Source organism: Leiobunum rupestre, chromosome 5 (genome assembly GCF_980474605.1).
Source record: "Leiobunum rupestre chromosome 5, qqLeiRupe1.1.hap1, whole genome shotgun sequence".
NCBI classification, from domain to species: Eukaryota; Metazoa; Arthropoda; class Arachnida; order Opiliones; family Sclerosomatidae; genus Leiobunum; species Leiobunum rupestre.
Window position 1 is genome coordinate 66858190 of NC_143388.1, and position 72089 is coordinate 66930278.

Consider the following 72089-nt stretch of genomic DNA (forward strand, 5'->3'; position numbering starts at 1 on the left):
TAATAAAGTTTTTTATTAAATCGGTATGGAAGAACGGGTAAGTAGAGGTCTCTGGGGGGTAGGATTCGACAGCTAATTATTCCAAAATACGCGTCCGGTGCATAATCAAAGTTGTGTGTGATAACTTTAACATTTTTACAACCGTATTCCATTTTTTGTAAGCAATACGCATACAGACTACAAAAGTCAAAATATCGGATTTGTTCTCCAAGTAAGGGTTCTACTTCAAGGTACAGCTTAATTGTTTCTACACGGCCACCCACTAGCGAATCTCTAGGGTTAATTTTCGGAATAATTTTAATTGTATTAAAAAATACTTTCGCCTCGGCATTTTTTCTCAACAGTTCTAATATCTCACATTCAAAAATTTGAATATATGTGTGGTTTGGTAAATTTTGTTCAATAAATTCTTTTCGATCTAATTATCTTTCTCTAATTTCTTTGAATGTTTTTCCGACAATTGAATTAAAGCTCGAGCCAGAAAAATGTTTTGGACAACCGTGCCAGAAATCACCCATTACATCAATTACTATGGGTGGATTTTCACAGTAACCATCTACACAATACGGACCTACAGACTGTTCTCCCCCTGAACTTCTGACAGTTTGCAAAATTAAATTATTTTCCTTCTCGTACCAAGATAAATATTTTAAGGCAATCTCGCTTTGATTCTGTCTACTTGCCAAACCGATAGCCGGTATAGTACATAGTGTATATGGTTCTAAAAACTTGTCGATAAATACATTAAGTGCCCCAGAAAGAGAAATACCCCCATAATTACTGATATCAATTTCAATTAGTTCTTTATATAAGATGCGAAATTTCTGCATAGCTAAGCGTAATAAATTACAATCTAAAAGACAATAAGCTCTGGATTCTGATTTAATACAATAGACCGGTTCGAGCTGTTTGTGTGAATACCAATGTTTAAATTATCGGTATTCAAATTCTTTCATTTTATTGGGCTCAAAGTATTTTTCGTCCGGAATTTTACCTGAATAGTTCAAAGTGTCTTTCGTCCAAAAAATATAGGGAAAATATCCTTTAGATTGAGGCAAAGAAAACATTTTAGGAAAATGTCTTAATGGAGCACTAACATAATTCAAAGAATCTACAAAACGAATGTCTACACCTTTAATATAAATAGTAAGTATCTTGGCTCCATCGAAAATAACCTCGGGAATGACATGATTAATTAATTTAGAAATAATAAACATTCCGTCGAAAGATCTTAGATTATGGGCCATTACGATGAGGTTGGTAAATTTCGGCCTAATTGTTTTTCTCTTCCGTTTTCCATCCGTAAGTAAAATAGTTTCATGTTGAAACAAAAAATTGAGAAAGTTATTTACACAATATTGTCCTTCAAAAACCGTGGTTTCCACAGGCTGATTTAAAATTTCACTTTGGGCCACTAAGAGAATGGGTTTATGCACATTATTCTCAAGTATAGTTTCAATATCGAAATATACATAGGATCGTGGATTCTTTTTAAAGGTCGACTGTTTAACATAATGCTGGTTAGGAGGATGATCAATTTTACAAGACTCGCAAGCTGTTTCACATTTGTGAGTTTTTGAAGTTTCAAATTGAACACAGCATTTTTCGCATCTGTGGAAAAGCTTGCAAGTTTCATTTTTAAGGTGAAAACTGTAACATTCCCCTTGTTTTAAATATCTATTACAAAGTTTACAACGAATTGAAGGAATTTCTAAAATTTCGTGAAAATCTCGACCTAAACACCTTTTACATTTTATATTTGAAGCAGAAAAACAGTGGTGTTTGTTTCTATGTGTGGTGGAATAAAAAAAAAATTCACAATCTAAGCACGAAGCTACCCCACCCCAAATGGAATGTAGATTTTTAGCTAAATGAACGTGCGTGCCAATTTTTACAAGTAGAATTTTGTTATCTGCAGGGGGAAAACCCTTGAAATAAATTTGAAAATTTACCGTGGCGTTAAATATTATTATCTGATACTTTGGGGCTAAATATGATTGAAATTTAGCTATATCACCAATTTCTACAGCTCCTTGAGCAATTCCTACATCATCATGTAATTTCTTAGCGGTTTTAGTTTGTAATTTACTACGAAAGAATGTTAAGGCTCTATATTCTTTCTTTCTTTTTGTACTCGGCAATTTCACAAAGTTTTATTCCGACTGTAAGGGCTCTCGCCACGCACAAATTATCTACATTGTTTATATAGTAAAAATTGGTTTTAGTTTTTAAAAAAGCATCAAGATCGATAATATCTCTGTTTTTTAAAGCTAAAATTTTTTTTCCCATTTTCTGTGGGGATTTCAAAAGAATTATACTAAATTTCATTTCTCCATCTAGTAAGAAATCTTTTTTGATTGAGCAACGCGTGATATATGGTTAAATATTCGAGAAACAGTTAACTGATCAATTTTAATAAATTTAATGTTAATTGGATGTTCTAAATTTTCCGATTGAATTGCAAATCTGAGGAAATCGAAACCGGGTGCTTGTTGTCTTACGTATTTGATAATTTTGGACAAAATCTTTTCAAATACTGTAAAAAATAAATGTGTGGGGATTTCGTTTAAGTCTATTAGTTCTAGATCAATATCCAATTGTTTACATTTCCACTTTTTTGAATTTCTAAGGCTTAATTTTTTAATACTTTTTATAATTAAAACTGTTTAACGATGAAAAGTCTAATTCACTGTCCGAATAGTAATCATTGGAGTCTTCCATGTTCTAATTTCGTTTCCAGGTCTAAAATATTATTCTAATTACTATTACGAATAATTAATTAATGAGTTTAACTTGCCTTCGTGGGTGGAACAACAATTTTTCCTTCCGTCTGCTCAATTAATTTTTCAGCCTGTTTGTTGAGTTTATGATTCGAATAACATCCATGGATAGGGTGTTAGCTAAGAATTTCACCCTTCCAAAGTTCATCTTGGGGAAGATGTTTGATGTTTTTATATGAATATATCTGGATATCTAGATATACCCCTTGTCGCTCGCTTTTTTTCTCGGAGTTTTAGTTTCGTAAGACACTCCACCTTTCTTGACTTTCACTGATTGTTCGATTCCAACTTCTTCGATGTTTGACATTCTACGAACCTCTTGAATATAGTCCCCATCCGATTCGTCCGACTCTAATAACATCTCCTCTTCGGGCCTATCAAAAACTGAAACTACCTGACTCGCGGAGATTTGACTATTACTTGTGGAAGCCATTTTAGCCTGTTATGTTTCAATAGTAAAATTTTGCCCTTTTAAACCAAATGTATTTTTTCATTAATTTTTTTCAAAATATAAAACCTTGAATATTAAAGTATTTAATACTACAAGGATAGAACCTAGTTATAATTTATCAGTATGTAAACGGTATTTAAAATTGTTTGTGAATAACAATTTAAATATGTAGACATGTATAAAAATATAAAATTATTAATTATTTTTTTGAAGGACTTTATATTTAATCAGTTTTTTATCATTGAATTTTCCGTGACAAAAAAGACAACGCCCTAAGAGTTTTAATATTTTTGCTTTAAAAATCGATTATAGCTGTAAGAATTTTGTTAATTACAGGGTTAGATGATTTAAAATTCTATGGGAAGAAATATATTTCTGCGAGGTATAAAATTTAAACGAAGGGATAAAATTATATTTCTGCAGGGTGTATTTGATAAAAAATTGTCTTTTGACTTGATTTTAAAACAGGTTAAAATCAGGATGTAAAAATTAAATATTCTGAAATTTTTTCTTATAAAAGAGTGTTCCTTTTATAAACCATGGGCTCTCGCGAAGTTTTGACTGTTTCTGGTAAGATTTCTCATCTTCTCGCTATTAACCCTTTTTCACTAAAATATTTAGCTTTACGTAAAGTTAGGAATTATAACCTTTTTAAAATTAACGATATTTCAATTAGAGTTGAAAATTACTGTATGAGAACTGTCTTTCTTGAGTGTAAAGCATTAATAGAACCCTTTAAAAAATTGTTTTTGCCTGTCCCTTTATAAAAAATTCTTTCAAATTATCGCCAGCTGTTTTCGCTTCGGTTTTTTCTAGAAGAATCAATAACAATTCTTGTCTATTTGACGTTCATTCTATTAATTTTGTCTGTCCCCACGAGGCTTTTGAGTTTGACGGCTTATTGTTCCACACTCAATCCACTCTTGAAGGCTGGTTTTCTTACGAAATTTTACGCTTAATTGGAAAACATATGCGCATTTATCAAAATTTTAATAAGATCCCATGGTTTCATCAACACAAAAATCGTAGGAGCCTTCAACGTGACCTTTTGTTACGGTTTCAATTACAACAAGTTTCTTTTTTTCGAAAAAAACAATTAAGTATAACAAATGACTTTCGCCTAACGAGATATACCATCCGTTTAGAATTAGGCATGATCATTCTATTTTTTATTAATGATTTGGATCGACAAGAAGTTAAAATAGTTACATGTTTAGAGTAAGGAATACTAATTTTAAAAAAATAATTACAATAATTAAAATAAATATTTTTATTTTTAGTTGCAAATTATCTCGAACTGATCAAAATTTAAACGATCGTCGGCAACTTTTCCAACTGCGACTCAAGGTATTTACAATATTTTACTTATTTCTTTAAAAAACTAAAACTATTTATTTTTTGAAATAGGACTCAAACCTTATAAAGTTTTAATTTTTTGAGGAATAGTTCTTAGACATTTTTTATTTAAAGACTTTTTTGTGTTTTTATTTTTTTATTTTGTTCATTTTGGTGAAAGATTTTAATTTTTTAAAATGTTTTATATTTTTTATTTTAAATGTTCTTATTTTAAAAAGTTTAAGTGTTTTTTAAATATGTTTTCTAAAATAACTAGTTTTATTAATTTAATTCAGGCGGTGGAGGTTCTTTTTAATATTTCATAATCTACTTTTTCTTTTTTAACTAGTTTTATTAATTTAATGTTGGGATTAGTGTAAAGTTATTTTTTCTCTATATTAAAAAATCCTTTGTTTTAATCTTTTTTATGCAATAACTTTTCCAGAAATGATATTCTTATCTTTTTTGTCAGGTATCAAATTTTTTTTGGTTAAATTAGTTCGGTTATATAAATATTATTATCATTATTATTTAAACAAAACTCTGGAAAATTTATTGTTTAAAACTGATTTAAACAAAGTTCATCTGGGCTACAATCTATCTCCTATATCAAACGACCCATTGATTATTTATTATTCTTTTTGTTATTTTCATATCTTCGATATACTTTTTCTATACTAATATCGGTTAAACTTTAATGTTTTATGTTTTTTTGGTAATTGAATAGTATATTAACTGAAAATTGTATAAATACATTTTGTACTAGGTTGTTTAAAAATTGAATATAATTGTTTTTATTAATTTATAAAAACTTGTTTAAGAAGGATAGGGATAATTAGTTAACCTTAGTTGTATTAAAAATTAATAATTATTAACAAAGACAATATTTTTAAATTTTAAAATAAAGGTCAGGCTTAAACTATAAAATCTCAATGTAAAGGATTTTACCAGGATAAATCTATAATCAAGATGTCTGGTGAATTACATCTAAAGCCTGTAGTTTCTTTGCCCCGATCGTTAAAATTTCTCTCTCTTCGAGTAGTAAGAATGTATAATCTTTGTAATACTCCGTCAAATTTCGTGGTGGAATCGCAAGAATTTAAATCATTTTGAGTCTGAACTTCATGTGTTAGATCAAATTCATCATGTTGGCATTGTTTTAATTCAGACATTCTCGAACTGTATGCTTCCGAAGCGATCAAGACCAAAAACCAGTGTTTTATTCGTGCGATGTTAGAGCAACAAAAAGAATTCTTGTGGTAAATATTTTTTAGATATATTCGTTTTTAATAGGTTAATTTATTTATATTTATAAATTCTAGCCCGAAATTCCAACCCGACATCTCGTTTTGTACCGAAGAGGAAAAATACCTTCTACGAATTGATGTAATTATAATTATTTTTAATTATACACTTAAAATATTTTAAACATTGTGTTTTTTATATTTTTCAGCTTTCAAATTATTTATACAACCTTCTTTAATTCTTTATTATTTATTAATTTAATTTGTTAGCTTTTAGTTTTATTGGTAGTGTTTCCTACGTTGTTAAGTGTTTAAAAAATATATTGAAATATCATAGTTATTAAATATTATAATAACTAATTGTTTTTTTACTTTTACTTAAACTAGCATTGATTTTAAAATAATAAAATATTTGCGAAAAAAAATGAAAACTCATTTATATTAGTTTAGTTGATTAAAGTACTTTGGGTGTGGCCAAAACCGCCAAGGGTATAAAGCGAAGGTCGCGAATACGTTTCCCCATCTCGCAAATAACTAATTAGCATTTTAAATGGCGAAAAAACGAAAAAACGAAAAAAGTGACACTAAAAGTGAATAAGCGTAAGTATTTGGTGGGGTCACATATTACCAACCATATCTCGGGCCGACCTTGTCCGATCGTGTCCCAACTTGTTGGGGTGATAGACCGAGGCTTAGGGGGGTAGACAGTGTTCGAGCGTCGAGGTCAAAGATCATCTTCAAGGTGAAATTTGAGATTGAAAACAAAAATATGTTTTTCAATTTTTCCAAGGACAAAAATTTTTTTTTTTGAAAATATTTTGGGGGTGTGGGGGGGTTGTTTTGGTGGCCATCATGGCGGCCATCTTGGATTTACATGTTCATATTTAGTTTACTACTACTTATAGGTTAGATATCGCTTACGGTAATTATAGGTCAGATATCGCTAACGGTAATAATAGGTTAGATATCGCTAACGGTAATAATAGGTAAGATATCGCTAACGGTAATAATAGGTTAGATATCGCTAACGGTTATAATAGGTTAGATATCGCTAACGGTAATTATAGGTTAGATATCGCTCACGGTAATAATAGGTTAGATATCGCTCACGGTAATAATAGGTTAAATATCGCTTACGGTAATAATAGGTTAGATATCGCTAACGGTAATAATAGGTTAGATATCGCTAACTGTAATAATAGGTTAGATATCGCTTACGGTAATTATAGGTTAGATATCGCTAACGGTAATAATAGGTTAGATATCGCTAACGGTAATAATAGGTTACATATCGCTAACGGTAATAATAGGTTAGATATCGCTAACGGTAATAATGGGTTAGATATCGCTAACGGTAATTGTAGGTTAGATATCGCTAACGGTAATAATAGGTTAGATATCACTAACGGTAATAATAGGTTAGATATCGCTAATGGTTATAATAGGTTAGATATCGCTAACGGTTATAATAGGTTAGATATCACTAACGGTAATAATAGGTTAGATATCGCTAACGGTAATAATAGGTTAGATATCGCTAACGGTTATAATAGGTTAGATATCGCTAACGGTAATAATAGGTTAGATATCGCTAACGGTAATAATAGGTTAGATATCGCTAACGGTTATAATAGGTTAAATATCGCTAACGGTAATAATAGTTTAATAACCGCTGACGGTAATGAGTTTTGAATTTAAAAATGCCCACAACCTGTATTGGTGCCGGTTGCAACACTACATTAAACGTTGTCAAGAGTCAAAACGAAGATCGCATAAAAAGCTACAAAGACATAGTTAATAGAAAACGCTAGACATGAGACATGGATACCTTACCTCACTCAGCTGTCCGAGAATCGGAATCCTTTTTTTATATATTTATTCAAGTTTATCTCAAGACCATGAGTTATGTAGTGGGTGTCCCTTTCCTTTTGCACAGTACTAATCACAGATTTTGTGTAAAGCGAGAAATAATTTACTTTAACACCGTGTTAAACGTTTTACCTAATGTCCATCACAACCAATAAAATAAAGAATATTTGTTTCGCGTCACTAAATTGAAATTTACCGGTTTTAAATTTGAGTCTTTAAGATATTGGGGATGTTTTGTTTTTCAATGTGGTACTTTAAATTTCCGGCGCTGATCAAACAAAATATTAAGAATAGTTTCCGCGGAAGTGTACAACGCTTGACCACCCTAAATTTACGTCTGTTGTTATCGAGGGGCTGATCACTCCGCGTGCAAATAATTCACAGCCAAACGAAATTTAATTATTATATTTTATCCCGTTTATGTCTTTAAAATCGTTATATATAAGCACGTTCGAAAAAACCATAGAAAGCGGCTTTTTTGTGAATTTTAGTATATTTTTAAACACTTTGGGTATTTGACCGCGCAACATCAGCATACAGTCCAAAATTCTTGTGAACTGTTAACAAAACTGCAATAATCGGACGATAATGCGGGTGAATTGCTTTTGTCGTTCGATGCTGTTACCTTATTTACATCGGTTACAGTGAACGAAGCCATTGACATTTTTGAATCAAGGCTACGATCGGAAAACTTAAATGTTCTCGAGATTATCGACATTTTCAATCTTAAGCATATTGCCGCGTCTCATTCCTTTTTTGTGGAAAATGGGGAATTTTTCGTCCTAAATGATGGTCTCGCGATGGGCTCAAGCTTGTCTCCGTTTTTATGTGACCTTTTTATGAATGATCTTGAAAACAAATCTTTAGATAATACCCCTTTAAAATTAATTTTAGGCATCGTTATGTTGATGACGTTCTTTCAAAATGGGAACATAGTTTAGCGGATTTAGATGATTTTATTTTGTACCTTAATGCCATTAATAACAAAATTCAATAGACGTTTGAAACTGAAATCGAAAACAAAATGCCTATCCTAGACATACTTTTAGAAAAATGGTCTCGCTTCTTCGGTGTATAACAAACCATTCGCAATTGTAGCGCCCCCTCACAGCAAATCCGCGCACGATGCTTCACAGAAAAAAACCGCTTTATATGGTTTTTTCGAGCGTGCTTTTAAAATTTGTAATAATAACCCAGCTCTTTCCGATGAAATTAATTTCATTAAAAAAGTAACTTTAGATAGGGGATATGATTTATCCTCTATTAACAAAATTCTATTGAAAGTTAAAAATAAATTAGAAACACTAAATGGCACCAAACTAAAATCCTCTTTTTTGAAAGTTAAAAAAATTATAGTTTTTCCATACACAGAGACTAGCTAAAAAATAGCCACATTTTAAGCAATAATGGATTTGTACCTATATTCCAGCCTTTAGGGAAATTAACAAATTTTACCTTCACGAAAACATAAAGTGGATGTGCTGGAGAAACCGCGGGGGTGTACAAATTGGAATGCATTTGTGGTATGGCGTACATTGGTCAAACCCGCCGCAATCACAAGACATGTATTAAAGAACATGAAGCCGATATTAGGCTGAAAAGATTTGAGTAATCAGTATTAGCTGACCATGCGAACCAGCAAGGTCATACGTTCAATACTAGGAACGTCACACTCGTCAAAAGTGCAAAAACAGGTTTATGCTAAACACGCGTGAATACATCGAAATTATAAAATTGAAAAAAGTTAATAAACAAATTAACTGTGAAGATGGTCCGCTACACGATCGTATATACAAATCCCTATTATATCCCCCCTCGCCTTATGCGTATATATTGTATTGCTTTATTTTATAATTGTCATTGGTTTTTTTGTCGTTCCATTGTCGCGGAAAACCTCTATATAGTTTGTTGCTAAGAAATAAATATTATTTTTAGTGCCTGACGAAGACTCGTGCGTAGCGCGCTGATTAAATATTTCAAACTGTGCAATAGTTGATTTTATTTTCAAACTTATTTATATGTACAAGACTTAGCCAGTTTCACATAGAAGTATTACCATTTATTATTGGTGAATTGAAGGGGATTCGAAGGAAAATATAACTAAAAATATTGAATTGGTTCAAATAATTCATATTGGAATGTTACCTTATGCGACATCCAAATCAGTTATTTATGTAGATATACAGTGATTTGAGTGTTACGTGATACGACGTCACCCATGCTTTTCCCATAAAGAAAAATCGCTCACAAAATGCCAGCCATTGGGAGAAGTTAAATACTGTCAATTTTCACGTAATCCTTTACAATTTAAAATTTTCTCAGTTTATTGTTACAGTTTCAAGGCTCAAATATAAGGGAATGGTTTTAAAATATAAAAAAGGTAAGGAAAATCGATGGAAATTATTTTAGAAATATATTTTGCTTTTGAAAATTCCTAAAACAAAACTCTTTAAACCTAAAACATTCTTAATATCTGCGCCTTCATAGATCTCATTTACTCCCCCTTATTTCAACCTTCCAACTGTTTTGATTAAACATTTTTTATTTCATAGCTGTCCCTTTTCTGCAAAGGCTTAAGTTTTTAAATGATGATTACAATTAATTTAAACCAGATAATGGTTATTTAATTTTTTTAAATAATTATTTACGCATAAATAAATGCATCTCAACCAAATTTATTTATAAAAAATATATTTATTTACACTAAAAAGATTTAAAACTAGTTTGAGGCGATGCTTTACGAAATATTATTTTTGATTTTTGTAACACGGCTGCCAGCTCACGAACTTCCCAGTCAATGAAAGCAGACATTTCCAAAATGTGTCTATGAAGGAAAGCCATTAATATCCTCTTATTTACTGTCGAGTAAATCCTTTACCGGGGAGTCGGGGTCCGGCTCTTGTAACCCATAAGGGCGGTGGCGCACTGGGAGATGTAAGCTCCGTCCCAAAGGGTCCTATCTCCAACCTCCGACTTCGGTCCGGTGTGGGCTGGATACTGGGCTTCGGCCCAGGCTAATGGAGAGGGGCCGGGCAAACTGGCCGCCTCGGCGGATTGAGTTGCCTGCTGTGGGGCTGCGGGCCACCGTATGAGGGCACGGCGGACCCATCTCCCGGCCTTTAAGGTCACACCGGGATCTCCGGTGCCAGCTGTGCCGGGTTATGCGGGCCGCTGTGTGCCTGCCGTTCCCCTTTAGGCGCTCTCTCCAAAGGGCTTGGCTCCCTGCCTCTATAGGCCGGAGTTGCTAGAGCATCCGTTCTCTATCCCACTGCTGTGTGCGAAGTGGCGGGCTGGTCGTCCCATTGCTGCACCTTCTGCTGGGTTGAGCGGCTTGCGTCGAGGGTGCGCCCATCAGTAGTAGGGTTCTACTACCTATGCTGGTTTTGTCACCTGTCCGGGCTTGTGGACGCTGGCGTAGGGCATTCTGATGATAGGCCTCCGGTGGTGTGGTTTCTTGATTTTACCGGTACACCGGGCTATAAATTCTGACAAGATGTCGAGTAAATCTTGTATAGTATTGCAATTTTAATGTGTTACGTAATCATTGTGCACAGTAAGAATAATGCCGCTAATTTCCCTAATGCTGAAACTTGGGCCTGAAAAACCTTGAAAATAATGGTCTTTTTTTCTAAAACTAAACAAAAAGTTAAATTTTTTCCTGCCTCCCAATGTACCGTCGATTCAAATAGGAAATTATGTTCGAATCATAAATAATATAAATAAATTAATTGATTTGGTCAGAAAATGAAAATGATGGTAGATACATGTATCATCGATATTAAGAATCGAATTTTAATTTTGATCATGGTGAGTTGCAAAGAGCCATTGTTTTTTTTTAATTTTTGTAAAATTTCCTACCGTTGTGGTTAAAATCTATTCTTTGTAGTTGAGATTTATTCTTAGATAAATGTGAGCCTATTTTTACCGAGATATAGACAATTGTTATTATATTTTTACTTGAGTATAGTGTGAAAACTTAAGATTTGGTCAAATGGAAGAAATTTTAACTTGAAATTTTGAATACAATTGTAAACACGACCTTTTTCAGAAAATATTCTTCAAAGTTGGAATAAAGGTTTCTGCAGATGCTCTGCTGCACACCCCTGCGCAGTTAAATTATATGAGTGATGTAGAGATTATTAAAATTTAAATTTAGGTGGCTATATTTATAATCTAATAGTAACTAATTGAATTTTGAAGCTGCAATGAGAGACAGCCGGATTATTTCAAGAGGCGCTTGCAAAGAATGTGGTGATGATGAATGCAACGAATACGAAAGAAATGTTGATGAGAGCATTAATAACTGTGGATGCTGCTGTTTCCCAGTGAAAAAGCATCAGAACCTTTTTTTTATTTATTCACATATCAATCAGATAAAAGTCAAAATTTAAATATTATTTACATACAATGCGTTTACATGGGGGAGAAAATCCGTTTATTGTAGCACGGATTTTGGAAATCCGAACTATCTACAATGAAAACACATGCGGCGCGAGAAAACCCGTGTTTCGGTAGGTCGGATTTTTTACCCGTATTTGCTCAGAAAAAAAACAGATTACAATACAATGAAAACACTTAAACTCGTATTTCGGTGGGTTGGGGGGATTTTCTTTGAAAGTAGGGGTTTTCCCGTTACGTTTTTAGTCATCTTTACAGGTTAAAATTCTGACCTTAGTTCATTTACAAGAAAGCCGTTCGGTATGGAGGACAAACAGAAAAAAGTACAGTAGTCGGATAATGACACTTATAGCTTGATTTATATAATTGTAGGTGAAAAGGTTTTAGAGAGTTCAGATGGAAAGCATCATAAAAATAGAAATGTGTTTAAAGAAGTAGCGATTAAGTTCAATGAAATTTCGGATGTTGATCGTACTTTTGAGCTGTTAAGAACCAAATGGAAGTCCCAATATTATAAAGCAAAACGAACCAGGAAGTATTCGGGTAGCGGATGTATAAAGGTGAAATTTTATAACGAGATGCACCGCGTTCTTGGTGATCGCCCAATTTCGACTATGGAAAAGTCTGGTGTAGATTCTATCGAGGATCAGAACGTTGCTCAAGGTAACTATTTTTTATTTTGTTATTTCGGAAGCCTAGACGTTCGCGTTTGGGGAACTTTTGCTGAAACTGGCTCAGTAGCGTAGCCAGCGAGGAAGCATAGGGGCACGTCCCCCCTGAAACGAATGGTTGTATGTACACTTTGTTTAATTGTTTTGTACATTTTGTGCCCCCTCCGAAACCAAATCCTGGCTACGCCACTGAACTGCCTAACACCATTAAAATCAAAAAGTCTTATCCAAACAAATATAATTGCTTGTTCAATACGTTTTCGTTGAATGTTGTTCAAACACTAATTAATATATGTGTTCTTTAGATGACAATAACGAAGAACCGGAGGAAATTGCTTCGAAGGAAGACGAGGAAAAGGGCGAATGCCGTGCCAAAAACGACTCTTCACCTAGGCCAAGTACTAGCGCCGAAGAAATAACCTCTCCTATATCCAGATCAAATGTTATAGGCTCAAGTGTGTATATTCAATTTTTTTGTATCAATATTCTTTTTACCAGAAGTTTATAATAAACCCCTTCATCCCGCGTCAGTTCGTAAAAACCAGCGTTTCTCATTGGCTGACGTGTTTAAAACACAAAACGGTACTACTCTCGAAAGGATTTATTAATTTCTGTTATAAGTTAGTTATTTAGAACCTTGAACAATTGCAATAAAACAGTGTCTTAGATTCCAGGCCGAATCGTAAGCGCCAGTACGAAGATACATTGAGTCATGTGTCATCGCGACACTTGGTTAAACAAAAGAAGAACACGATTGAAATTTTGAAGTTAAATCACGAATGGCAAACGCTACAACTGGAAGAACAGAGAAAGTGGGAATAGAAGATGGCCGAAAAACAGAATAGCTATTTGAAAACGTTATCCGAATCCATGGCTCAATCGTTTAGTGACGCTGTCGATAAGCTTGTTACCCAATTTTCAAACGACTCCCAAAATTCGTTTTCTAATATATTCCCTGCTAACCCACCCGCTACTCCCTCTACTGCCCCTCCTATTGCCCATACCAACTCAACGTTGTTACCTCGCACTACTTTTGATTACACTTATACTCAAAATGTACCACTTAATATCCCATATTTGCACCATGTTTCGACCGTCCACTCTCCCCCTCCCAGGTACAGAAATCACCCTCTAACTAATCAACCCAGGAGCGATAATAATTCGTTCTTCTCTCAACTGAATAATTCCGTGTATTCAGCTACCCGCTCCTCTAAATAAATAATTAACAGGAATTGTCTGACAATTTAATAATTTCTTTAATTAAAGGACATTTTTTCTCAAATCAAGTCTTAATTAAATGGTCTCATTGTTTTCAATAGTTTGAATTGGGCCATATGTTTGCATAACGCGTCTCTGATATTAGTGGCATTTTCTGCGGGTTGGGTAAAATCTTCCGTAGGCTTTGGTTGGGGATATTGGCGGTTGGTTTCATTGACGGCATCTCTCCACGACTGACTAACACTTTCCTTGGCTCTTTCGCAAATGTTATGAAGAACGCAACATGTCGCGACAACTTTTGGCATGAATTTATAATTATTTTCACTCCTTTTGCACAATCGTCTCCATCTCGATTTCAGTCTACCAAATGCAATTTCCACTCAAATTCTTGAAGAACACAAATATACATTAAACGATTATTTTTCTGGCGAAATATTTGACGTCATGGTGTAGCCTTTCAAGAGCCAAGGTAACAGTGGGTACGCAGGATCTCCCAAAACTAAAAACGGAACGTCAACACCTTCTACAGTTTTGGTGCCCTAATTAATATAAAGATACTTTAATGTTCTTTCATAAAACTACAATTCTAATTAATAGTTTATTGTACAAGAGATAATTAGACTACACATCGCTTTCAAGTGAATTACGAAAAAGGTAGTAAAACCCCAAGTCTTTATTTATGAAAGACCCAAGGAAAAAACACTAGATGGCAACAAAAATATTTTAACCCAAAGGCGGAAGCGCTATAATGGAAGCTTGACCGACCCGGTTAAAACGAAAAACATTAATATCCCTTTACGAAATATAACAACCTTGAGAGGGTTTTAAGCGAATACAATAGGTCTTTCAAATATCAACGTGGCCTTCTTATTTCGGGAATCAGGAGGAAACGTTGCCTTCAACGTCACCGATCTAGACTGAGAGCCCGTGTCCCGAAATTTACCTCATCGAGTTCTTGAAAAACCAATCACCAGTAAAATGTTCTAAACTCGAGCTATTTAGGGGGCGGATCAGATTTCCTTACCAAATTGCACTCCATCGAGTGTGTTATCAATCGAGAGATGTCGTCCTTCGTCATCAGATTGTACAAAAACCGACCATCATTTTAGATGTAAATTGCCGAAGTAATGAAAAGGAGAAATTGGAATTGTGCCCAAATTCACTGACTCGATTTTAGAAAATTTTCTGGCGAATTTTTGTTCGTGTACTCGATGAGGTAAATTCCGGGACACGGGCTCTCAGTCTACTCGTAATACTGTGGAAGGTACGCGCGGTGACGTAGAAGGCAACGTTTTCTCCGGAAACAATAAGAACACATAAAATTATATAAAGACCTATTAGTCAGTTTGAAAGTACGGTTCTAACATAACGTTTTCGCAATGGTAGTTTTTATTAAGTTTATAACCTTTCCCTTCAATAATTAATTATCATTTCGGTAAATATGTGAATTCTGTAGAGCGGCTGAATCGTGTGCACTTCCAGGAACTTTACAACTGATGTCTCGAAACCTGTAAATTGTTTAAAAAAGTACTTATAATTCTTACTTAAAAAGAGTATTTTTTAACTGGAAATCAAAATTTAAAACTTACATAAATTTGTTGTCAACGATAGCTTGTAATATATAAGATGCCCACCCTTTTCTATTAATAAAATCGCGATATCCCTCGCCGGGTGGTAATATTGGAATATGTGTTCCATCGACGGCGCCGATAATCTGGGGAATGTGTCCTTTAATTTCAAAACCTCGCGAAATTTCTAGCGCTTCTTCTTCATTAGGGAAAACAATAGTTTCCTTCATAATATGGTCAACGATAGCGTTACAAAATCGGTATATGAATTTATGAACTGGACATTTATGTACCCCGAATTGATTTCCAATAACGCGGTATTCAGCGCAGCTCCCTAAAGAGTATAGGGCAATTGCAACTTGCTTATCAATAGGGACGGGTTTTCTGACCCATCTAGGATTCGGTTCTAGGTACGGCTTTACCATTTCTACAAGTTTATCGAATGTTGGTTTTCTCATTCTAAAATTTTCATGCCAGTCGACGTCATCGTTAGAGGGTTTCATTATGTTGTCCCACCATTCATTGCTCCTCTTTTTACTCCAATAGCGCTTAGGGTTACGTATAGGCTTCGGAACTTGGTGAATAATGTCATGGAAAGAATCATCATTGGTCTCGAGAATTAATTTCGAAATATATTATTTGCGGTTTTTAACAATTTGCTATAAATGTTTGCGTCTACGAGATATAACATTTCTGATATTTCGAAACGCTACATCAAATAACAATTTTCTAATAAAAATAAATTTACTAACAACAAGTGCTAGAGCAGCTCGAAAAGCACGTCTCCTGTCCATCTTCAGAATGAAACAGAAGCCAGTAGGTTTTATATACCCATATTAGGAGGTTTTTTTCTAGGAAAATCCGAGTTTTCTTGGAATGAAAACACGCGTGGCGACTTTACTTTCGATTACCTCCCGCTGGTAGAGAAGTCCGTATTCTTGTAATACGGATTTTCTCCCCCATGTAAACGTAGTGATAGTTTTAGTGAATGATACAAATGTGAAAATCTTCATATTTCCTTCCCAAACTGAAGGCAATGATCCAAAACAGTTCAGTTCAGAAATTATTTATAAAAATACGATTGCTAGAGCAAATAATAATGGCAATATTGCTATATTTCTAATTATGACATTTGGTGAAGTTTAAGCTCTTAAATGTATTCCAATTAAATTCGTCTTTATTTTTAGATGCTGCTAAAAATATTTGTCTAATGCAGGAGGATATGTTATTGAACCATGCTTCTACTTGTTTAGCAAGTGAATTTGGCAGCAATAACCATGCTATTGTTACTTAGAGTGAAGAACTAGTTTCCAATAGCTTCTTTCCAAATGACTCTGATATATACAATAGAACAGAAGATGGAAACAATAATCCTTTTTGTATTCTTTTTAGCTTAACCAGTGAACTTAGCTTAATTCGACATAATGACTAGACACTGAGTAGAGCTAGATAATGTTTATTCTTCGACTGCACAAAACACTCTGGTCAATATTACAGTATTAAGGAAGGAAGTAACCTTGGTATGTTTACATTTAGCATCATTTTTTATCTTATCTCTTGCAGGTCTAAAGATTACTTTTTTTACAGTTTATTTATTACGCGAATGTTTTTCCGATAACGCTACACTTTTGATTCTAAATAAAAGATAATCCATCGGTAATATTAATATTCTTTGGAATTTGTCTAAATTTTAACATTTTCAATAATAAAAAAAAATGAAAACTAGGTAGCGAAACTCGAAAATTCTATTTAAAATAAATTTTTAGACGTCTAGAATATTTCGAGTTAATTGACTTTGGAAAAAAGGTAGCGATACGCAAAAACGTTCATTTAAATTAATTTTTAGGAAAAACGAATTTTTGGAGTGACCTGATTTTAGAAATAAGGAAGCGAAACCCGAACTCATTCATTCTTTTTTTTTTCAATAGAAACAATATTTTAACAGTTACCAGGTTTTAGAAATAAGGTAGTGAATTGTGAATTCTTTAATTTAAATTAATTTTTAGGCAAACTAGTTTTTTCGAGTTACCTGGGCATATTTTTCGAAGGTAGATGGCACCTGCTTCAATTCGTACGAAATTCCAATTAACAATGGCCGATCGCGGGAAATAAGGTACGGCGAATTGGCTAGAAATATCAATAAAATTAAAATCTCGATATAAAACCGAAAACGTATAATCAGTATTAACTGAAACAAAATTTTCAAGTCGAGCTTAATTTAGAAAGGTATGTAAATTTAAATTCGAAAATCAGCAAAATCCACTAAACGGAAAAATTATTAACTTCTTGGGCTCAGATTTAAAAAAAAAATATTGGGATGACGAGGCCAGTAACTGTGGCGTCGAACCAGCTTTCGTTGAAATTAATAACCCTGACTTTTATAGAGATATGTACGATACGGTGGCATGTGTTGGGGAATATTTTTGATAAATATTTTTTTGTTTGTTTTTCTCTTGAGCTAATGAGTAATAATTAATCTTTGGTTTAATATTCCGGATATTTAAGAATATATTTTACAAAAATGGGCTCTAAGACGAAGCAAGAAATGTTTTGTATTTTCGTGGGTTTCCCGAGTATTTCGCCACAATGGCCAATTCCGAGAAAAGAAATTCTGCAGGTACGGGGGACTGAGTTTTACCGGAGAGCTTAGTGAAAACTTTCCACTATCAATGAGCAGTGTTTTCCTGGGCATTCTTCGTTATCCCCCCCCCCCCCTGGCATCAGCAATCTTCAGCGAAACGGAGGCCAATTTATCTCGGACCCTTTTTGACCAGTTCTGTTTTCGACCTCCGAATTGAGTGGTAACAATTCCAATATGGAATTGCTTTTAAACGAAATGTTATTATTTGTACCTTAATTTTGTAAATCAGTTTTTCTTTTTATCGTAATGTATCACCATGAATATTTGTTAGTTTAAATATTAAATTCTTTTATATTAGTATTCTCGAGTCGTGATTTTTAAGTTATTAGTTTAGTCCGGACTTGGTTATAGTACGTCGTACGAATTTCAGGAATGTTTATTTTTCAGTCGGTAGACATTCATTAGCCGAAATAGCTCTCCCACAAAGCTATAGTCTTTAACGTTTTTTCGTGTACATTTTTTGGTGCCGAAACCCGGGACGTGTTGTGATCAAGTTTGGATATAACCCTTATCAGTTCGAGAATTAATCAGAAGTAATGGCGGGAGTATTAGCGGGATTAAAGACGAAACGCGGTGTTTTTCGAGGAACAGCAACGCGTCTAATCAACTCCATCAATCAGAATATTGAAGATAAAAAGTTGGACGACGAAAAATTCCAGATTGCCTTATAGAAGCTCGCCGCGAAAGAAAAAGAATTAGCAGAATTAGACAACCAAATCGATCCACTAGTATTGCAAGAAGAAGAAGATGATTACGAAGGAGAAATTGAAGAAGCGCAAGAATATAGAGAAGCATTAGTCGAAGCTAGGGCAATAGCTAGAGGTATGGAGACAGGCTCAAGACAATACCAGAAGTATAAGTACGGAAAGAAACGACGACCCGAACGATGGAGATGGAGGCGAGGCGAACGTCAGTCAGGGACAACATTATTCCAACGACAGAAGAAGGTTTGCGCACCGCCAAGAAAGAATGATATCCACAATCCGGTTACCCAAACTGGAAATTAAAAGATTTAACGGCAATATCGCAGAATGGCAAAGTTTTTGGAGTATCTACGAATCCACGATCCATAACAACGTCAGTTTGGATAAAACAGATAAGTTCAGTTATCTTAAGTCGTATTTAGAGGGAGCAGCCGCTAGAGTGGTAGCGGGCTTAAGTATTTCCCATGCCAACTATGATACCGCCATCAAAACTTTAACCGAGCGTTTCGGTCGTCAGGACATAATTGTAAATACCCATATGAACAATTTGATTAGTTTAACCCCAGTAAGAAAGGCTAATGACGTAAGCGCATTGAGAAAATTACAATACTAGTGCGAAATAGAGATCCGAAGTTTAGAAGCTATAGGAATAGTGTGCGACACGTTTGGCGCGCTATTGTGTCCCATTCTAATTAAACTATTACCCGAAGAAATTGCTATTCTATTTACTAGAGGGCTTGACCCCAACGCTCAATGGAAAGTGGGTGATCTCTTAAAATTTTTAAGCGGAGAAATAGCGAGTAGGGAAAGAGCATTCGCCACTGTAGAAATAGAAAAAAAAAACCCGCTCGAGCTCAGAGAAAAACATGGAATTTAGTCATAAACCTCCTCAAACGGCAGCTGCATTAAACACGGCCGCGTCCGATAGATTTTGTATTTTTTGCGACGTGAGCTCCCATGGAACCGTAGAATGTAAAAAGTTTTCAATCCCGGAAAGGCGAGAGATAGTTCAAAAGAAAAAGAGGTGTTTTATTTGTTTAAGAGAACACCATCAGGCTAGATTCTGTAGGTCTAGATTTAAGAATTGTAGGAAATGCAATGGGCCACACCATTTTACTATTTGTTTCAAGGGTCAAGAGGGAAGGGGATTTAATAAGGGAGATGACAGAACGCGTAAGGAAAATGAGAGCCCCCCCGGTAGGAGAAAAAGAGACCCCTAAAGATTCAGTCGCCACTTTGTCGACGGTATCCCGCGAAATTGTGGATGGACGAATTTATTTGAAAACAGCTCAAGTTCTAGTGGGTGGACAAATATCGATGCGTGTTCGATGGGGCAAGCCATCGAACCTTTATCAATTCAGAAATTTCTAGAAGATTGAAATTGCAAGTTTTAGGCGAGGAAACGTTGGAAGTTTTCAACTTTGAAAGTCAAACCCCAATATACTCAACCAGAAAGAGGGTGCGTTTAGAGTTGATAAGTACACACAATCCAGAAATCAGAATTAGCGTTATCGCGTTAGAAACGCCCGAGGTAAACGCCGCCGTTTTTGCAACCCCTAGTCCCGATATTGTCAGAGAAATGAGTAGAAGAAATTTATTAATGGCGGATGGCCCGCGGGTAGACTCAAGAAGTAGGTTTGGTTCCACTATAGACATACTTATAGGCGCGGAATATTTTTGGGAAATAGTCACAGGGAGAACAGAGATGCTGGGAAAAGCGTTGGCCACTATGGAAACTAAGTTAGGCTGGGTAATACACGGTAGAACTAACCGGCGCCCAAACGCGATTGGAGTTAACAATATCGTAGTTATGAACCTTTCGGTTCAAAGAGACTCACACAACTGCGAGATTTTTGGGAGCTTGAATCGTTGGGAATAAAGGATGAGCAGCCCCATGTAAATATTAATAATGAGGTTTTAGAACAATTTAAATCCAAATTAAAGTTTAAAGATGGTCGGTACGTATTTGGTTTCCCTTGGAGGAATAATAAAAGCTAATTGGGAGAGAATTATGCCGTCGCGGTGAAAAGAACCAACAATCTGTTGAACAAGTTGGAAAAGGATCCCATTTTGCTAAGCAAATACAATCAGATAATCAAAGATCAATTAGAAGAAGGAATTATCGAAAAAGTCCCGGATGCCAACCTAAGAAAAGACGGGAGGCCGTACTATTACCTTCCACACCATTCAGTTATCCGAACTACCAGCTCAACGACGCCGATAAGAATAGTATACGACGCCTCGTCCATAGAAACTGGCTTCTCTTCTCTTAACGATTGCCTAGAAGCAGGCCCTAATTTAAATCCGGAGATAATCGACGTTCTACTCAGATTCAGAGAAAATTCAATCGCCTTCACCGCAGATATTCAAAAGGCTTTTTTGCAAATTTCCCTCGCGGAAGAAGATCGCGACAGCGTCCGTTTTTTATGGATCAATACCAGCCATCAAGAAGCGTCAACCAAGTTTTGTACCTACCGCATGGCCAGAGTACCCTTTGGGGTCACAGCAAGCCCATTCCTTCTGGCCGTCATGGTACGTCATCACGTTGGTCAGCGCAAGAAAGAACATCCACGAGTGAATCAAGTAGTCCAAGAACAGTTGTACGTGGACGACCTGGCCGGAGGCGAGAACACGGTAGAAGAAGCTTTTTCATTTTCGAAGAACGCGTCTGACATTCTGCGCGAAGGTGGAATGCAGTTACGAAAATGGAACAGTAACTCACTCGAGCTACGCCATCTATGGAAAACAAGTGGAATTGAACCGGAGGAAAACGACACGCCACAGAAAATATTGGGACTCGTATGAGATACCGAAAATGACTTTCTCAATTACGATCTTGATTCGCTCCTACAGCTTTTTAATCAGCGAGTTTCCACCAAACGAGGATTGATCAAGACAACAGCCTCCATATACGACCCCCTCGGATTACTCTCTCCCTATACGGTCAGAGAAAAAAATAAGTTTTAAAGACTATGGGAAAGAGGATTGGCTTGGGATTAAAAGCTACCACCAGATCTAGAAGCCCAATTTGACGTTTGGTGCGAAGAATTAGCACATCTTCCAGACATTAACATTCCAAGATTTTATTACAGAGAAGCGCAGCGGGAAGAGATCAAATCGCGTCAGGTCCATTGTTTCGTAGACGCGAGCGAGAAGGCGTACGCCACGTCTATCTATCTGCGATACCAAAAGTTAACTCTTCCCAGGCTAGAATTGATGGGAGCAGTATTGGGAGCTCGTTTGGTCACACATGTCACTAATATCTTATCTATCAAGCCCTCCAGCGTTCATTTATTAACGGATTCCACGGTGACGTTACACTGGATACAAGGGTCAGCTTCCAGATGGAAACCATTCGTCGCCAACAGAGTCAGAGAAATACAAAGGTTATCAGATCCACAGATGTGGCAGCACTGCAAGGGCACTTCCAATCCAGCCGACATTCCATCAAGAGGCATCAAGATGAGTGAATTGGTGAAGAGCAATCTCTGGTGGCACGGACCCGACTGGTTATGCGAAGATTATCAAGCGCAGTATGAATCATTGAAAAGTACAGATTTCTCATCCGAGGTTCTAAATGAAGAAAAGAAGGCAGTTTCCGCTATTTAAGTTCTTTTGGCGAGTGGACAAGAACGAGAAAAATTATTAGCCTTCGAGCGGTTCAGCAATCTTTCTAGACTAATTCGAACTACGGCCTGGATACACCGATTCATTCATAACTGTAGAACCCCAGAAACAAGAGGGAGGACGTTTTGACGACAGAAGAGACATCTAGCGCCGAGGAATTTCTCGTTAAAGAGGCCCAAAGAGACAGTTTCCCGGAAGAGCACCTCGCAATGGAAAGGGATGAAAAAATAAAGACGTCCTCAAAGGTCTGTACGTTAAATCTTTTTCAAGATCCCAAGGGACTGATTCGCATCGGCGGAAGACTTGATCAGACGGAATTTTCATACGAAGAGAAACATCCATGGCTGCTTTCATCAAAACATAGGCTCGCGGAATAAATCGTCAGTAAAACGCATCAAAGAATCATGCACGCAGGAATAAATGATACGCTAGTAGAAGTTCGCGAACGTTTTTGGTTTCAAATGGCGCGTCAACTAGTAAAAAAGGTCGTTAACCAATGCGAAAAATGCAAGAGGTTTCACGCTAGACCATCTTCAGCTCCAATGGCATCCCTTCCAAAAAGCAGAGTTACATGTTCGCCACCTTTTGAAACTTGCGGTATCGATTACGCCGGTCCGCTCTACACGAAGTCAGGTGAAAAATGCTACATAGCATTGTTCACGTGCGCCGTCACGAGGGCGGTACATCTTGAACTCGTTTCGGACTTGTAACAGAAAAGTTTTTGTTAGCCTTCAGGCGTTTTATTGCACGGCGCGGTATCACACACCACATTTTTTCCGATAATGCGCAGACGTTCAAGAGAGCAAATAAAGATTTGGACATCCTAAAAAAAGCTGTAAGAAGCCCGGAAGTTCAAAATTTCACAGCTGAGCATCACATAAAATAGACATTCATCACGGATCGCGCGCGCTGGGTAGGCGGCTTCTGGGAGCGTATGGTTCAGACAACGAAGATCGCCCTACGCAAGGTTTTGGGTTTATCACGTCTTAAATACGAGGAAATCGAGACAGTGTTAATAGAAGCGGAAGCGGTGGTGAATTCCCGCCCAATTTCATTTATCTACAATGAAGCGGGCGAACCATCACCGCTGACACCTGCGCACTTTTTAGTCGGGAACAGACTAACTTCCCTTCCCTCGCAGTCTTTTCCTGCCAGGGTAATCGAGCCTCCTAACATTAAGGAGCTGACCAAACGACTACGATATCGTCAGACCTTATTAGATAGATTCTGGAGCCGTTGGAAGAAGGACTTCTTGTTGGACCTGAGATCAGCGCATCATCGAATAAATCAAGGACAAACTAAGACCTTACAGGTCGGTGACGTGGTCATCCTAGAGGAGCCTCGCACGCCAAGACTTCTCAGTAAGTTGGTCAAATATATGAAGCTCAAAAGGGACGAGATGAGCAAGTCAGGACTTGCGTTCTGAAATTCAGCGATGGGACCAAGCTAAAACGACCCATCAAATATTTATATCATTTGGAAATAAACGATCGTAGCCTTGATTGTTGAACTGATAGTTCAAAGCGGGGAGTTTGTGTTGAGGAATATTTTTGATAAATTTTTTGTTTGTTTTTCTTTTGAGCTAATGAGTAATAATTAATCTTTGGTTTAATATTCCGGATATTTAAGAAAATATTTTACAAAAATGGGCTCTAAGACGAAGCAAGAAATGTTTTGTATTTTCGTGGGTTTCCCGAGTATTTCGCCACAATGGCCAATTCCGAGAAAAGCAATTCTGCAGGTACGGGGGACTGAGTTTTACCGGAGAGCTTAGTGAAAACTTTTCACTATCAATGAGCAGTGTTTTCCTGGGCATTCGTCGTTATCCCCCCCCTGGCATCAGCAATCTTCAGCGAAACGGAGGCCAATTTATCTCGGACCCTTTTTGACCAGTTCTGTTTTCGACCTCCGAATTGAGTGGTAACAATTCCAATATGGAATTGCTTTTAAACGAAATGTTATTATTTGTACCTTAATTTTGTAAATCAGTTTTTCTTTTTCTCGTAATGTATCACCAATGAATATTTGTTAGTTTAAATATTAAATTATTTTATATTAGTATTCTCGAGTCGTGATTTTTAAGTTATTAGTTTAGTCCGGACTTGGTTATAGTACGTCGTACCAATTTCAGGAATGTTTATTTTTCAGTCGGTAGACATTCATTAGCCGAAATAGCTCTCCCATAGAGCTATAGTCTTTAACGTTTTTTCGTGTACAGCATCAGTGGCTTCGGCTACACTGTACCTGAATCCAATACACAAAAATCTCTTGGATTACTTGTAAAAAATATTATTCAATAAATTTCAACGCGGTTTCCGTTACTCCTGATAACCATGATTTTCTGACACATATAAATCTTTACGCTTGACGGTGGTACTTAAATTAAATAGTTGTGTTTGTATTTTTCCCTTAGAAGGACCATAGAAAATATTACTCAAATAAAGGTTACAGTGTTTGTTCGTACATGTTTGGGTTTAGGCGCGAGAATCTGATATAAGTTTGATCACAAGCCTATCATAAGGTTCCCATAAGCAAAGATCTACCATAGGGGCCCATGTTAATGGAGATAAGAAATTTAACGTACGACGATAGGGCAGTAGCGACATCTTCGTTTTCAAAATTTCTACATCTAAAATATTATCTTACCTGGTAGTTCAGCCACAAAACGTGTCTAAATCTCAAATTTGAAAAATAAATACCTTCAGAAACAAGTTATCTTATTTCTAAAAGGCAGTTAAAGGTTCTGATGAATCATTTTGCAACGAAAAGTGTCAATATTATGTTTGAAAGTAATACAATTGTGAATAAGCCTTGGCTACGGTTCTAAGAGCTGGAGGCGGAGATTTATCCCGCCGGGTTCTAAGTTTAAAAACGTTTGCGCACTACTTCTGCGCATTCATCATGCGACGTGCGAAATTCATTTGGGAAAATGCCTAGTTGCGAACATAACCACTAGGGGAGTCGGATTTTGAATACCTTCCTCTTAATAACGGGTATGTTATCGTAAAAAAAGGTAACCTCGACCTTGGCTTATGGGGACTTTATGATAGGCTTATGGGTTGATGGTACAAGTACGATATGAGCACGCTCTACTAGTGATCGTACGGGGTGACATTTCAGTCGGGGTTGGGGTTGGGGTTGGGTTTGGGAAGAGAAAAAACCCCGAAAAACAGGGTCGGGTCGGGGTTTTTGGGAATTTTTATTATTAATCGTTTTCTAATTGGGTCATTCCACGTCAAATCGACAACTCATGCAACCATGGGTCAGCCGATCCAAATGAAATTTTTACCACGTAAAACAAGGACAAATTGAAGGGCAAATACTAAGGTTCAGCGAAAAATATTAAGCGGTTGCAAAACTAGAGCAATATGAACAGAAGTCACTTTTTCGAAGTGACGTAAAGCTCATTTTGGTACCCCAGAGGAATCGTTGAATAAAATATAATATGCAAATACGTTTTAAGCAAAAAATTCGGTTTTAGTGTTATACATACTGTTGATTTCAAAAAACACCATTTAAATTTTGTATCTTTAACCATTTGTTTAATAATAATAGTTTTCGTAGAATTTTTCTAAAATGGGGGTTCACCTTCGACGGCGTATAAAGGCCCAAGTCCCAACTTCGATTTTCAAATACAAGTTATTTTTAAATAGCCCCTTACGTAAGCTTGAATTTCATATACTATACTCCTAGAGTATTTGGTTTTTAAGGTTTGAAATAAACAATATTCGAATTAGGATTATTTTCGCAAATTTATAGAGTAATTGTAGTTTATTCGTTTTTGGAACTTTAAAATTTCGGGATTAGCGATGGAATTAGATTCACATTTTCCGAAACAGTGCTCGGTTGGTGAACTAAAGAACGAAGAGTGTTATAAAACTTCATTGTGTAAAACAAAGGGAATAAAGAAAATGGACGAATTGGAAGATGAAATAAAAAGTCTGATAACAGCTCGCTTAGACGATATTGCAGTTGAGAGTTTGCAAAATATTTTTGACCACCATTACGCAATTTTAATTACGAGATATGAATTTTATCAAAAAGAATTGCTGTGATCCGTTTAATATGCACAAGAAAAATATAAAATGTAAGTACATTTTAAGTACTCATTCTTTATATAAATTATTAAATAAATATGTATTAAATAAGTATTAAATAAATATTAAATAAGTATTAAATAAATAAATATTAAATAAGTGTTAAATAAATAAGTATTGAATAAGTATTAAATAAATAAGTATTAAATAAACCAGTATTAAATAAATAAGTATTAAATAAACCAGTATTAAATAATTATTAAATAAGTATATAAGTGTTAAATAAATAAGTATTAAATAAACCAGTATTAAATAAACAAGTATTAAATAAACAAGTATTAAATAAATAATAATTAACTAAGTGTTAAATAAATAAGTATTAAATACGTATTAAATAAATAAGAATTAAATAAATTAGTATTAAATAAATAAGAATTTAATAAATAAGAATTAAATAAATAAGTATTAAATAATTAAACGCAAGACAACAACGTATTCAATACACCAACATAAATTTTATAACTTTATTATCTAATACCAATATTTTAAAACAATTCGTATTTTTAATCGTTGAAACAGTTCCGGAGGATTTGCACATTTAATGGATAGAAAGAATATCGTCACGTTTCTGAAAACATATGTCATTAATTTCGTATCAAATAAAATCGCTCGACTTCGCCTTTAAAGAACTTTAACTGTTTTTGAAGGAAGTGGCTTATTAAATATTGGAAAAGAATTCCACATTTCGTAGGGCATGGCTACATTTGATCGATTTCCAAATGATCGACAATGGGTCCTTTTGATCAACGTACTTGTGATCGAAGATGTGCTTTCTTATTATCGACACGTTTTTTTAAATGGGAAGCTTTGTTTGACAAAAGTGACGGCATTGGTTTTTTTAAGGGAAAAGGTTAAAAGTCTTAGGCTCTTGGTTGCGAGTATCTTGTGTTTTAAATTAATATTTGTAACCTTAAAAGGTATATTTTGAAAAAAAGAGCTTCTCATTATTGGTTTGGGTTAGGTTTTTAGATTGTTTATAAAAAAATACCCTAAGAAAAATTAAATCTGCAATGAAACGTTTGAAAAGCTTCACTTGTAGCTGGTCGGAAAGACCTGAATATATATAATTGTTCCAAAATAGATCTGCGCATCCCTGGTACGAATACGCTAGTTCTCTACATTATATATAAAAAAATCTTGGTAGTATGTTTTAAGTCCCTATTAACCATCTTTTAGGGCGGCGCGTGACTTTTAGGCTGAAGGGCTTTCTTAAAATATCTCCCCCTTTAAAATATTTTAAAGTTGCACAATCTCGATCAGTTCCATATTTTTTTCGAGATACACACACAGCGGTGTCGACCCTAGGCCTTAGACACCGGCACACAATAGCTGATTAATCAGGGTGAGATTTGTGTAATGGCCACGCCAACGGGGGGATACGTGGGGACAGGGGTTTGACACCCGTGGCGGAAGTATCCCGAACACCCGTTGGGGGATTGGTGGCCGTCCTCACATGGCCTTCCACAAACTTTGCCTCCCAGACGCTTGGGATTACTGGAGTACGCCACTACTCCCGGCATCAATTCCATATTCATTTCTGTTCAAAACGTTTTCAGAAAACCGTTAAAACTGGGGTTGAAGGTAACTAAGAACATTTTTTCAATTTAAATAAACCTCGTTTTTTTCTTAAACCCCGAGGTACACAAAGTCTTTCGTTCTCTCGGGCCTCGGACTCCACTCGCTCTTGAAAAAACTGGTGTTTGTGTATCACATGACCGATACGACGTCATAACCGCTTCTCTATTGGCCAAAACAGGCACGTGATTTTCAGCCGAAGGTCGAAATATCAAACTGGAATAGATACGAGTTGACCGCCGATTTCCCTCTCGTCTTCAGAAGTTTTCTCTCCCCTTTCGACTTTCGGCGGGTTTGTGAACCACCAATTTCTAACTTCGTCTTACGCTTTCAACTTCAACTATTTACCATTTTTAACGTCTTTGTGAACGCAGGTTTAGCTTTCAAGAGAGTTTAAGAACGAACAAAATGGCCCGTGCAGGCTTTAAGAGTAGCCTCTCGCGCAACCCTGTCTCATCGGATAAACTCAACTAACGCTCACTCCACCAACTAATTTCCACAAGCCTCGGTTGCCCTGGCATTAGACATTTCGTAATCTAGAAACATCGGTTTCTATCAAATTATACCGAATTTGAATAATATAGGAGAACGAAATAACGGAAAATACGCACTTATTAGCCTTGGCCTTCTATAAAATCTCAAAGCAATGAAACACAAGTTCTTTAATCCGCATTTATAGTTTCAGAAAAATTACTTATTTATGGGGCCCTATTTTTCTGATATGATTTCTTTCAATATAGATTCATTTTGTATTTACATATTTTGCCCAAATTGTTACACGAAAATCGTATGCCCAAATGGTTGCAGATAAATCATATGCACAATGGTTTCAGGTAAATCATTTGCCCAATTTGATTAGCATCTCTTTACCCATTTAGGTATTTAATAGTTTGTATTAATACACGAACAATTTAATGATAATAGCGGTAGCGGCAATTATACATAATAATATACTGAAAATAACAAGTCCACTTTGTGAATTTTACATTTATTTAAGCTAAAATAGAACGACTAGTTTCCTGTCCATTCCCTGATAAAGCCCCCGAATGGATTGGTGAAACTAGTCGATTTATTTCATCTTAAAAACTGTATTATCCAGAAAGTGGACTTGTTCTTTTTAGTACAGAATTGAAAATTGTCGTGAAATGTAAGAAATATATGGTTTAATACCGATAGAATGAATTTTTCATTAAATTATCCTTTAGTGTCAAAAAGAAGAAATTTCCATTTTTTAGAGAGCTATTCGACGCATTCTAGTGATCAAAGTTCGCCTCACTTAATTTAAATTTTTAATCGAGCTATGTATTCATAAGCGCTAACAACGATTGCCACGGAAATAACGGCTATTTTCCGAAATAACTAGAGAGGGGATGAAGTTGGAAATTGTTTCTTACCGTGACAAGTAAGCAATTCCTTGTTCCAATTGCCGTTTTCTTCGCAACACACTTCTTTTTGATAATATCCATCATAGTTTTTATATCCATTGTTGCAATCCATAATACAACAATACCTAGACTGATAATTATCTTTTGAAGTGCAGCTTGAAGTTAAAGTTTCCGAAAACCCTAACGAAATACAATCGAAAAATCCTAAATAAAACAAAAATATATATTACCTATAACAGTCAACAATATGATTTTGCGGTGACTATGTGGACCAAAGAAGTGATCCGAAACAAAATTTTGTCTCTTAAATTTCAAAGGTGCCAAAGCCGGAGGCAAAGCTGGAGTCAAGTCTAAGAAGCCACTCCGTGTATAATACAAAACTTAAGACTGAAAAACTAAAGACTTTCTAAATCTGGGTAAATTAGGACTCGGGAGAAAACCCATCTTGGAAATTACTCCATCATCTCTTAAACCAACTGTTGGGGCAGACGGGAAATGCTGATCAAATATATCTTTCAAACCGCGTGGCAATAGAGCTTGTCATGATGATTTTTGTAGTGTACATCAAAACCGAGTAAACGAACAGCTGTAACCAAGAAACTTTATAACATTTTTATCATCGACGCCACACTAGGCTACTATTTGTATAGATATCAAAAGTAGGAGGCCACCAACGGTCAATATATAAGAATTAAACGACAAAACTGGTAAAAAAGACCGTATATTTATTTTTATTAAATATACGGTCTTTTTTACCAGTTTTGTCGTTTAATTCTACTATTTGTATAGGACGTCTAAACTACCTAAAAAGTGTCCGAAGCACCTTTTAAAATATCCGAAAATTTCCTATGCAAATTTTTACATTAACTTACATTCGTTTCTCAAAATACATAGTTCAATTTATGGAATGTGTGCTAACTTAAGTATACCCAGGGTGTCTTAATTTGATCGGCCTAGGCCTTTTTCTCAAAAACTTTAGTTGCTAGAAATGTGAAATTATCAGGATATATTTTCTCGGGGAGGACCCTTTTCTTTTGGAATTTTCAGAAAAATCCTGAAATTTTTAACCGTTTTAAAATTTTTATTTCTTGAACGATAGGTGGAAGACGAAAATTTTCAAACAACAAGTTGTAGAGTGTACTAGAAACCCCGTAATGAAATTGGCTTGGTCAAAATCGGACAATTTTTTATTGAAATAATACGTCGTGTAAAAAAAGAATTTGGTACTACCCAAAAAGGTTTACGTCTCATGAAAAAGAAAGATAAACCTATTTAATTTGAAATAATCGTATGTTTGTACAGATAAAAAAGGGACTGTTTTTAAAGCCAAATCATTTTAAATAATTTTTTAGAGAAAATACAATTTACATAGTAGAGTTCCAGAATTAACGCGTCTTATTTTAAATGAGGTTCAATAATTCCACCGCCCACTGCAATACAAATCCGTGCGCGATGAAGCATATTTTGAAACGAAGCATGGACCATCTGCCGGGAGTAGTGGCTCACTCCTGTAATCCCCGGCGTCCGGGAGGCAGAGTTTGTGGATGGCCGTGTGAAGATGACCACCAATCCCCCAACGGGTGGTCGGAATACTTCCGCCACGGGTGTCCCCGCCCCTGTCCCCACGTATCCCCCCGTTGGCGTGGTCGTTACACATATCTCTCCCTGATTAATCAGATGGTGTCTTCGCCGGGCTCGCGGTCTTCTCAGACGCAAATCAGCCCTTTCTTCTTTGAATAAAAAAAAAGCATGGACCATATCGGGAGTTACGAGCTGGAACGCTGCGATGATTATCTGCCGTAGATCTTCTTCGTTAGTGACAGGCGTTTTATACACTTCCTCATTGACGAATCCCCATAGGAAAAAGTCCGACGGTGCAAAATCTGGTACCTCGGAGGCCATCGTACTGGATCGTTCTTGCCTCTCCGGTGCCAGCTGTGCCGGGTTACTTGGGCTGCTGTGTGCCCATCGTTCCCCTTTAGGAGCTCTTTTCAATGGTTTTGGCTCCTTACATACGTAGGTAGGGTGTCGGCTGGAGTTGCTACAGCATCCACTCTTACTCCCACTGCTTTGTGCGAAGTGGGAAATGGTCCCCCATGGCTGTGACTTCTGCCGGGTTGAGTGGCTTGCGTCTAAGGTGCGACCATCAGTATTAGGTTTCTGCTACCCATGCTGGATTTGTCACCTGTCAGGGCTGAGGGGACGCTGGCGTAGGGCACTATGATGATAGACCTCCGGTGGTATGGTCTCTGTTACTAGGTACACCGGGCTATAAATTCTGACACACTGTCATGATACAACATTTGAAATAATCGACTCACTTCACGTGCATTTTGTTAACCATCTCCGTAGTATAATTCGACCATCCTGGACCGCTGTTCACAGGTATAAAGCGGCATCTTTTTATTTTACTGGAGTACGTTCAGAGAATGATTTTAAAACGAAGCTCTTTAAAAACTTAAATGGAGCCACACTTTAAGCGACATAGTAATGCTAAATAAAAAACACGTGGGAAATTCAGTTGGCATAAATTAAACGGTTTCGTGGACTTTTTGCAACATTCTTGCTACTACTAACAAAAGTAAATTGTAGTTTATCTAAAAAATTATTTAAAATGATTTGGCTTTAAAAACAGTCCCTTTTTTATCTGTACAAACATACGATCATTTCAAATTAAATAGGTTTCTCTTTCTTTTTCATGAGACGTAAGCCTTTTTGGGTAGTACCAACTTGTTTTTTTTCATGACGTATTATTCAATGAAAAATTGTCCGTTTTTGACCAAACTAAATTCATGGCTGTAGTTTACTTCTGCCCCAATACTAGTTTTGGGTTACGTAGGGTACGCGACGATTGTATTAATAGTTGTAGACTAGAATATTGATGTTCATATTGATTATATACGTAGCAGCTGCCAGCTACAAAAGAGCGAGAAATGGCTTGTTTCAATGCTTGTTAGGTTAAGGTTAGGTTAAGTAAGGTTAGGTTAGGTTAGGGTTAGGTTAGGTTAGGGTTAGGTTAGGGTTAGGTTAGGGTTAGGTTAGGTTTAGGTTAGTTTAGAAATTTCTGGTTCTTTGTAGCGGATTCGTAATTAATTACCTTGTTGTCCATTTAAACCAGCCATCATTGGCCCTTTGTAGCTTCTCCGAATGCACACTCCCTGTTTTTTATTGAAATAAAAAATTTATGTTTCTTTTTTAGTTATTCCGTATTTAATTACTCTGTTTTCTATTGAAACAAGCCATTTCTCGCTCTTTTGTAGCTGCTCCGTATTTAAATACCCTGTTTTCGATTGAAACAAGCCTTAGTTTAGTCTACAACTATTAATCCAATCGTCGCGTACCCTAAGTCACCCAAAACTAGTATTGGGGCAGATATAAACTACTTCCAAATTCATTATAGGTTTTCGAGTACGCTCTACAACTTGTTGATTATAAATTTTCGTCTACCACCTATCGTTCAAAAAATAAAAATTTCAAAACGGTGAAAAATTCCAAAAGAAAAGGTCCTCCCCGAGAGAGTATATCCTGATAATTTCACATTTCTAAGAACAATAGTTTTTGAGAAAAACGCTTGGGCTGATCAAATTAAGACATCCTGTATATTTCGCTACAAAATTAACCCAAAATTATTTAATTATAACTTCTTGAAGCAGCAGCCTTGCGGAGCCCTAGATCAAACCCTTTCGCCGTTTAATTTTTAATACTAAGTCAATTTGGACTATTTTCCTTCGAATAAGTTACGTTTGTATGCGTGAAAAATACTATTGTTGAGTTTCATAACTTTATTGACGTTGTTATGCCATTAACAAGTTTTGTTTATTCAAGGCAAACATTTGCAATCATAACACCGTAACACACATACTAACAAGTTGACAACCCAAAATAAACCTCTCCTCGTAAGAATTTGCCTGTGACATTTTTTTTTCTCCAAAAAGGGGAATGAAAGTAAATGGCTAAGCGATAAACCATCCGCCTGCTGAAGTAATGACCTGGCCACGACTGTATTTTATATTTTAAAAATTATTTAATTTTAACTTAACTTATAAATTTTTAAAATTTTATAGAATAGATTGACGCCATACTTTTATAAAAGCTTGAAGTAAAACGGATGTTTGCCAAAACTGTTTTTCTAAATATCGTACTAGTGTACTATGTGTCAGTGGCACCCTGGTTCAAAACCACATCGCTGGATTGGTTTTATTCAATAGATGAGCCGCAACATTTTAATTTCTTCTTCACAATAATAGAAATTGATTGTAAATTTAATTTTATTTAAATAAGAACCAAAAGATCCGCTTGAGCTGAACTTAATAAAATTGCGGCATGCTTTAAAATAAAAAATATTTTCGTTTACTCTTATGACTCTTTTGTAGGCATGCTGCCTAATGTGCGTTTGGGGAACACAGGCCTTGAGCTAGAACTTGTTTTAGACACACATATCTAAAACATACAAACCTTGAACATTTTGAAAAAAAATTATAACACTGTTTATTAAATACTATTTAGACCGTTCAACTCGAAACACCGTGTAGAAATACTCATCGCAATGTATTAAGCAGAATAATTTGAGAAAATACGGGTCTGTAGCCAAAGATTTCTTCCAAAATCTCAAAGTGTAAACGAAAATTAACAATAATTTAATGTGAGACATGAATAAAAAGCAACGTAATTAAAGTCAATTAAAATTCAACAGCCAGACGGAGAGTTAGCCCATTTCAATGTCATACGAACAGAAGTTAATAAGATTATTAAAATCATCACTAAACACAATAGAAAAATACGTACTATTACAGTAAGGTAAGTCTCCAGACCATTGACCGTTCTTCTTACATTGTCGATCAAGTTTCGGGCCAACCACGTTTCTACGGATTTTTAAAGTATTGCCGTTGTTACAAGAAAATGTGCAATTCCAAGGCCCGTATGGTTTTCTAGTTGAGCAATCATTTATTGTTTTATAGTATTCAAAAAGTTTGCAATCGTAGTTCTCTAAAAGAAATGTATCTTTAACTAAGCTTATGTAAATTTATCCTTATGTTTTAGCTAAATATAGATAACAAACAAACTAATAAAAGTCCTGCCTAAGTCACTAAGCTACTTTTAACTTACGAAGTACTAATTACTTTTGCATTTTAAAGGTTTCGCTGACCATTTTCTACCAAAGAGACAATCAATTCTAATTTCCCCTTTAGTAATATGATATCCAGTAACGCAGCTGTAACGGCAGTGCCAAGCACTGTCTTTTGATTTTCCAATACACGTTTCTTTTCTTCCTTCCATAGGACGTTTTGGTTGACAGTCAAATGGGTCTGGAAATGAAGCAAAATTTGTAAATTGCTGCATTAATAATGTAAATCAGATAAAGACTACTTTAGAATTCCTTTAAAGAAAACCAAAGTGCAATATTTTTTAAGATCGTTAGAAATAGCAGAACTAATAATTTATTTTGGTTTCAAATACAAACATAAATAAGTGCAAAATATAAACGTTTGTTTGTGGAAAGAGTAATATTTCTATAATTTTTATAAAATATTACAATTTCGAGATAAAATATTATTTAGAAATAAATGATAAATTTTACCACTGTTATGTGTGGGCTTTAAACTAAGCTATAATTAACTTAGATTAAGTGTCAGAAAATTAAGTGCCTTACACATAAAAAACTTCAGCAAAGAGACGAAGATTAGGCTCGGCTCAGTAAGAAACATAACTTACTAGCCCCGCGGAAGGATAAAACAATTTGGAAACTTAACCTCGACTCAGTCTCGGAAAACTTGCGGAACAAATCTTGTACTCTCAAAATATTTCTGGATTTCAATTCAGGCTCATTAAATTATAAATATTTAAGGTAGACTACTCTCAAGATTATTATTTTATTTTTTAAAAATAGGAAGGTTTCGTCTCGGGATAGTGGTTTTTCACATACGTTTATGGAATGGTGTGGTATCAAGCTGGGGTAGCTTTGCTCAGAATACTCAAAAAGGGAAGGGAAAAAATGGCAACTAGCGTTGGTAAACTTTCCAAAAAACAATATAGGTACACATGAGCGTTTAGTCTGGGTGGAAGATATTGAGGTTTAAAAAGTACTCACTCCCCATAAAGCACCATTTTTTTGGCTAACTATTTTCTTATGCGATAGAATCCACCAGTTTTAATGTTCAATTATTTTTCGTGGGCTCGTATCTCTATCTATTTTCGTGAAACATGAAAATAAATAATAACCTTAGGGTTTGGGGGCCACAGGTTCTTTTTATAAAGAGATAAAGAGTCTGGAGTATCTTCTGGCTCGTGAAATAAAATAATTTAAAACTGATTAAACGTGCTTTTAATTGGAGGTATAACTAGAACATTTTTTTTTAAACCAGGATACAAAATACGCCATTTGTATTTCAGCAAGCAATTGATTAACGGTTTAGAAAAACGTCCTCTCATTTAAAATTTTCTTTTATTAGGCTCGTTTTTATGTTAAAATTTTGTAGAATAATAAACAGATCATAATGTTCGAGACAATGAAATGGTCAAAAACGATAACGTGTCTCTCGAAATAATTGTTCAAAATAATTTTCAAGCGCCTTTAGAAAATAGTTTAGACGCTCCAGCGGGTCTTGGAATGTCATCAGAAGTTGATTTTATAGTTCTCATTGGCCTTGCGCAAAACACTTTAATTTGGCAGATACTTAGGCATTAAATCTTACCTTCAATCTCACATTTCGAATTATTGAGCATCCAATTCCCAGTCTCTAAGTTACATTCAGCAGTTTTGCCGCCTTTTAAAGAATAACCTTTTTCGCATTGAAGCTTAAATATATTTCTACGGGAACTTTCAACACGAACAGCATTCCAATAGTCATCCAAAGTTTTCTTTCTATTTATAAAAAATTCACTTTCGCTAAATTTACTTCGCCATAGCTCAGGATGCTTTAGTATTCCAAATGCAAAAAGTTCCTTCGTCTGATACCAATACGTGCATTTTTGGATAGGATGAACTGAAAATCATTGAAAAATATAATTATTGAATCTTTTTAGTAAGCCGTAATTATATTGTTCCTGAGCGACAAACTTACTCTAAACGGTGTCTCAGGGCGATTGCCCGAGGCATTGTTATCTAAAACAATCTCACCTAGAATTCTGATTTTTTTCGGGTTTATTTATTGGCAGGGAAACTTAAATTACTATTAGAAAAATCGGAAGTTTTTTTAATTGATAGGCGTCAGTCAAAACGTTTTAATGACAAAGTTGTATAGATTATTCTTGAACCCACAAATAAAATTTGTTTATCGGTAAAAGTAAATTTTATCAGCGATATTACATCATAAACCAAAACATGGTGGTTTTACATAAAATAGCTTTTGTGGAGCCATTTATAATTTAACACTATTCAGTGTACAATGGAACACGTTTTATATTCAATCAAACAATTAGACATTTAAGATCTACTAAAAATATTAGGGCATGCTATTGGTCCGTGATCAAAGCATAGTGATATTGTGTTTTATTGCAATTTAAAAATATATATTTAAGAAATAAAGTTCAACAGAGTTAAAACGTACTTAATAATAATTACGGGTATGGTACAAATAATTCATCTTTCTGCTGCGCTGTAAATCTAGGCCTGAGTAAGTATATTGCGAAATGATATCTGAACCATATTAGAAGTTACGAGACGGCAAGCGTCGATGATTCTTTGGTGCAAGTCGTCTACAGTTGTTACAGGTGTTCGTTAGACGTGCTCCGAGATGAAAACCCACAGGAAAAAGTCGAGTGTGGTTAAGTCAGGCGACCTTGTAGGTCAAGGAATGTGACCTTTTCGGCATATACATCACTGGGGGAGCTTCGCAAAATTTGCTGTGCGAGAACCCTGTCGTTCTTAAACTAATGGAAGTTCTTCGAACTCGTTCACAATTTGGTTTTGTAAGAAGGCCAAGTAGTTCTGTCCATTAAGACGAGGTGGAAAAACAATTTGTTATAAGATGATTTTCGATCAGACCTGCCCAGAAGTTTAAGCTCAATTGTTCTTGATGGTGATGAGGAAATCCCCAGTGAGGATTAAAATCACTAAACATGTGTTGGTTCTGGTAGTTAAAAGGACCATTTCTTAAGAAAGTACATTCAAGAGCCAGTTTCAAAATTCAAACATTTTCCCAATATCCCTATAATTTAAAGCTTGATGGAAGGCTTGTCGGAAAGGATGGAGGTGGTGGTGGTCAAGATCTCTCCAAACATAAAACAAGGACAATCCTCAGTCGTTGCTAGAGGTTCTAACGTTTCTCGAAGGTAATAATATTAAATTATAAATTCCGAAATAGTGCTACTTGAACTAATAATATCAAGCAACTTCCGGGAATTTTACGTTCAATTTTGAATAACGTTATTTTAAAGCGTAATGCGTCTTTAGCCGCTTTAACTTCACAGATTAAATATTAACTTCAATAATTATTATTTTTTGACACTAATAGCTATTGTAATTAAAATAACAATTACTCTTAGTTACGAGAGGAAGGGCGAGTTCCAAAAGTGTATTTTTTCTATTACGTTATTTGTGGACAGCCCCAAAGTGGGAAAAACAAAACCCAAGTATTTCAATAAGCTAGCATAAAACTGAGCTAATCCTGACCTTCTATGAATGCAAAAGGAAAAGCAAAATTTTTACAATTAAATGATGCCATTAACTATTGTGATGTGTAATATTAAGACATAATTGTGCGTAATTTGTGCCTTTGATTGGTTAACATGTTAATGTGAAAAGTACAAAGTAGGGTGGCTAGGGTAAAGTTACCCCCTTTAAAGTTGTTAAGTCCTTCCGAGCCCCATGGGTGCATAATGGGGGTATTGGTAGTGCGAAATGTGTGTTAAACTTACAAGTGAAAATCGTAGAATCATAAGTTGTATTTAATGTAATACATTAGATTTAAACGTTAATCTCATCGTCTGTAACACCTCGAATCCGTAGCCACTTAATTTGTAGCACTTCAATCCGTTCAAGAAAATTTAATAAGTGGAAGGATAAGTAAAATGCGAAACCCTCCAATTCGTAGACAATGTTCACGGATGAATTAAATTTTTAAAAACCCAAATCCGTTCAGTGACAGTCATGGTTTCATTCAACCAAATTCAAACCGTAAAACTGTAATCCGTTATTGAACAAACCGTTCAATTATTCGGATATTTTTATCCGTAATTCTACGGATTATATTTTTCACAGATTGGATTATTTTAAATTACGGATTGGACGGTTCGGATTGGATACGAAGAGGCCGGATAACGAACGGATTGAATCCGAAGTGTACAAACTACGGACAGACTGGATCTGAAGTGAACTAACCACTGACGGATAGGAATTGGAGAATCCGAATCTATTCAGTATCGGATTCATCCAATCCAAATCCAATCGGTACATTTTTAAGAGAAGAAAATCCGTAATCGACCATTCCGTCCAATTATTCGTATTCCTACTGTAAAACAGTTCACGGACGGATTGAATTTGAACAAAGTATTCATCGACATATTGGCCTTTTGAAAACCACAATCCGTTCAGGCTCTAGTTACAAGATGGGAATTTTCTGGTGGTTTTAGCGCGCTTTTGTTTGCATTTTAAGTAAACTGGCGAGTGACAACGTTTTAGAATGAATGCCAAAAATCAAATATTTGAACGGTGAGAGCAAAGCGGGATATTTTAACACCGCTCCAGGATTAATAGTGGCACAACACTTTATAGGGTTCTGTACTAATAAAAACCCCTTAACCTTATAAAATTTACTATAACCTAATTAATGGGTGACCCAATCATGTTCATTATAAAATCAAATTTTAAACGACAACCTAAGTTTTGTTGAGTACCTTAAAGGATATTCCTTATGTAAGTGTCTGATAGTAGAAAGGTTTTTTGTGGACAGATTATAGATTAAGTTATTACAAAGTTGTAAAATCTGGTTTTTTTAAAGAACAAAATCGGTGTTATTTTGTTAAGAAAATAATTCGGCGTTTTAAACTGCTTTCTAACCAAACTAAGAAAAACATAAACACTTATAATATAATTGTAGTCCATTTTCATCACATTTTCGTTAAATGATGTACATATTTATAAGATTTTTATATATTTTAAAACCCTTGGCTTAAATTTAAAACTTGAAACCGTAGTAGAAAATTGACAAAATATTATGGTACGTCCAAGGTATAAATTTTGGAGAAACTATTCTAACTTAGATTGTAGCTAGCGTGTTTGTAAAAGCAGTAACTATCTATACGCCCTCTGTTTGTTGTCGAAAACTAGATACGTATAGCATATAAGAAGACGCTTTTGACAACAAGACGCATGCACGATTTTCAGGAGTGGCAGAGTAATTAGGTTTTTCGTCACCTAGCAAAAAAAGCCGGGTTCGATTCCAGCTTGTGACAACAGGTAATTTTAACTAAATTCAAACTACCTAACTATAAACTCTGTCTTAATTAACAGCCGAGAGCTGTTCGCTACTAGTTACTTCCAATCTACTTAATTACCCTCACAGGTTGAATTGATAATTTCAAGGGTATAATTAGGTTATTCCAATTCAAAAAATAATAAAAATCAATTTTTTTTCAGTCTTAAACACGCACTGTTCATACACTTAAGTCCATTCACTCACGTTCCAAACGCGAAACACAATTTACCTCTTTTCTTGACCGAAGACCGAACATACTAATTAAAACCGCAAAGTTACCTCATAACTTTTGACCGACACCAGGACCCCGTCCTGTAGTAGTTCGTCGGACAGCCAAGAACTAAGAAAGACTAAATCTTCTATATTGACGGCAACGGCCTTATATACTGCCGTCGAGATTTGACTAAAGTTCAAAAAATTGAAGATATTAATTTTCTACCCGGTTTGATTGATAGTTCTCCACACGGTGGCGCTATATTATTACTTTCATATAGTTTCCGCGGGAGTCTTGAATAATTATCCTTTTTCTAAGCGATATTAAAAGGTAACAATGAACTACTTTTTGTGTTTTAACGAAATTTTGTAAATAATTTAACAAAAATTTAAAACAAAACAAAAAACCGTACCAAAGAATAAACAAACAAAGTTCAATAAACAACATATACAGATATTGTATTAATCCGTTTAGAAAAAAAACCCGCCTTATCATAATTGTTCCTTTACTTTAATATGTTCCCTAAGGAAGTCAATGGCTCGGCGGTGAACTATCCGCATTGTTACAATGCGACCCGAGTTCAATTCCTGATCACGATCAAATTTTACATTAAAATACAAAAATATTTAATTAAATATAAGATTAATATAATCTATAAATATTTAATTAAATATAAGATTAATATAATCTATAAATATTTAATTAAATATAAGATTAATATAATTGATAAATATTTAATTAAATATAAGATTAATATATCAAAATTTCAGCCGGATATTCCAACAGTAGACCGGTTTCGCCCTTTTGGGGCTCATCAGTACTGTGTAGGAACTCTGGCTATCCTCGGAAATCTGCCGATATCAGTAAAACTAATAAACAATAAACAATTAGGGCACTCTGATTGTTTATTAAGATTAATATAATTTAGAAATATTTAATTAAATATATGATTAATTTAATTTATAAATATTTAAAATGATGTAGAATAAATTATAGTACCTAACGTTATAACTTTGTAAAGGACATTCGTCAAAGCTGTTTTTTAGAAAAACACCGTAAATTAACAAGCGTTGGTGGCTGAGTGGCTAGAGTACATCTTTTGCACAAGGCCGGCGCTAATAAATCGCAAATTGATACTAAGACGAATACCGTGCACAACTGGTGGAAACCCTGCCATTGGACGTTGAGAGGTTGCATAACACTCAGCACTCGGTCCGTCCCAAATTCATTAATAAGAAGTTGGAGAGAAAACGCCCATACAAACACAACAGACCCAACATCCAAAACCTTCATAACAGAACAAACTCCACACCCACAACATTCACAACACGAACTCAACATTCACAACAAATTCAACACCCACAACCATCACAACACGAACTCAACATTACAATAACGAAATATCCAATCAAACTGAGTTAAAACTGTCGCGACGGTGAGCGTTGACGAAAAAACACCAACCAAACCCAACCGCAAATGAATCCGTTAACGCTCACCGTCACACGGTGGTTTTGCCAACCCTTCGAGAAACTGCGTACGCACTGAGCCAAGAAACTGCGTACGCAGTGATTACCCTTTGCCTCGAAAATGCGAACGCGTTCGCAGGCCACAGGCCACACACACACACACCCACACACCCACAGACGGACACGCTGGTTGTATAACCCCTCCTAGGGGACTTTGCCCCCGGGGAGGTAAAAACTGACGCTTAGAACTCTATAGATAAATTTAGAAATACGAGCCGATTTAATGTTGGGTGAAATACATTCCTGCTGGGGTGAATTGAACCCTGTTCTATCACAAGGAAGGCAATTGGTTTACGACTGAGTAAACGCCACTCCACCAGTTTTTAATTATTTCAGGTATTAGCAGCGCATGTAATTTAATCGGAAAATAAATCTTACAGAAAAGATCGCGATCGATCGTCTGAGAACACGATTCCTCAGGTTGATATTCTTATGTTTTAAAGCAAAGCTACCACCACCTCGTACGGTGCTAAGATATTTATAGATATACGAATGACTTTAATATAATCGAAGAAGTAATTTAAAATTCCTGGATAAGATCGCGATGGATCGAACGATAATTCGGTCATGGATTGATAGGCTTGTGTTTTACAACCAAGCCTTTGCCACCTATCATGTAACTACGAAATTTCTAGGCATAAGACCAAATTTAATATAAGCGGAAAATATAGCTAATCTTGGTTAGAAAAGAATACACTAATGCCAGACGGAAATCGAACCCGGTTCTATTTCAGATGTTTTCGAAAAAGCTTAAATAAAACCAAATCAAGTAGGCGACTCATGTTCTTAACTAGAGCCCGATATAATTTGTCTATTGATTAACTGGCATTGGTACGAGGAGAGGTACTACTTTGGTTTTTCAATTTGTAATTCATTTAAGTTTATCAAACATTTTTCAATGAAAAGTTCACATTTATTGATATTTTTTAAATTAACTCTTTTCCAAAAAAAAGGATCAAGACATTTTTGCGCTTCATTTATATTTTTTTCGAAATGGATTAAAGATAAAAATATTTAACCAAAATCATTCTAAATATTTTTTGATGCTCTTTTAGAAGCAACCATCGGTTGTTGTGACAAATATAAATCTTACCCGGAAATAACTAATATCATTTTTGACAACTTCTAAAATAATAGAGTAAGTTGTCAGCTAGATTTTTAAAATTAGCTTTTTGCAACTTTTTCAATGTAACAATTGATTGTACGCCATGGAATACCTGACAAATGTGTATTGTTTAGGTACTTACTATTTTCGACGACGATACCGGAACGAGTACCCGGGACGTTGGGAGGCGATTGGGAGATCACCACTCTATGGTGTGGCAAATCCTTTACGCCCTTACCATATTCCAAAATTCAAACACTTAACGACGGGGACTAACCAAGGTGAACTGCCTTTTGACAATGGCTTGTGCATAGAGTTGCTGAAGATCCCGTGTATCCGAAATTTGTCTTATCAGCTGACGAGGCAAAATTATCCCGTGACAAAATAATAAATCTGCATAACAATCACCAGTGGAGTCTAATAAAGCCTCATGCTGCCCGGATTTCAATTATTCCGCGATTCTTTTCTTTGGAGACAACTCAAGGAACTCGTGTACAAAACTGAAGTCCGCGACAGTGACGACTACGACAAAAATAATTGACGCATATGACACTATTCGTCACACACTCGGCATCTTCGAACGGGTTCAAAAATCTTTGGGACGATGGGCTCATAACTGTTTCATAGCCCACGGCGGTCATTTTGAACAGTTGCTTTAATTTAATTACTTTTTATAATTGTACTTTGAATATCAAATTATTAAAAATGTCCAATTTTAATTAACATCTTTATTTGTAACTGCGTTGACATTTTCAAAGACCTTAACTTTTATTAAATTATCTAGTAATAATAATAATAATCAGCTAGGCTAATACCCAAGGCATTAATTTATAGGCCTTGTTACAATGCGTAGGAGGGTCGTAGCCTTCTTCTAACGAAAAAATGATTATCGAAACTAATTTATCTAATCCCATAAAAACAAATGGGTAATAACTGAAAACATTTGGGATCAAGGCAGATTAAAGACTTCTTTTTAAAGGATGTTTTTGTGTTTTGGCGGCTTATTTTCGAGGGCTGATAACTTTGAAACGAAACTATTCAGGACGCATGTTCATTGGACATTTTCAGTTCAGTAGGACCCAATGAATACGCCCTATAATTTATGACATAGTCTCCCAAAACACACTGTATAGTCAACTAAGCTACGCTAAGATATGCAATCCTATTACGTTTCCGTTGAAACTAGATTTTATATTTTTAATTAAACCTTTATTCATGCTAACAATGAAAGTGTTATTTTTTCCTTAAATTTCTTACCATAAGCATAAAGTTATTCACGCTAACGTTTTTAATTTTATTAATCTTCTATTTAATTAAATATTTAAAAATTATATTAATCTTCTATTTAATGAAATATTTATAAATAATATTAATTAATCTTATAATTAATTAAATATTTATAAATTATATTAATCTTTTATTTAATTAAATATTTATAGATTATATTAATCTTATATTTAATTAAATATTTTAGTATTTTAATGTAAAATTTGATCGTGATCAGGAATTGAACTCGGATCGCATTGTAACAATTCGGATAGTTCACCGCCGAGCCATTGACTTCCTTACGGATATATTAAAGTAATGGAAGCATTATGATAAGGCGGGTTTTTTTACTAAACGGATTAATACAATATCTGTATATATTGTTTATTGAACTTTGTTTGTTTATTCTTTGGTACGGTTTTTTGTTTTGTTTTAAATTTTTGCTAAATTCTTAAAAAAATTTCTGTAAAACACAAAAAGTAGTTCATTGTTACCTTTTAATAACGCTTAGAAAAAGGATAATTATTCAAAACTCCCGCGGAAACTATATCAAAGTAATAATATAGCGCCACCGTGTAGAGAACTATCAATCGGATCAAAAAAGAACACAAAATAAAAGTATATAATGCCGTTGCCGTAAATATAGAAGATTTAGTCTTTCTTAGTTCTTGGCTGTCAGACGAACTACTACAGGACAGGGTCCTGGTGTCGGTCAAAAGTTATGAGGTAACTTTGCGGTTTTAATTAGTATGTTCAGTCTTCGGTCAAGAAAAGAGTTAAATTGTGTTTCGCGTTTGGAACGTGAGTGATTGGATTTAAGTGTATGAACAGTGCGTGTTTAAGACTGAAAGTGTTAAAGTAATTATGAACTAACTCAAGTCAGCTGTCAAGAAAAACTGTAAGATAAAATTGATTGTTATTATTTTTTGAATTGGAATAACATAATTATACCATTGAAATTATCAACTCATCCTGTGAGGCTAATTAAGTAGATTTGAAGTAATAAGTAGCGAACAGCTCTCAGCTGTTAATTAAGACAGAGTTTATAGTTAGGTAGTTTGAATTTAGTTAAAATTACTCAGTATAATTTTTGATATTTACTTAAGTGTAAGTGTGTTTTGGTTTATTTTTCAATCACAATGAACTAAGACAAATCTAGTTTTTGACACTTGAGTACCAGTTCTGTACAATTACGTAGAAGGGATATATATTGTTGGGTTATTGATGAAAGTTAAATCTAAAATGTTCCATAGACTGTTCTGAATAAAAATAAACATTTAAAATTTTGCATAATTCTGGTTGCCATTTTATTTTTTTAGTCACTCGCCCACAACATTACAATTCTGGCAATCTCGAATCAAATACATTTTCGATATAACGGCGACGGGAATTTATTATCGTAAATTTATCGCGCGGCCTTAGGGAATATCCTTTTTACAAAATTTCGATAGACTATCGTTTAATTAAAATCGACCCAATTCCGTTAAAATTATAAACCAAAAAGCGAACGGTCGTTATAATACCCTCTGTAGATATTTATCTCATTAAAATTTGCTTCGTATTATATTCAACTGATAAACTTGTACTGTAAAAAGGGTGTCATTCAATTGTGCATTGTTATAGTACGTCTAACTCGCTGTTGTAACTACTTAACTCATGATATTCTGAATAAATTAAAATTGGTCGTTTCGTCTCAATTATTTTAATTAAAATTAAAATTTTATACCGGGCGGGATAGAAGTGGGATAACATTTTTAACAAATAACTCTGAATTGCGGAGATATATATTTAAGGGTTATCTCGAGAAATTAATACCACTTGGGACTTGCCAACTTGTTATTAGTGCTTTCACTTAAAGTGTTGTCTTTCGCTTTAACTTTTTTTCATATAAATTGGATTGTTTAAGACCTATAATACAATGGGTGGGTTTTTGACTTTAAAATAGTGTATCGCACGTAAATTTTACGTTTCGTGACAATCTAATAAATTTAAATTTTGTATTTTATATTTATTATTTTGTTGCTTTGTTAATTTAATAACGTGTAGGGTCTAAATTTGGTTTTTTGTTCTATTTATTATTATTATTAAATATATTCTACTGGTTGGGATAGCACAGGGATTACGTTTTTTTATAGGATTCTTTGTATATGGCGAAATATCGTTGACCACCGTGTCCAGTAGTTAATACGCCCAAGGGCAAACTCTACCAAGGAGAGGTATATTTTGGCATGCTTGCCAACTTGTATTAGATAAATTTTGGTCCGTCTTAATTTTAAAGAATTGTAACAATCATAGGCAGTATAGGAAGTTAAAATTGAAAGACTCTCTACTTACGTCTACAATCCAATCCGAGATTATCTGACCACTCTCCATTTTCAAGGCAAGTTGTGTTACGTCGTCCATCAACTTCGAAATATGGGTACTCGCATCTAAAGTGGCAAAGCCATTTCTTGTTCATGGTACGTCGGACACACCTCATATATCTTCCTTTTTGATTTGGCGGTGGTGTGCAATTATAGGTTTTAGCTTTAATTAAAAATTCAAAACAATTCAGCCCCGTATCATCGAACAGATTCTGTAGGACACTCGTTAAATTTAAATATATTTCAACAACATGTTAATGTAACTACAAAACGGTAGTAGGCTAAAACATTTAAATCAAAGAAAACTTTAAAAGCCTTGCCTTTTACGAATCTAATAATGCGTTAATCGTCGCACTGAAAATGTTCACGCGGAAATAATGGTACGCCACCAAAGTTACCTGCTTCCGCGCCACGGCAGCCAAGCCAGCATAAATTCTTTCATTTTTATAAAATTATATAATAATTGCCTCGATGGTTTAGATGAAATTTATCTTCTAAACTGCATAAACATCTTTAATAAAGGTACGTCGTAAAATTCAATCTTAATTTAAAATCACCAATACTTCAGAAAGACGTTCTGCAAATTTGACTACCATATTTCATAACTCACAATTGGAGCCCATCGAATCATATCTAGGTATCCCGTAGTATTAAATCCCTCGGAGAATTGAAGATATATTTTAATACCAAGTTTTCAATTTATTGGATAACACAGATTTAAAAGGGTAAAAATAAATGGGATATTTTTAAATGATTTTAAACCAAATGATTAATTTTGTTAATGTTTCTATTAAGCCAAAAAAATCGCTAGGAAGGAATGTCATAAATTGAAAATGATCCTTCTAAAACGCATTTAAAGGAATTATAAAATACTTGAGGAGAACGTTAAAATAATGTTAAAATTAAAACCAGTTTAGGAAGAGTTCGTTAAAATTTAGCGAATTAACGTCCCCTTATCAGGAAAAATAAACTATAGCTAAAATTGTGTTATTTCTTAAAAAATAAAACACACTTTGAGAAATGTTTCAACTGAATAAATATATTATTGTCGTAGCAAAAGTCCTTGAAAATGGCTATGCAAAAATTACATTTGACCAACGAAAATGAAATTTACAATAATAATTATTGAAACTATTTGAACCAACAAAATAGATCTAATTCTATGAGGTTCGAACCCCTACTTAAAATTTTCGAAGATAAATCACCATAATACTATTGCAGTAAGCGTTGCAGAAACATTTTAAGTCCACGAAATCAAGGAAACGGAATGGGTTTAGATACTTAATTTACTAAGAATGAAGAACATGTTACCATTTTATTTGTAATTTTGATTTAAGCAATAAAAAGCCTGAACAATATCAGCAAAATTGGACAAAATTACACCTGAAAAGTTCGATTAACGTCAAAGTCAACTTAAAGGATAAGAAATCAAAAGTTTCTCGTAATATAATAATTAAATAAGTGACGTGTTTTTAAAGAGTTATCTCGTTGTCTCCTGATCACGTGTATGCACCACTCACTTATATATTTAGACTTACCTTTACATTTTCCGAAGCTATCCTGCCATATTTTTTTTTTACATTTAATTATTCGTTGTCCTTCCAAATAGTAATTATCTTTGCAAGTGGCGACGCAACCCCGGCCAACACATTCAATATTTCCATTTTCTATTGATGGTAATCCGCATTTGATTCTGGTATTTTTGACTACAACGAAACGAAACCACAATGCCAAAAATTAGAATTTAGATTTATGAGGTAGGGCCTCTGATTTCTAGCTGAATTTACCGAAAACCGTTGAAGTACACTTTTAACCTCGTTTTCATCGTAAAGCGACCGCCTATCGTTAAATTTCTTCTTCACTTTCCCCGTTAATAACGGCCACGATTTTCGTCACCCCCCAATCATTGGGAGCTGAGGCCAAGAATGTGTTTCTCTTTCTCTAATAAAGCTCATCGCACGCTGTTACGGTCGCTGTCTGTCGTGTCCCCATTGTGCGCATCTTCTGAAGTCATTAGCCGGAAGTGCAAATTAAGCATCCGTGAAGTGGGCTGTCAGACGGGCGGTTATTCTTTTCGGCTGCTTTTCTTATTTTACTATTACACGAACATAATATTTTATGATCTGAATTCTTTACTTTATTGTGTTAACATTTGCTTCCGGGCCTCTTGAGATAACATGAACAGACATAAAGATTTTCACATCTAATATCAGAGAATGCTGATTTAAATTTAACTGTTAGAACACTAGTCCCTAGGTAAAATATCATAAAATAATTGTTTCAGTTCTAAGAATAATATTAAATTGTTAATATTGTACAATTTCAAGTTGAAATAAAATATTACTTAAAATCGATAAACTCATTCCACCTATTAAGTCCGAGTCCTAATTGATTCCTCAAAATAAATTATTATAGTGGCGGGGAATAGTCTTGACTAACACTGAGTTTGGAAACCAAATAAACTGTTCCCAACAGTTATAGCCTAATACCGAAACATAAGTATTCGGCCGTTAACTCAGTACAATACAAATGTTGGTTTTAATAACAGACCATTACTATTGCATATCAGAACGTTACAATTTAATTTTTTTCACTTCCTGGATGTACGGTTAGGGTCTCAATATCAGAACGTTCGTATAAAACAAGAACTTGAAGGGTTTATCAGATGAATAAACTAAATAATTTAGATAAATCGATTCACATTACTTACAAGGTTCGCGACATCTACACATGAATTTACAGCCAGATACTTCGCAGATTGTCTCTTCCAAATTCTTACATTTCATTTTAATGGAGCAATGTTCCATTTCCTCTCTAGGGCAATCTACTGTTTCAAAAAATAATGTTTTGTCAGATTTTTTGTTTTGTTTTTAGAAGTAACCTCAATAGACAAGCGAGCCAAAGTAAAATAATAGGATCCCTTATGGTAATGAACGTTTCATGCTCAATTGTTTCTACTTACCATGCACGCATTTGGGCATATCTTCATTCCAATCACCTCTTTCGGTACAATACAAAGTTTGCACTCCTTTTAATACGAAATGGGGATCGCAAGTAAAATTGCACTCCTTAATGTATTCTAATTCATCATGTGGTTCACACTCCACTTTTCCGTTATCCAACTCAGGAGGCTCACACAATTCTTAAGCCAGAAAAAAAAAATTGCGTGAATAGAGAGTATCCTTTTGCGAAAGTGAAACCATCATTTGACATTCATTTTACTTAGACCTTTAAGCGGCAAACGTGTTAAGCTCTTAAACTGATAGATTTACGTCTGCTTAGCAGACACTTTGTGATTCATATCAGCAAATGGTTGGTTAAGAATACAGAAATCGAGCAGTTTATGAGCTTCTCGTGTGGTCCGCTTGGCCCGTATCAAGTGATTAGACGGATTAGGGTGAGTGTATAAAAAATAATATTTCAGTCTAACTACATCTACTGTAAAATCACTTGTTTTGATTCACTGTTGAAAGTGTTTTTGTTTGACTATAAAACAAGGTTTTATTTGGTTTATGATATTTAAAACGTTTTGGAATACTCTAAATGTTTTTTAGTGTAGTCTATCAAGTACATATTCAATTCCGTAAAAACGTTTTATTTAAAGGGAACCTACTTTTATGTACACTGATTAAGTATGTAAACGATAACGGTAAAGAAAAATGAATACGAAAACTAGTACTGTGATTACGGAGACTACTGTGATTACGGTTATTTCTAGCTAGAACGATAAAGTTACGACCACCACGATAACGGATAGATTCTAGTGATGGTGGAACAATAAGTTCAATTAAAACACGATTACAGCGGTTACGGCAATTGCTTAAATATTTCCGTAATAATGAGCTGATACCAGCCATAACGAAATAATTGCGGTGATTTCAGACGGACCCCAACGAGAACGAACGATAAAACAATGCGGACCAGTTACGCAAATTGCCAAACGATTTGAAAAATGTTTACTTACTTTGTGGTGCACAAAAGCAATGGCGTTTAGGATTTTCCCCACCTCTAAGAACACAAGCCCTTTTTTCTTTAACCTTACAGGTAGAAAACTGTAATAGTTTTTTTTTGCAATTTAATTTTGATAGCAATGAACATTCTGAAGCTGCAAACAGGAATTTTCCATTGAAATAATTTTATATTGCTAATTAGAAAAATTGTAAACATATTCAGTTTTCCAAAAACAGGTCAATTTTACCTGAACTGAAAAATACATGTATGTATAATTTTCATTCGGTATTTTTCAGTTTTGCTGGATTTACTCGTTTAGGCAACCGTATTCAAACCTAAAATTAAACTGAGGCTCCAATGAAAAATAATGTGGCTCTAACAGTCATTACTTTAGGTGCTTTTTAGGTGCAGCAACCGACCAAAATAGTGACTTTGTAAAGACAATTTTTTTGAAAATGGCAGCTCAATTTAAAGAAAAGCGCATTCCGCTCACTTTTGAACGGGTCGGAGCGTTTAAAGGCAGCATGAGCGAAAAATTCCTATCGCTTGAAAAAAGAAGAACAGAGCTTCCTCTATATTTAGCTATAAATGATTAAGAATATGAGTGCATTTAAAGAGAGCTCAAAATATTTTAGCTCAAAATGCTTGTTGGATATTATTACCTATTAAATATGATTAATGTTTTAAAAAAATTATTTAAACTAAACATTTAATTTAATAATTTTTGAATAATCCGTTTCTGGAGAGGGATCTTAATATTTTCTTGAAATGATATTTCAGTTATTTTAAGTAAGGAATCATTAGCAAAAAATATACTAATAATTTCCCCTCTTTACACGCTTTCCTCCTGGTCATCCATGAAAATGAGGGAAATATTTAATTGTATCTGAAGTATGGAAGGAAATACTACATAGATTCAACGGATAAATGACATGAACAAGACTTCCTCATAAATAAATATATTTCATAATTCATGGTAGCCAAAAGTGACTACCCTTTAGATTCCAACAGTTTTCCCGACAATTTATTTTAATTCTGTTATTGGTCATCATTTTTAAATTTCCTGACGTCTAAAACGCTTGCCTTTAAAGATATGGCTGCTAAAACAAAAACTTCTTATCTGCAATAATTCGAACTTGTACAATAATTGTTCGAAAATTGTTTCTAATATTTAAGGTTAATGGACGTCATATATATATATATATATATATATATATATATATATATATATATATATATATATGAGGTTTTCTTGTTAATTGTTGTTAATTGTTGAATAATAAAAACAGATCATACTTTCAAACATTTTTTTAGAAGTCTTCGTCAAAAGTTATTTTAGTTTGTGTAAACTTTTTTCATAACCTTATAATAAAGTGATAGCTAACCTTTTTAACAAACCAATTTAACTCAATGAAATTAAAATACATAGTTATTTTTCGTTCCTTGTTCTACTAGTATAGCTTCTTTCATAAATACTTCGTTTTGATTGTTTCAACTTTGAGACCAATTGCCCAAAGTGTGTACGCTCTAAGGCAAAGGATGCGGAGGCCTATAGCGAGTGCGACACAAACAGACAAGCAAATTTATTAAAGAAAGTAATTATTAAGCACTTGTATCGGACCATTTTACATGCTTATAAATTAATTGTACGAATTAAATATCTGACCATTGTTACGTTCTCGTTTTAAAAAGCTGTCATATATTTACATCAGATATTTAGCCAATAAGATTGAATATTTATCTAATAAACATATTTCTGGCTAAAATTTTGACTTTTTTCACAATTATCTTAACGTTGGAATTCAACGGTTGCCCGAGCGTAAAAGATGTCTGCTGAATAGCGACCGCCATGCAATAATTGGTGAAGAATTTCACTATAAATTGCAATGGACTGCTCATATATAGGGCAATCTGAATGTTTATTAGTTTTACTGATATCGGCTGATTTCCGAGTATAGCCAGAGTTCCTACACAGTACTGATGAGCCCTAAAAGGTCTACTGTTGGAATCTCGGGCTAAAATTTTGACTTTTGCTATAAAAGGTTGATATTCGCGTTTAGAATACAGTTATACGGGTTTTGTTTTTTAATCAAACTAGAACTTTAGGTAATTGTTCCCTTATAATATTTTATTTGTATTTGTATTTTGATACAAAAATCTTCCAACAGGGCGTTTCTAATTGGCTACAGCGGAGGATGAGAAATAAACCATGTCTTGGAGATGCAGTGCCTCTTGAATTCATTTTGGATCGCGAAAATAAATAAAAACATCCCGGCACAAGTTTTTTCTAAGATAGACCCATGCTTACTCTATCATCTTCAAGCAGGACTGCTGTACAGTCTTAATAAACCAAGCTTCATCGTTTCAATGTTCACAAACCTTCTTTTAACCCGGATTTCTATTATGGAAAGTTAATATTTGGCCGTGACTCTTTGGTTTCTCCTAGCCATTAAAACATTTAGAGGCTAACGGTACAAGTAAGTGTACGGAGCTGACACCTCACGTGGCAAGAAGGACTTGCCAAAATCATCCTACGCATTGTAACCCTGCCACCTAATTAAAGGCATTAAAAGTCACAAAGGTGGTGCCTTGGGTATAAGCCTAGCAGATAATTAATATTATTATTTTAATAAATACCATAAAAACGGAGATATTAGCCAAAACCCATTTTTGTGTGCTTATTTCCCGCGATAAGAAATTGCGCTTTAAAATAATGATGGGGACTTTTGACACTTTAATAATAATGACTTAATGAAAATGCATGCAAAAATCCACCTGCAAGCAATTTTTGCGAATTTTGGCGAAAATTTTTACTTAAGTTACGGGACTTTTTATTTAGCCTCGAAATGAGATTAAATCAATTAGCACTCTTTTCGGAATCAGCTTGTTTAAATCTGATCCCCTTAAAGTTCGGGTCGGTTGATCATTTACCCCGCACTCGACTCAGTAATAGCTCGAATCAGTTTAATCAAGGCCCATTTTAGGATTATATCTGGCTCTAAAACGGTTCACTCGTTTTACTTGTTCAAATTTATGAAGATTAGATACTCTTTATAGTTGTCACTTACAACTTCATTTTGTGTGATATCCGTTCTCTGGAATTCAAAGAAATTTAACTTTCTCGCAAATCAAAGTAATACAGTTCGTTACCAACAATATCAGTTATACAACCTTCAATTCAAATAAGTGAGCTGACTTTGCAATCGTTTTTCATCACAAAGGCAAAAAAACTTACATACGCAATTGAAGTCCAATTTTTCGCCGTAGAAGTGAGAAGCGCGTGTAGGAATTTTCCCAATAAATATTTCACCAGGTTTCTTACAAGTTAACGTACAGATTGGGTTTCCACAAACAAAATCCGCATTTATTGATTTTGCTCCACGTCCAATAAAACCATGATATGATTCTTAAATAAATAAATTATTTTTTATTTAAAATCAAATCTTTTTTCGTAGGCTACGAAGACAACCATTAGACAATAATAGCTAATTAGAAATGAATGTTTACATAAGTAAAAATCATTTCTAATTTTGCTTATGTTTATTATGTTTCTTATAAAAGCATGATAGCAAAGTTGTCCGAAAACCAGCTAATTGAAAGTATTAAATTTGAATTAACATTATTTAAATTTTGAAATGTATCGAAAATATTTTAAGACGTATAAAACCACTTGCAGTGAAATGACTGCAAATGTATTCAATTTTCACCTAAATTACAGAAAAAATTTAAGGTAGTCAATAGTCTGCGATTGAAGATTTTTAAGAATGTTTTTAACCTTCTGAGAATAATGTAAGTACATCAAACCTTTAGTCATATTACAACTAATAATAAGGATACTATTTTAGACAATCTGCTTCGAAGAGATGTTTTTTCCAGGCACATTTACGTAATATGACAGATTTTATGTTGGTACATTCAGTAAACTGCATATGTAGCTTAGCAAGCTCTTATTACATTTAAACTTTTTATTGCAGCCTAGAAATTAAATGCAGTTAAATTGCGGTTTTTTTAACTGAATTTTCACTGAAATTCATTGCAGTTCAGTGTTGCCATACCGGTGATTCCTACTATAATTAGCACTTCCGGACAGTTATGAAGATTTCTTTTTTTTAAATTGATTTAAATAAAAGCCTTTTACAATTTATCCTTAAAGTAGTTTTTTGAAATGATAAATTTACTAAAAGCAACAACCATCGAGTTTCACAGCACGAGCCAAATTGTGCTAATTGTAATAAATAAGAAAATATTCCAAAAATAAAATTTTTTTGTTTCATTTTAAAAAACCTTCCGGCAACTCTTAATTAGAAAAACCCTAATGCATCATATTAAGATTTTTAAGAAATAAAATCTAATCAACTCCCATGAAGGTTTGGAAAGCATGAAGTATGATATAAGAAATATTTCCAGTAACGAAATTTAATCTTTCAATTAAACGTATTTTGAAAGTAATTTCCGAGCTTCAGCTTAACAAGACATTTATCTAAAAAACATACTTTTAATCGTAAAGTTAAGAGTGAGGACATTAGTTTTGAGGTTCAATTGCGAATAAGTAAATGGTAAAGATGTCAAATACAACAGAAGTGTTGCGCAGATTCCCAAATGATCCATTTTCATTCAAACTTAAAAAAATAACGTAAATTAATTTTTAATTTTCTTACACTTAACATTTGATGCAAAATAAGAAGACACTGGGTGATACTTATTTCCTTCCACGCGATGATTTAAAATATAGAAAGTACAATATTAAAGGTATGAAGAAAAAGTATCACGTTAAGGATCCCAGTTTAAAAACAAAATAAATCAAAAACAAAACGGTTGTTATACGATTGAACTAAAACATTTGGTGATACAAAGAATTATGAAAGCAATTGGTTCCGAGGTAATTACGTATAACCTTTCACTGTATAAATTCAAAAGGTTCCAGCGAGGGTTTGGTCATGCTAAAACAGTGACGCCTCTTAGTTAATTGGCCGATGTGCGGTTTTCAATAAGTCAACATTATAATAAACATGGAAAATTGTTTTGCCCTTTAGTTCTGCTATTCAAATATTAAAAATACGTTAAGCCGTTGCCTACGTTGTTGTAAAGGCCGGTGTAAGCCTCCGAACTGAAGGTACAGTCAAAACAGGCAATGATTTGTTTTGAGGCTCCTGATTTACGCCATAACCCAAAAAAATGTGGCATTGGAAAGTGCAAACTGTTGTAAAATGACCAAACTTGAAAATAATGCTTTTCAGGTTCTTTTAAGAAGTTTCATTCCCAGAAACACAGCAAAAGAAAGGTTAGGACTCATATTTAATGATTATAATATTAATAAATGTCGTTTTTGTCTCAATGCAAATTGTTAAGCCAAAATATTATAAAATTTTATTATAAAGTCTTAATTGCACATGCAATTGAATTGGTAAATACCACACGTTTAAAAATAATTTTATTATTCAGATAAAAGAGCCGTCTTTAGTGAATCAAAAACCAATAAACAAACCGTAGCGTCGTTAAAAAGTATTAGCCTGAGGCCTGCACACGTACCTTTACGTTAGCATCAGTCAGTCGTACCAGGCTGCTTGCTTTAATTTATTGTGTTATTTTCACTTCGTGTCAAAGCGAGTCCAGTGAAACGTTTGTTTGCTTATGAATTAAAAAATTTCAAAACCTTTTAAATATTCAAAATTTCATAAAATTTAAGGTGGCGAGTCATTGTTAGCACTTTGCCCTCGCTGCAAGTGGAACCGGATTCGATCCCAGCTTGTGGATTTAGAGGGAAATACATTAACTGCATTGAGCTCTCTACACACTTGAAAATTTCCCGAGTTTTTATGCTATCCCGTTTCTTTTAAATTTATGGAAATGAAAGGTAATATTACGAGGCACTTCAAAAACGTTTAAGGTTGTGGACGTATTTTTAAAAACAAAAAGGAATGTGGTAAATTTTCGAATGCCTTCTGAAGATCCAGTGAAATTAAGTTAAAGGTTATGTAAAAAAACCTATTAAAGTCAGCAATAAATTTTATGTTTAAAGCAAAGGCTTTAATACGGGATGTCGCTTATCCCCCTTCCTTCGCGATCATTTCAAAGGGGATATTCTTTTCTAATAGTTAAATTGTCGTTGTATTTAAATTGCTAATAAATTACCTTACTATCATAGGGTTTTTATGTAATTTAGGGAATAAGTAAAATCTTGGACGATCATAAAAGAGTTATTTTAGCCAGTCTGTAATGCTAAACAATTTATACATCACATTATCCATTTTGTTATGGACCGAATTAGACGGGTCTTTCTTTACGAGAGAGTATGAACTAGAGATTCTGATAGAGCCGTATTGTAAGAACCCTAATCTAGAACGACCGAACATTACCCAATATGTGTTTCTAGAAAATAAAAAATAAAAAATAGAAGTATAAAATGTTTTTATCTGCTTCGCGAGCGCCAGTTATTTTTGGGCTTTACTTGCACGCGAACTTGGCACGCGGGTTTCAGATTCCGTAGGGTCTCGCGACTGCAGCGCGTGCTCTCTACCTTCAAGAGCTACAGCTAAGTGACGTAGACAAAACATTGTCACATGACCTCCAGTATTTTATAGAAAGACCTATTTTAAAAATTTTGTTTAATAGTCACCCTCTTTTTTCAAATATAATAATAATTCATAAATTTTGGTTAGGGAAATGACTCATTTAGGTAGGGCTGCACACATAAAGCTCGCAAGCGAAGTTTGAGCGCACATGCATGCGTAGTTTCAAAAACCAGGCTCGCGCACGAGCAATCAAAGCGTGGGTGAACTAGGAATTTTTCTAATTTTGCGTCACCTCGCTCGCTTAATCAGGTGGGCAGCCGGCTTACCTGATTAAGAAAATTGGTAGTTAACTTATATATGGTTAATTTACTGTTTAATGAAAATGTGTATTGACAACTTATTACGTTTTTAAAACTACGGTTGGCGTAAACTTCGTTAGAAATAAAAATTGGCAGTGGAAGACTACATCCATTTCTATGAAAACAGAATTAAAACCGAGAGGCGTTTATGAAAAACCCTTTGGAAGTAGGGAAGACCGGACATTTCACCAATCTCATTTAAAGACGATTCAACAAAACTTCTTTGGTTTTGAATTTACCAATTAAGGAAAATGCCACAAACTAAGCTCATACCTCCCTCGGATAACAGTCAAAAAATTAAAATTTAAAAAATCATAAAATTAAAAATTTTTACTTACCAAAACTAACATTAAGACTCTTATTGAGAGACGTTTCGATCGTTTCTTCAAGTTCAACTAATCGTTTGAAAGTGCCACGACTCACTAACAACGAAACGCTCTGAGAACTCTTGACGTGGCGCGCAGATAATGTATAATCCATTAACACAAGGCGGATGACGTTCGTTAAAAGAATTAGATTAATTACGCTTTGTTCGCATTGTGGATGAATGCTTTACAAAACTAAAAATATTATTTGCGTATTGGAAGAAAAATATAAAACAATGGTATTCTTTCCCCTCACAGTCTTTCATGTCAATTGTAGCCACGTCGCACCAGTGCACCAGCTGGGATGCGATGTTTTATCATCAAATAACGCCTTAAATTGTTAATTGTCCAGAAAACAGACACTTTTATTTTTTCTGTTTAATTGTTCACTTTTATTAATCTGTCAATTTAACAAGAAATGTATACTATTTCCATTTATTGTTTAAAATAATTATTCCTAATCAAAATTTAAAACTTTTGTTTTTGGGGTTTTTTGTGGTTTAAAACAATTGCTTTATAAAATATTGAGTTTAATCGTTAAACTTAAATTATTCCGAAAGTCTTTTTAAATCAAGGTCGAATTTTAAGAAAAAGTGGACGTGAAACCAGCGGTAAATCACATCTGAGAGAAAAGAGATTAAGCGGAAGGTTTTATCACTGTTCAAATGAGCATTTTAATGTTATTTAGGTGTAAAGCACTCGTGTCAAGCTTGTCGAAAGTCGAATGACCCGTTATAATACCACTTTCGTTAATTCTTCAATTGAAATCATTTCAATTCAATCTCATATCGTTTACTATGGGAACATGATCAAGCTTGGCAACTTGTTCTGAAGAGTCTGCCCTATTCAAGGGTGAAAATTTTGATGAAATTCCCTTAATATAAGGGAAAACATTTAATTTTATTAAAAAAGCTTTTTTTTAAGAAAAATTAATAATTTTATCTTTTGTACATCAAGAGAGATACCATAAAAATAAAGAGTTCAATGACTTCAATTTGAAAGAAGGGGACAACGAGGGTTAGTTAACAAAAATAAATACCATTCCCACTTCGGAAACGGTAGGTAAGAAAATTACTAATTGGTCGAAGGGAAGAAATCCTTCCACTTGAATAAGGTTTTCCATTTATAGTAATCGGACGAAAAAATCGTTAAGATTTTCGACAAATATCACGAAGCCGACCTCAACCGTTTTGATAAAAAGATCTTAAAAAGTTTGAAGCGGGGGAGGGAATCTGTAACGAATTCATTATAAATCTTTGTTTTTGTTTCTATTATGCTTAGTATATCTATGGCCGGTTTTTTAGTATTCCAAAATAGCGCTGCTCTGGATTTGGCGGAGCGTTTGGCTGCTGCTCGTTTTTCTTATCCTTGCAGGACTTTCTGGCCCGTTCTTTGGTCTGGAACTGTCATCTGGGCAGGCCTCAGGAACGCCTTCTGTCGTTGGCTCGTGTTGATCGTTTCCAGGTTCCCGCGGTATTGTGTAGTTTCGGTGTACGCTCCTCTTCCCTTTGTCCGCTCTGTTGGATAGAGGGAGATTTGGCTAATTTTGATATATTCTGCCCCGGTTCAGCGGTTTCCCGCCTAGAATTTTGGAACGCTTTTCTGGGGGTTGGCTTACCCCCTTCCTTTGGAAACACCCTGACCTCTCTATTTTCATTCTCCGCTTTTCCGGAAGGTAGCTCCCGCCCGGGATACTTCCGCCTTCTGTCGGAATTTTGGCGATCCCTTCAGCACTTTTAACGAGTTGAATCTATTTATAATAATAACGGTAGTTGATCATTTCTGTTATCATATGTTTCATTTTACTTATTATTTTCTTTATTTTCTTGATATAAGAAGTATGGTCATGATTTTTGAAAAACATTGTAATTTTGGCCTTCAGCTCTTAATTTTTTGAAATATTTTCCATTTAAGCAATGTTTTCCGAAGTTGCTATGGAAAGATACTGATGAATATTTTCAATTGCTGATCGACAAAGAAGTCGCTTCTTAAAATGTCATAACCGGAAAAATTAATTTTAAGAAAAGTTTTATCCCGGTATCCGGTAGCAACTACGTACTGATTTTTTTAGGCATTTACATCTGAGGCTGATTCTTCAGAATCTGTCATTTAAAAATTTTGTTCAGTGATCAAATTCATATTTTCTACCAGTTGTTGATATCAAATCAAAAATCATTTTTTGTTGATTTTGTCTTAAGAATTGGATTTTCCGATTGTAGACTGGTTGGTTGCGGCGGAAGATAGGCCGCCTTAAGTTGGAATTGGGCATAATGGCGCACGTATTCAGCACAAGAAAGGCACGGGATAAATCAAAATTAGGATCTACGCTACCTGGCGGAGATAAAGAGCAAATCCTCCCAATCCCTCACCCCAACCACCTAAACTACCTCTTGCAAGAAAACGAGAACCACCGATGGTCTAAAGGTAACAATGAAAACGGCTAAAGAGGTTTAAAAGACCAACAACGTTTGGGGAACCTTAAAAATATTTATTTATTAAGTCAAAAAGATACGCTGTTCTTTGGCCGATAGGCCTTCAAAGCTAAGGTACAAGTTAAGACTAACTAACGGAATGTTTTAAAAATAATAACACATGACGCGAGAAATTAAAAACAGGCGACCAGAAAAAGCTGGAAAAATGACCACGCAATACACAAAAATAAACCTACTAAAAAAGTCTGTCAAAAAAGAGGAAGTTCACAATAAGTTTGATATAGAAAAAGGGATAATGGGGAAAAACAAAGGGGAAGGCAAATACAAAAATAAACAGCTTGTAAACAACACTCCAAACCAGCGACCAAAAAACCACTGACGATCGAAAGAGACCAAAACGTAAACATTTCGAACGCTATCAGGAGAATCACGCCACCGGGATGACCGCACTTCCTAAAAACCAACTTATCATTTAAACCGGAGGGAAACTCAGTACCCAAATGAAAAATTTCACGATTTTCTTCAGGACGCCTCTGCTTGGTGGATAAATTAAATGTACGCAAAACGCGAATGGAGACGTAATTGTACGCGTGTTGTTAAAGTGATCAGTGATGTAGTTCTTAACTGCAGACTTTCTAATGCATTTGAGATGTTCTCTGATTCGATCAGCGAGCCGACTCTGAGTCTCACCAATATAAAGAATATCGCAAACATTGCAGCTGAGAGCGTAGATTAGATTGGCAGTCGTGCAGCTGAAAGACCCCTTGATGGTGAAATCAAGCCTTGGACCACGGACGGTAAGGTCAGACGACACAAACTCGCAAGTGTTCCATTGGGGACGATTGCATGCTTTAGTACCCTCATCATTCACATGAGAATCTTGGCCCGGCAACGAGCTTGAAACGAGGAGAGAACGCATGATAGCTAAATCTTAGAGGTTGTGTAAAAATATTGCTCGTGTCGGAGTTCAGTTGTAGAAGGCGGTAATGTTTCCGAATGACACTCTCGATCCTACACATCTGAGGATGGTACGTGAGAACTACAGATGGCCTCTCATAGGTAGACTTCTTTGGATTGACGAAAAGGGCCTCATTCCGGAGAAAGTGAACACCTTATTAAGGGCCGACTACAAGACAGTATCAGAGAAACCCCTGGCCGAGAAAGAGTCCCGCATCTCGCCAGCCTTTTTATTAAAAACGTCATCTGAAGAACAAATTTTACGTAAACGGAGAATCTGGGAACAAGGAATAGCATAAGTGGTTTGCTGAGGGTGGGGAGAAGTCGGCAAAAGATAAGAACGTGATTCTGTTGGCTTGCGAAAAAAATGTGGTTGAAACGCTATCTCTAGAAACCGAAATACATAAATCCAATATGACAATCGTAGATTCAGAGATATCAACAGCAAATTCCAGAGCAGGATGCATTGCACAAAGCATATACAGTGCAGCTTCCGGTAGCATGCAATGGGGGATTTGTGCTCAAGTATTGAACTTCACCACCAGGTGGATTCATGTAGCCAGTTTGGCCAGTAATTAGCCTATAGTTCAAATCCCATTCGTTTCATCCAAAGGGGGCCTTGATAGTATTATCGTTGAGGAAATTTTGAGCTTTTATACAAATCATGAAGTTATTATTAAAAACCTTTTTGCTATAAGCTGGACATGAATTTGACCAGTGAATGATATTGACTTAAGGTCGATAGCCGCTGAGAATACTTTTTCCGAGGCGTCACAAAACCCATGGACCGACGACTCATTGCTGTCTGGCTGTGATACGTGGTGTGGTACGGCAAGCTTCTCGATCAGTATTAGGTTCTCCCTGAAGGACCTCATTTGGTGGCAAGACGAAACGGCAACAGCTCTACGCAAACGAGTTTGAGCTGCCACACGGCCTGCATCAACTTCTTGGCAATTTTCGTGATCAGTGACAGTAGCCCAATAGGGTCGAAGACCTTGGCTGTGTTTGACAAGATCGTTATTTTCGTGATCGAACCTCTCTTCGGCAGCCACGCCACCGACAATGAGAAATGATCCAGAGCTGGAGCCCAGTGCAGACTGGCCCACAAGGGGTCGGAGTGTGCAATAACTGGTGGCTTTACCGGGGAGTCGGGGTCTGGCTGTTGTAACCCATCACGGGTGGTGGCGCACTGGGAGATGTTAGCTCCGTCCAAATGGTCCTATCTCCACCTCCGACTTCGGTTCAGTGTGGGCTAGTAACTGGTCATCGGCCCAGGCTAACGGAGAGGGGCCGGGCAAACTGTCCGCTTCGGCGGATTGGGTTGCCTGCTGTGGGGCTGCGGGCCTCCGTATGAGGGCACGGCAGACCCATCTCCCGGCCTTTTGGAGTTCCACTGGGATATCCGGTGCCAGCTGTGCCGGGTTATGCGGTCTGCTGTGTGCCCGCCGTTCCCCTTTAGGTGCTCTTTCCAAAGGGATTGGCTCCCTACCTTTCTAGGTGAGAGAAAGGTATGTCCCGACGGTGAATGATAATTTCAGTCTCATTCACCGTAAGGACACACAGCACCTCACCCCTGGCTCCCCCATTCATCCTTATCGTTCACCAGCTGCTTTCCCCCGTTTCTTTCCCCATTCACTGGATCCCTATCGTTCACCAGCTGCTTTCCCCCGTTGCTATCCCCATTCACTGGATACTTCTCGTTCACCAGCTCCTTTACCCCCTGGCTACCCCATTCATTCTTCTCGTTCACCAGCTGCTTTCCCCCATTGCTACCCCCATTCACTGGATACTTCTCGTTCACCAGCTGCTTTCCCCCGTTGATATCCCCATTGTCTCATTCACTGGAAGGACATAAAGCTCTTTTCCCCCATTCACTGGTTCCGTCCCTCTTCCATTCACTGGCTACTTTCCCCCTTTCCACCCTCCCCCAATTGTAATCGCTTCTAATATCAAGAATAGTATCAATAATAACAAGTTATTTCCATTTAAATTTTTTATTTTAGAACTCTGTTTACATGATTACGTAAAATTGGTTCTACGACTAATCCGATATTATATAGAATCCGTTTAAATCGTAATTTATCTATATAATTGTAATTAATTCGATCTTCGTAAGGGATATATACAATTTCATTTAAAGGGTTGAAACGAACTACCTTCTGCAAATGCAGCTTGTATAAATAATTTAATTAAAAGTTCTTCCTCACCATGTCTGACCGGAATAGAGATGAAATCGTCCTCCTCCAATGCCGCTGACCTTGGTGGGGCCGGAATCTCCCATTCTTGCGATATGTACTTTTTTCCGATGGTGAATTATCCCTCGACGGACAGCTTGGAAAGAATCTGGCATGTTCCCATTCTGGTACGTCTCCTGATTCCCAGTGTTCTAAGATTACATGGCACTTGTAACATCGTACTTAATCGCCCCGTTGAATATAGTAGAATACGGCCTCCGCTAGTTTTTCTTTGGAAACATGTGGATTTTTCCAGTGACGAAACGTTTCAAGTCGATACGCTTCGATTTCCATAGCTGATCTAGATACAATATTTTTATATAGTTTCAAATGATACATTCACTAAGCCTACTAAAACTAATTTTATCAATATGGTTAAATTTCTACGCTAAAATTCTCAATATAAACGCTTTTTTTCAATATGCAAATTGTTTTAAATATGTCTAATAATATAGTCTATTACATAGAAAAAATAGTTACTTACTTTACGGTTGTAAATCCGTTGTCGAGCTGTTAAAAAGACGGAGCGATCCGACAGCAGGTCTTTACTCGTCAATGCTCCGAAGAGAAATCACGCGTGGGGGAATAATCAGTTCCTCGGCCGTATTCTGCAGACTTTCCTAGGAAAGTTGGGATACGCCTTCTTTCTTTCAACTTTCTTCTGCGGTTTTCATTGGGCGCGACGTCACCAGTGAAGAGGGACCGTACATTTGCGACCCCTTTGTTCTGATTGGTTCTTGTTACGTTATGCAATGACGCCACACGAGAGTGATGTTTATTCTGCCATCTGTGCGAGCCCAATTGAGCTAGATCAGTTCTGTTCAGTACAGCACGTGTTTTGCTACCTAGGTTCGACTTATTTTTAGCCCTATGAATTATATCGCCATCTAATACTGTTTTGGTGTAATAAATGCGCCAATTTTGAATTGTACATTAATCATGTGGCGCTGACTGTTCTTTTTGATTTACTTTGAAAATAACTATTACTTAGAATTAATATGTATTTATTAATTATTTTATAAATAAAATTAAAATAAATTTGCATTGTTATAATTAAAATAGGAACAAATAATATTTGTAGGGATAGCGTTCATGCACAATGTCTGAGAAACAAGTCACTTGTTAATTTGCTTTTCACGAGTTAACAAATAAATTTTATTTCCATAAAAGTTTCTTTATTTATGTAAAATAGCATATATTTAACACTTAAAATAGGCCATTTATTTTGAAATACAATGGCAAGTAGTAAAAGTTCCAGGTGGACTGAAGATGAAAAGGAGGCATTGATGTCAGCCATGGAGACCCAGGTTTATGAAGAGATTCGACTTCATAAAGGAGGGTCTCTTACTCAAGCCCAACATAAAAAGTGGGAAAGTATAACCGCAATGGTAAATTCTGCTGGGGATAACAACAGAAGCTCCGCTGATGTTCGTAAGAAGTGGAGCGTCCTAAAAAGTGAAGCCCGGAAAGCCGCAGCTAAGGTTTCAGTTTTCATAAAGAAAACAGGGGGTGGATCCGGCACAGACGCTCCACAAATGACGCCCACTGAAGAGAGAGTAAAAGCACTATTACCATCAGTTACCTACGCAGGAATAACTGGTGGTATAGATACCTCCCTACCTCGTTCAAGGTAAATTAAATAACTTTTCAAGAATAAAGCCAGTAACGTAGTTCAAATAGAGGGCATGTGTTCAAAGGGGGCCAATGTCCAGGGTAGTGCAAAAATTGTAATATAAAACCTCGTAATTGCATAGGGAAAACGTTAATTTAAGGGAGATCAATGGGGCACAGACAGTCGAAGCGGGGCAGTTGCACCATTTGCTCCAACCTGCGGGTGCCCATAGAGGGGGTATGTGGTCCCTAAAACATGTTTGCGTATGAAATTGTTTTATTTCACAATAATAAATGTGCTCCCTCCCCCTGAACTAAAATCGTGGCTACACCGCTGACATCAACACAAAGTTTATAGAATTTTATTATAAAACAGTGGACAATCAACGGTGCCTGATGCTGGAAATTCTAGTAATAGTAGTGGTTTTCTTGCAGAGGGTTCTGAATTGACTAGTGGTACATGGTAAGATTTGATATGAAAATAATTTAGCCATCCTATAAAAAATGTCCTGGTTTCAGTGAATCGTCTGAAGGACCAATTCTATCCCTTGGTGATAGTTTTACGTTTTCCGAGTTCATGGAAGATTCTTGGGAAGTTGATCCAGAGGATACTGCAACTAAAATGTAAATATTAGTTATACATATTACTTTAAAAATGTGGTTTGATATATTACGCTCGCTATATAGCTGTGATGATAGTAATATTGACGATCCCATGTACTTGGGTGAAAAGTCTGGAGTGCCTGAAAGGTCAAAGTAAGTATATGTATTTATCTTTACGAGCCTTCGTTGATTATTAATAATCAATAGGGGTGTGCAAATACCTTTTTTCGGAGACCAAATCAAATATAAAATCAAAAATTTTAAAAGTCAAATAATTTGGTCAAAAATATTTGATCAAATATTTCATAGTATTCAAATATCAAATACTAGATCAAATATCAAATAGTTTGGTTTTCAAATAGTGTCAAATAATTTGACTATTTGGTTTTCAAATAGTGTCAAATAATTTGACTATTTGGTTTTCAAATAGTGTCAAATAATTTGACTATTTGGTTTTCAAATTGTGTAAAATAATATGCATATTTGGTTTGCAAATTAATAAATTATTGAAATTATGCCAAAATTTAAGAGAAACGCCCGAAACGTTTTAAAGGTTAAAATAATAAAAAGTAAAATACAAGTTTAAATTCAAATTAGTAAAGTAACTTAACCTCCATTTCATTTATATTTAACAATAAGTCAATTACTCAATGAGACAATGAAAGCTTTTAATCCAGCATTATTAATGCAGGTTTGGCAGTTTAACATAAATTTAAATAATTAATAAATCTAACTAGTAACTAAATAGAAACACGAGAACCACCAATGGTCTAGAGAGTGAGTAGTAAAAACGCGAACAAGTAAAGAGACCAAGAAGTGGGGGAGAAAACTAAGCTTTAATGGGGAAAGTTTTTCGCCTTGAAGGCCTATCGGCCGAAGTACCGCATATTTTTCCCCATTAAAGCTTAGTTTTCTCCCCCACTTCTTGGTCTCTTTACTTGTTCGCGTTTTTACTAGTAACTAAATAGTATTATAGTAGTAAAGAGACCTCAGACCAAGTTTCTTTTACAATGGTCCAGCTTATACTTTTATTTTTGCTTTCATTTTTCCATTTTAAATTTTCCACTTTTCAGCCAATGGCAAACGTGCGCCAGCTTTAAAATTGTTTAGCGGGGAAACCCAGACAACTTCTAGCTGTCAATTGATTATTTGAGCAATTAATCAAATATTTGAAATCAACAAATACTATTTGAAGACCCCAAAGTATTTGATTTTGGAACTATTTGACCAAATACCAAACTATTTGATATTATCAAATACATTTTATAGCTACTTTCAAATATCAAATTATTTGATCAAGAATTCAAATATTTGACAAAAAGTTTTAAGCACTATTTGATTTGGCAAACCGGTTATTTGATTTGGTATTTGGTCCAAATAATTTGATAGTACCAAATATTTTGCACACCCCTAATGAACAAATGATGTTGATAATTTATATTGATAAGTTGTACGACATTTAAGGGAAATCTACGTCACCTCAAACGTGATTTGCAGATTGGAAGTCACTAGGACATATTTATCTTATTATTGATTTCCAGCAATGGTCAATGGCAATTCCAGCGATTGTCGATGTCAATTCCAGCTAATTTCTATGCGATATTCAATTCCATTTCAAGCTATAGATGATGTCATTTCCGGTGATAGTTGATGCCATTTCCAGTGATTTTAAATGTTATCTCCCATTGAATTTAACATAACATAGACCTTCAAATTGAATACAAATATAAATAAGAGTAGGAAATTAGGAGGTAGATTGAGACTTACACCTACTGAAGAAGATTGTTGATCAAATTAATCTAAATTTACATATACTTGAATTCTAAATAACTCAGTTAAACATTGCACAATGTAATAATACATTTGATATTTGAAGGGACACGGCTAACATCTTGCAAAGTGAAAATGATAGTGCACAGTAAGAAAGTCCATTGATTTTTAACTCGTATCCAATTCGTCAAATAGCATTAATATTTTCAGAGACAACATCTTTGAGCCATTTATCACTTCTTTTACTGAGCAGATCACTGGTAAGATTCTAAGCCTTCACAGTCATTGCTTTCATTCACGTTTATTTTATCAAAGGGTATCGTTATGAAACGAGTGTGGCTGGAAGTAGCTCTGAAGCACAGTTTGCCGTTGGTCAAAAAGTGGGCCAGACATCTACTCCCATTTCCAAGGCAGGATAATCTACTGGTAAGGGTTTTAATTAATGGTGGCGACCAAAAATGGCTACTACAGTTACCTGCAATGTCAAGGCGTCTTGGCTATCCGCTACGAGACTAGGACACTCTCCCCAATAGTTTCTGGCTATTTGGCCGTCGTCAGTCGTAGGTAGGTTCAGTTCCACCTCAGAGCATAATGCCATTACGATCTGTAGGTAACCAGAACAGAAAACGCCCACTCCCTTTCAAAGAGAAGGTTACGGCGACATTTGATGAGATTGTCCAAGACGAAAAAGAATTGCTGGTAGGCATTGAAACAATCAGTGCAAACCAGAAAGCGCTACTTCAGGAGTCAAAAAAACAAACTGAAGCAATGGAGAGGCAAGCAACGGCTATGGAGAGGCAAGCAACTGCTTTGGAGAGGCAGATTGATGTCCTCTGGACGCTGTTGGCAGCCGTTACTGGACACGTGGCGCAATCTCAACCTACAAATGAGTAGTCATTATTTTTTTCTGGTAATAGTGCCCGAGGATAGGCCTGAACACGATAGTGTTATAATGGGATACCTCGTTAAAAAAAACGCGCCTTTATTTCTACCTCTTGGGTGGTGTGGAAAAGAAATATCCCTATTGGGCTTGCTAAACTGTTGCAGAAATTAAATATAACATTACCTCAGCTTCTACACACAGGTCAACCAGGCTTTGCCTTAATCTACGCCCCCTCTGAAGATAGTTATTACCCTCTTCGGCAACAGCGATTACTTCTGGAGTCATGTGATGCTCATCAGCAATCCTACGAATTGCAACCTCAAGTTGACCTGTAAGTATGGAAATTTGTAGAAATAATAATAATGTTACCATTTGTTTAAAATCTTGCTACCTGGAGGAACAGGAATTGGAACATTACTCTCAAGACAGAAGTTATGTAGCAGACAACAAGCGAAAGTTATTGCTACGACTTTGTCTGGTTGATAACATAGAGCTCCTCCTGTGGTATCAAGACATCTAAACCTTGATTTCAAGATGCCATTGACCCTTTCGATGACATTCCTACCTGTTAAATATTTATATAATTAAATATATATCACGTTTCTACAATTCATAATAGATAGTACAATTGTTCATAAAAAGAAGTATTTTTTAACCTCTCTTATGGCGTTTATTAAATTCCAACTCTTTGGGTGTACTAGGGTTTAGGATTGGAGTTACAAGCCAAGGCTGTAGTCCATATCCCTTATCCCCTAATAAATAACCAGAAGGCATTTCTCCATCTGCAAACCTCTGGTACAGCCCACAGTGACACCAAATAAACGAATCATGAACGCATCCGGGCCAATTGACTACAGCATCCAAAATTCGTGTATCATTATCAGAAACCTACAAAAAAGTGTACAATTATGGTTACAATAAATAGTGATACTCTAAGCTAATTAAAGTACCAATTGAACATTGATCGAGTAGTTGCCTTTACGATCTAAATATTCTTGGCTATTAACCCTCGGTTCCTCCATGTTAATGTGGGTGCAATCTACCGCGCCCAGAATATTGGGTAACTTACACCACCTCAAAAATGAAATCTGAAAATATACAGCAATATATTATATTGTCCATGCATACAAAGTTTATGAAATTTACCTTGGTATTCTCAGTCATTTCATCTCCTAATGGATACGCTATCAAGTATCGTAGCTTTTGAGTTATGGCAGTTGTCACTCGTTCTATCGCCCGACTTACGGATGGCTGGCTCATACCATTTTCGTAATTCGCTGCCACAACTCTTTGAAATGACCCAGAGCCATAAAATAAAAGAGCAGCCAAGATTTCTTGCTCCACAGTAATCACATACTTGTTGATGATTTGTCTTTCTAAAAGAGGCCTCAATTCCTCAATAAGAACACTGACATCGTCCTTCCGCATTCTAAACTGATTGAGAAATTCTCTATCGGGCATTTGAAATGCATCTCGACGTGTTCTTCTATAAATTTCTTCTCTATTTGCAATAGCAGCAGCAGCAGCAACAATTACAGCAGCAGCACCAGAAAACGCCATTTTGAAAAAAAGCAGATGACATAATATAACTTCATAATCGATAGATGGCGATAGAGTTCATAGGGCTAAAAATAAGTGAAACCTAGGTAGCAAAATACGAGCTGTACTGAACAGAACTGATCTAGCTCCATTGAGGTCGCACAGATGGCAGATACAACATCACTATCGCGTGGCGTCATTGCATGACGTAACAAGAACCAATCAGAACAAAAGGGTTGCAAATGTACGGTCCCTCTTCACTGGTGACGTCGCGCCCAATGAAAACCGCAGAAGAAAGTTGAAAAGAAAGAAGGCGTATCCCAACTTTCCTAGGAAAGTCTGCAGAATACCCTCACCTATCTTGTTGAGAATAATTCATCACGTGATCAAAACTACAACTAACCCTCAAATTCTATTGGCTGTCTCTCTCTGAGAGTTTAAACTGCCTCTAAAAATTGACGTCACATATTAACCCACTTGAGTATTTGAAAAAAAACCCTTTGCTACTCGAAGGAGAGTTTTGGAAATACCACGTTGACGATATCAAAATCGAGCGCTCACTTGAAAATGTTTACGGAAAATAATCCTCTTGGAAAATTGAGCGACGTAGACGATTGCTAAAAAATGGGTTAGTGTTATGTTTTTTTCAATAAAGAGTCTTTTTTTACATTTTAAAGTATTTATTAAGAGTGAAAAAAGTTACATAGGAAAAATTGTTTACCATTGTTTTTTCGCGTACAAAAGTTTATATTATTAAATAAAATGGCCGAGTCAAATTTCAATCTTTTTTATCATTACAAGGCCCAAAGCTAACTAAATCTCAGTTTAATTATCTAAGGCAATATTTTTTTCACCAATCTTATTTTGCGTGTACTAAAGATATTTTGTTAATGACGGGTAGAAAACATCTTTCAATGGTTCATTACGGTAACAGCCCAGCAAACACAAACACGTCCTATGGACATCCGATAGACGTCACACTCGGATCTTGCCTTCATCCGTAGGACATCCCAAAATCCGGGGTTGACGTCGGTTGGACGTCCAAATGTCCGGTTTGTCTATAGCCGTAGTAGGTCCCGGAGACGAGTTTTCGGACGTCCAACGGCGATTACGGCGGTCGTCCCCTGGATGTCTTTCTATAAAACCTAGGGGTCTTTGGGCCTTTAATTTGGTTCAATCATGGCTCAATAGGGATGAAACTAGGCAGTTCATTGGATATCGTATTCTGAACAAATAATTTAAAAAGCCAAACTTGATATTAAAATTTTATTCAAAACATTAAAATACAAGATAATGGAAAAATCCAGCAACAAGTGTACAATTTGATTGTAATAACACGAACTCTGCAAGTACTAGCAGTTAACATATAAATTACAAAACTTATATAGTTATTTAATTTTTATATAACAAAATAAATTTCGAACTAAACTTTTAAAAAATTAAATAACCTTCCTTATACAAATGTAAAAAAAAAAATAAAATTAATTTTTAAATCAGAAGCAAAATAAAACTAGGCCATTTAATACTTTTCCTTAAAAAAATTAAGACTATCGAATGAAAAATGTACTCTAGAAATTACTGTTTCTCGAAGCTTAATTTTAATATCTATCCAAATCTTACCTTTGGAATTACAATTTAACTATATAAATTATCACAATATAAAATAAAGCTTTAGGCGAACCACTCAGTGAGAGTAATGAATAATAAACTTAAAAAGTTAAATTGAAACATGTACAGGTCCAAAATGAAATTTAAAAACAGCAAACCTTCCCTAACATTCGGAGAATTCAACGCAAATCTTATTTTGGAATTCCAAATCCAATATATAAAATATAACAAAATGAAATAAAAGCTTTAGGCGAACCGTTCAGTGAGAGTAGTGAATAATAAACTTATTAAAGTTAAATTGAAACATGTACAGGTCCAAAATGAATAGACTTTGATCAAACATATTTCCTTCCTACCTTTGTAAAAGACACATTAAAAAATCGAGTTAAAATCATTAAAAAAATCAAACAGTTTTTTAATAAAATACTTACTCTTATGATATATTATCAGCAATACTAGAGATTACTATGTTATGATCTTTAACGTTTGTGTAGAACGTATTATGGACTTTATGGTGACCGATTCCAAACTATCGAGTAATGGCGTCGTACAAAAGAAACTACAAACTGGGCTAACAGATATTTTCAAAGGACCTTAGCTCGGCCAACTTAGATCAGTTTTTTCGCAGTAATTGGCTGTGATTGTAGAAACAATTCATCAAATGAAAATAATGGAAATAAAAATTAAGAAAATAATAATATAAAAAATATAAAAATTAAGAACAGATAAAATTAATTAAATAATTAGGTAGTTTTGATTTAACACGTAATTTCATTAATTCACGTTAAATAAACTCGTAAATTTAAATAATAA

The 72089-nt window shown here is 35.2% G+C and overlaps 2 protein-coding genes and 1 long non-coding RNA gene across 6 annotated transcripts; 1 reads left to right on the forward strand and 2 right to left on the reverse strand.

The window, feature by feature from the left end:
- Nucleotides 1–23440: 23440 nt before the first annotated feature.
- On the forward strand, nucleotides 23441–23932 carry LOC149945646 (uncharacterized). The gene has a single exon (XM_090176652.1). The coding sequence runs from the start codon at nucleotides 23441–23443 to the stop codon at nucleotides 23930–23932; it is 492 nt and encodes a 163-aa protein (XP_090032778.1).
- Nucleotides 23933–27038: 3106 nt separating this feature from the next.
- LOC149945647 (P-selectin-like) lies at nucleotides 27039–57721 on the reverse strand. 4 transcript variants are annotated; one of them, XM_090174325.1, is made up of 14 exons: nucleotides 57613–57721; nucleotides 55933–56031; nucleotides 54897–55022; nucleotides 53639–53809; nucleotides 50417–50557; nucleotides 49415–49594; nucleotides 49163–49279; nucleotides 47991–48158; nucleotides 46424–46615; nucleotides 36256–36546; nucleotides 34684–34869; nucleotides 34349–34549; nucleotides 29573–29743; nucleotides 27039–27171 (listed from the first exon to the last, which is right to left on the reverse strand). In XM_090174325.1, the coding sequence occupies exons 3-14, from the start codon at nucleotides 55015–55017 to the stop codon at nucleotides 27164–27166; spliced, it is 1947 nt and encodes a 648-aa protein (XP_090030451.1). In that variant the 5' UTR covers nucleotides 55018–55022; nucleotides 55933–56031; nucleotides 57613–57721; the 3' UTR covers nucleotides 27039–27163. The 4 variants fall into 4 exon arrangements, with proteins under 4 accessions (XP_090030451.1, XP_090030448.1, XP_090030450.1 ...); XM_090174322.1 differs by having other exon boundaries at nucleotides 29573–29767; nucleotides 57613–57720; XM_090174324.1 differs by lacking the exon at nucleotides 55933–56031 and having other exon boundaries at nucleotides 29573–29767; nucleotides 57613–57711.
- Nucleotides 57722–64425: 6704 nt separating this feature from the next.
- On the reverse strand, nucleotides 64426–67239 carry LOC149945648 (uncharacterized). The gene is made up of 3 exons (XR_016480960.1): nucleotides 66956–67239; nucleotides 65548–65616; nucleotides 64426–65490 (listed from the first exon to the last, which is right to left on the reverse strand). It is a non-coding gene; the product is annotated as an uncharacterized LOC149945648 (long non-coding RNA).
- Nucleotides 67240–72089: the final 4850 nt, after the last annotated feature.

What these genes read in the sequence shown, in the direction of transcription:
- LOC149945646 (XM_090176652.1), top strand. Translation starts at nt 23,441, where the DNA reads ATGGTTCAGACAACGAAGATCGCCCTACGCAAGGTTTTGGGTTTATCA.
- LOC149945647 (XM_090174322.1), bottom strand. Translation starts at nt 55,017, where the DNA reads ATGAAAATGGATCATTTGGGAATCTGCGCAACACTTCTGTTGTATTTG. An exon ending in TATGCCCAAATGCGTGCATG is followed by an intron (nt 49,280 to 49,414) that starts GTAAGTAGAAAC and finishes TTTTTGAAACAG; the next exon opens with TAGATTGCCCTAGAGAGGAA. An exon ending in TTCGAAATGTGAGATTGAAG is followed by an intron (nt 34,870 to 36,255) that starts GTAAGATTTAAT and finishes CTTCATTTCCAG; the next exon opens with ACCCATTTGACTGTCAACCA.